The 72,089-nt window shown below is 40.4% G+C and overlaps 1 protein-coding gene across 1 annotated transcript; it reads right to left on the reverse strand.

Moving 5' to 3' along the window:
* Positions 1–10,594: 10,594 nt before the first annotated feature.
* Positions 10,595–39,765, reverse strand: MAL2 (mal, T cell differentiation protein 2). Its single transcript, XM_046642269.1, has 4 exons — positions 39,512–39,765; positions 25,283–25,453; positions 15,713–15,868; positions 10,595–12,917 (listed from the first exon to the last, which is right to left on the reverse strand). Exons 1-4 carry the CDS (start codon positions 39,641–39,643, stop codon positions 12,846–12,848), a joined length of 531 nt encoding a protein of 176 aa, XP_046498225.1. The 5' UTR covers positions 39,644–39,765; the 3' UTR covers positions 10,595–12,845.
* Positions 39,766–72,089: the final 32,324 nt, after the last annotated feature.

A 72,089-nucleotide genomic window follows, 5' to 3' on the forward strand; every position in this document is an offset into this window, starting at 1 on the left:
CTGTCCTTGATCTCAGTCTTGTTTCCTCTGTTTTGCTCACACTCCATACCCAGTCCATCAACACACTCTGTTGGCTTTATCTTCACAGCATGCCTAGAGTCCAACCACTTATCATCACCTCCACTGCTGCCACTCTGGTCTGACTGACAGCATCCTTCACCTGGTTTATTGCAATAGCCTCTTAATGAGTGTTTCTGCTTCCACTCTTGTTCCTTTACAGCTTATTTTCAGCCCAGCAGCCAGCATTATCCTGTTAAAACTTAAGTTAGATCACGCCACATGCTCCCAACCATCACAGAAAAAGGGAGTTCCTTTGTTTGATGACAAGGTCCTACATGAGCTGCATCCACCAGCACTGCTTCCTATCTTGTCTCATCCTATTCCTCTTCCTGCTCATTTCTCTCTGGATCCACTACCCTCCTTGCTGAGCCTTGAGCACACTAGGCATGCTCACACCCCAGTCCTTTGGAGGGATTATTCAAATCCCTAAGGGCTTTTCCCTTAAACACCCCCTCACTCCCCTCCCTCAGCTTCAGGATCTGCTCATCACCTCTAAGCTAGGCTTTCCCTATTCAACTTATTTAAAATGATAACTCTGCTTCTCCAGGCCTTCCTACACTCTTTGTCTTACTTTATTTTTCTCCTTAACATTCTTGAGTGTCTAACAATTCACACACGTTCTTTGTACCTCTCTCCTTACACCAACATTTAAGCCCTATGAAGAGAGGGACATCGTTTTCTTCACTGTCTGTCTCTGTAGGATCTAGAACCATGGTTGACACATAAAGGAATTCAATAAATATTTGTTGAATAGGTGGATGAATGAAAGGTCTCTTAGATCAGTCTGCTACTTTTTCCATTTATGTACATGACAAAAAAATCCAGTGTGACATAAACGACTAAACTATGTAACTTTTAAAAAAATGAGTGAATGCACTCAATGTACTAACAATTTATGTGCATTCGCCAAGTTAACCACCATAAAATATTTTAACAATTTAAATATCCACTTCAAATTTACCTGAAATAACCAATAGATTCAAAAGCGAACGGGCAAAAAGAAAAGAAAAGCAAGAAGAAAGAGGCGGGGGGAGGACTTTCATAATTTATCAAGATAAGAGTGCTCACTATTAAAACAAATGAACAAATACCATATGTAAACTGAAAACTGAATGGTTCCAGCTAACAGAATTGTCTGAAGGAGATTCGTGCCACTTGGGGGATGCCCTTACATTAGTCCTCTGCTTTGTTTTAGCACATCATCTGGATTCCTTTTCAATATCTGGAAACCAAATCTACTCAAATCTCTGGACTAAACAAGATGTTATGATTAGTTATTTGAATCTTGGCAAATTAAGCAATGATAGTCTAGAGTGAAATAGGGTTCTTACGGGTTAGTGACAAGGAAAATTATAATTTATATTAAATTTTGTAATAATAGTCAATGGTGCTGATACAATAACAAGCACAAATACCGTACTGGGTAATTATAATCACCCTAACATAGGAGAATGTCCCTATGGAGGGGAACACTCTGGCCAATGTGGTGATTCAGGTCTTTGAAAACATAGAGGAAGTAACACATTAAGTTACAAACAATAGCAAAAGCTGGTGATGAGTTTCATTGATGCCCTACATCAATAATGAGAAACAAAGGGTCCCTAACAAAGACCTAAAACTAAAAGTAACAGTCAGAGGGCCTACGAGGTAGTCTACAAAGGGATCCTATCTTTTGCAGTGGGAGAGCAACATAGCTAAAGAGCACACTCAAGATCTGACAGGTTTACTGAACTTCAAAGAGAGTAGAACGCTCTGCCAAGGCAAACCTGTAATGCTAACTTCAGCAGCCTGGTGAGAAAGCCTGGGGCCCTGAAACATAGGATGATGATGTTTGAATGGATACCCTCAAAGACCGTGGCTCTCCAGAATTCCCCAAATGCTTGGAGCTACAGAGATAGCTCATCCCTCCTTATTAAGAGCTAGTACTTTCTCTGTGCAGAGACTTCTCCTTCAGGAGGCAACAGAAAGCTCCCCTCAGGACATGTCTCCAACTTTCTCCTGGATGCCGGAAAACTATGGTTAAATCCCAGGACAGCCCAGATGAATTCATGTTGGATCTAATAAAGGAGAAAGATTATACCCCAAAGCAAAAATTAACATATTATTGACAGAAGCCAGGGGAGTACCAATGCGATTGGATTTTAAGGATGCTTGATCAAACAAAGAACATAAGACTGGGTATGAAAGAATTTATTAACCTCAGAGGATGGTGCAAACTCCAAGCTGGATTGACAAGGAACACAGTGGAAGAAGGGATTTAAAAAACTCAGGGAAGTGAGCATGTTGGAATGATGTATTATGTGAGGGCAGAATACTTCCCAAAGATTTTACTCCACGTGAAGCCCTAGAGGACATCTAGTCACGAAGGCTCAGGAAGGCTCTGGTGGGAGGAGCAGCAGCATCACTAAGAAGGTCAGTGATGGATTTCCTTTAAAAGACAGAACTGAAGGTATAAGAGACATTTACAGAGCTTGGCTCATCAAAAGAAATAAGGATGATAGAGCCCTGATGCAACAGAATCCAGAGGTGATACTTACTCACCCAAATCCAGGGGGCTGCAAGTTTTGGGAGAGTTAGTCACAGAGCCTTGACCCACAGGGATTTATGCAAGTGGTTACTATAACATGGCTATCTGTAGAGACAAAAACAGATGGGGACCAATGAGGGTACTGCTTACTACAGACAATCAAAAGAAGGAAAGAATGGATGAGCAGGGAGTCGCTGGCAATGGAATACTACTCAGCCATAAAAAGACAAAATTGTGCCATTTGTGACAACACGGATGGACCTTGAGGGTATTATGTTAAGCAAAATAAGTCAGACAGAAAGACAAATACCTTACGATCGCACTCATAAGGAGAAGATAAACAGACAAACACATAGATAAGGAGAACCGATTGGTGGTTATTGGGGGAGAAGGAGGTGGGAGGAGGGTGAAAGGGATAAAGGGGCACATATGTATGGTGACGGATGGAAACTAGACTTTTGGTGTGAGTGATGAGGATTTTAGGCTGGTTAATTTTAAAACTTCAGATGAGAAGCAGGCTCCGAGGAGTGGAATTTTCTTGCCCTTTGATCAGAGACAGTTGCATTTATGAAGGAAATCTCCATGCCTCCCTCTCTGCACCAGGAGGAAGGGGGGATGGCCTTATCTCTGGAAACTCTTAATGGGGAAGGCAAGAACTTAAGTTGTTTACTGTCTGGCAACCTCATGTAACTGACCCCCCACCCCAAAATCCTCCTTTGTCTTTAGTTGAAGACAATATTTGAGCGGTGACTTCTGCCATTTACTCAATCCGGTTTGATTCTTATCTAAAAGTTGTGGGACCGCCCAATGGCCGGACCCTACCGGCACTGGTACCATTTTAACTTTTTTTTTCTTTGTCTCGTAAAGAGATAACTCTCATACCTATGTCTTAAATTTAGCCTTACTTTCCACCCAACTTTGCAGCAGAAGCAGCAGCAGCAGCAGCTCCTCCTGCCCATGGGCCCTGTCCCCACGCAGCAGCCTGACTGCCCATGGGTCCTGTCCCCATGCCAGCAGCAGAAGCTCTGACTGCCCATGGGTCCTGTCGCCATGCTATTCTATACTATTCTCTAAATAAAAGTGCACTACTGCCAGATCTTAAGAGTCTAAGAAATCTTCCTTTCGACTCCTCGGCTCACCGACCCCGCATCAGTGAACACAACACAGTCTATACAGAAGGTGAAATATAATAATGTACACTTGAAATTTACAGAATGTTATAAACCAATGTGATCTCAATAAAAGAAAAAAACAAGAAAAAAAGGATCAGAAACAGTTTACTTTCACATGGATCAGACAGTAATATGCACTACAGATTTGTCCCCAAACTAGAATAACTCTTATGCCATGTGTCATAATATAGTCTGCAGAGATCTGGACTATCTGGACATAACCACAAAGCATGATATTAATCTGTGACATCAAGATGAACAAGAGCAGGCTGAAGACCTCCAGAGGACGTGAGAAAAACCCTGTGAAGATTCAGGGAACTGCCTTTTCTTGTAAAGCCTGTAGGCATCTAGCTGCCAGGGGCATGTTGAGACATGCCCTCCAAAGAAGCCAAATTGCAGCATCTTGCTTTCTTAACCACAGAGATGGAAGTACCATGGTTTGTAGGTTTTTCTGGGTTTTCTGAACACAACACATTCCACGTGTAGGAATGTTGTTCTGGACGACATGCTGGTTGACATAAAAAGGAACCTTCTCTGAGTGAGACCCAGAGCAGGAAAGAGCTCTGCAGCAGCCCCAGGCTGTGGCACAGCAGGCTTGTCCTAGTCATCTCAGGCTGCTGTAACAAAATACCACAGACTGGGTGCCTTAAACAACAGACACTTATTTTCTTACAGTTCTGGAGGCTGAAAGTCCCAGATCACAGTCCGGCAGGGTCAGTTTCTGGTGAGGATGCTCTCCAACTTGCAGACAGCCCACCTTCTCACTGTGTCCTCACAGTAGCGGGGTAGGGAGAGAGAGAAAGAGAGAGAGAGAGAGATCTCCCCAATCCCGCCTCCTTTTAGCCTCTGGCAACCACCAATTTGCTTTCTGTTTCTGTAGATTTACCTATTCTGTATGTTTCACACAAATGGAGTCATACAATATGTGATCTTTTGTGTCTGTCTTCTTTCACTTAGCATAATGTTTCCTAGGGTCATTCACTTTTATCACGTCAGTACTTCAATTCTTTTTATGGCTGAATAATACTTCATTATATGAATAGACTACATTTGTTTATCCATTCATCCATTGATGGACATTGGGGTTGTTTCCACATTTTGACTACTGTAAATAGTGCTACAATTACCATTCATGTATAAGTATTTGAATATCTGTTTCAATTCCTTTGGGTATATACCTAGGAGTAGAATTGTCAGGTCATACCATAACTCTAAGTGTGTCTGCTAAAATGTTTTGAGGACTTGCCAACTGTTTTCCACAGTGGCTGCACTATTTTACATTCTTACCAGCAATGTATGAGGGCTCCAATTGAGTTATTTTCCTTTTTTAAAAGATTACAGCCATCCTAGGGTGTGTGAGGTGGTATCTCATTGTGGTTTTGATTTACATTTCCCTGGTGGCTAATGATGTGGCTTTTCATGAGCTTGTTGCCTATGTGTGTATCTTCTTTGGAGAAAAGTCTTTTGCTCATTTTTAAATTGGGTTGCTTGCCTTTTTGTTATTGAGTTATAAAAGTTCTTTTTATATTCTGGATACTAGACTCTTATCAGATATATGATTTGCAAATACTTCTCTCATTCTTCAATTTGTCTTTCACTTTCTTGATAGTGTCTTGATGCACAGCAGGTTGTGAATTTTGATGAATCAGTTTATCTATTTACTCTTTTGTTGCTGTTCTGTTGATGTCACATCTGCAAATTCCTGGTTGAATTCAAGGTCATGAGGATTTATCGCTATGTTTTCTTATGAGTTTTATCTCACGCACCTTTTGTGGAAGGAAAAATGTCTTGAGGTGAGAATATGTATAGACTCATACACAATGGGATTATGGTGTGCTTGATCCATGAGCATGGCATCCCACTCAACATAGCATCTAACCAGGGAGATAGCCCTATGACCGTGGTCATTGATCATATCACATAATGCACCATCCAGAAGCAGCTGTTCTGAGAGAGTGTTGGAATGGCCTGTTGAAAGCACAGTTGAAGTACCGGCACAGAGGCAGTACTCTTTGAGGGGTGGGAGCCATCTTCCTAGATGCCAAATACACATCAAACGTGAGACTTCTAGATGGCACTGTGTCCTCAAAAGAAGAACTCATAGGGCTGGGAAAAAACAGGAGTACCTCCATTTACCACCACTCTCCATGACTCACTGCAGACTTGGTGCTGCCTATTCTTGCAACTTTGCATTCTGCATGGTTACCCTTCTGATTCCCAAAGAAGGCTCATTCTTATCAGGTGACAGAGCAAGGGTCTCATTGAACTACAAGCTGTGGCTTCCGCTGAGGCATGCTGGACTCTTTAGAAACCATCAGGCAAGAAGGATTCGTCATCTTGGCAGGGGTATTTGATCTTGGTCAGGAAGAGGTAGGGCGGATATTATACAATGGAGACAGGGAGGAATGTATATGGAATTCAGATGATCCACGGGGTATCTTTTTGGTATTTTCCTGCTCAACTGCTACTGTGAATGGACAAGTGCAGTGACCCCCCCCCCCCCCCCCCCCTGCTTCCCCCCGCCCCACCTACAAAAGGTATAGTTGCCAGGGATTCAGATCACTCAGGGATGAGGGTTTGGGTCACACTACCAAATCAGTCACCAAGACCTGGAGAGGTAGGTGGTAGCTGCTGGGGCAATTCAGGATGGATAATCCCGGAGACAGATTATGAGAACTAGTTATGGCCTGAAGACCAACTGCAGTGATGGGGCTAGTAGTTTGTCTCACTAACTTCCTTGTTCTAATTCTTCCCTAGGACAAGTGGGTCACTGGAGCCTTGGAGGAGTGGCTCCCAAGACATATATGGAGAAGTGGATTCATTTGGCACAAGGGACAGAAAGTAGCAGTAACCAAGTGTGCTGCTCAGATCTCCCACGGAGAACCATCCACAGAGAGAGCAGTTATCTGACAGTCTCCAGTTACAGGTGTCTTCAGGATCATCCTTTGGCTTTTAAGCCAACAAGCTGAGGTCATTCTGTTTCTGGGCAATCCACAGCCAATGACTGAGCATGGTGTTGTACAAGGGCTCCTCCTTTCTAGCTAATGTGGGACTCCTCTATGGACAATCTTTGGTGCTGGAGCTTCTTGGTAAGTTGGTTGAGACTTTCTCAGAACTAGAACACAGTGTGAAACTCTTCCTAATCTTACTTCTTCCTGTCCTCTTTATCTTTCATGGGCATTGCCTCCAGTAAATTGCTTATACTTCTAAATACATCTTGGGTCCTTCTTTCCAAAGGACCTACTGTCACAGGTTCGTAAATATGATCACCATTGACAGACGGGGATATAGGCTTGGATAAATAAATTGATTCACCTCAAGTCACATAGCTCTTAATGGAATATTTTTTCCTACTTAAACGTTTATTTAGTTCCAGGCTGAACAATATTCATGAAACTATGCCTTTGATGTGCAAGTTATACATTCCTAATCCACTTTGAAAGTGTAACTATTAAAAAAGATTGTTTGAGGCAATGCTTACTCATCTCACATTGGGAAAGAGCATAATATCATATGCATTTTCTGAGAATTTATTTGTTCTATAAAATTTTATTTGGCCAAGAGTTAATTTTTGAGACTTCGGCAACTTTTCCACTTGAAAGAAATGGAGTAGCTATCATCTCACTGGGAAACCAAAGAAAACGTATTGATAAAAGTCAGTACCCATGGGGGCTGGCCCCGTGGCTGAGTGGTTAAGTTTGCGCGCTCCGCAGCAGGCGGCCCAGTGTTTCGTCGGTTCGAATCCTGGGCGCGGACATGGCACTGCTCGTCAGACCACGCTGAGGCAGCGTCCCACATGCCACAACTAGAGGAACCCACAACGAAGAATACACAACTATGTACCGGGGGGCTTTGGGGAGAAAAAGGAAAAAATAAAATCTTTAAAAAAAAAAAAAAAAGTCAGTACCCATGGCTGCCAGACCCTATATTAGACACTCTCCTTTATTATCTTATTTAACACTCCCATCAAACCAGAAAAGGAAGTAAATCCAGTTTCCTGAACTCCAGATCAATGATCCATTCCTGTGGCCTACAAAATGAGTATATATACCTTAAGAAATATTCAAGATGATTTATTATACAGACTGACAAAAAGAATATTTTACCCATTTTAATGATTTAAAATTAAAATTCTTTCCTAATAGTTAAAATAAGTTGATGCAGTTCATATGTTTCTTATACACAAATAGGGTATGTATGTTCAAAAATCTAGAACTCAATTAAAACAAACTATCTAAAAGTAACAAATTTTTAGTCCACCACTGTTATTTTATATACTATGTATATAAATAAATGAGTTTATTCACATTCCAAAAAATTTCCACACACAAGTTTTAGTGTATTCAGTAAGATTTTATATTTAAAAATCAATAATATGCACAATATCATGAAAAGGCAATGTGGCTGGTATACTGATGCATCAGAACTTCATTGCTTCAGCTAAATCATACATTGACTCAGAACATCAGGCATTCTTAGATCGATACATTAAACTAGACAGGAAATTCAACAATGTACTTCATCTAGAATACTTCTCATATATATCCAAGGATCAAGCTTAGAGATGAGAGACATGAAAAATCAGAATGCCACATTATGTATACAAATACCTCCACCTCTTGTTAGCTTTGTAACAGCGACTATCATAATTTCTGGCCAAAACTATTGCTAACCATAGCACTCCACTCCCACCATAATTATATAAAAATGACAGCCTTTCACCACTAATTTTTAGTTCTGATGATGCTTTGAGGATTATCTAAGTCAGTTGAGTCTATATTGGTATCTTCAGTCATGAAAAAAAATTGGAATAAAGATCTAATGAGTTTATATGAGATGCCTAATTTTTATATGCACAACTTTTCTGCTATAGAAGACTGACTATATTTTTACGATACACATATATTTAATTACTAGAGAACCTATAAGGTTATAATTCACTCTAAATACATCCAGAGCTAGGTGAAAAACACCTAGCCATTTTATACCAAAATTTTCAAGGGTTAACAAGATCAGTTTTTATAGAATATATTGATTGGAACACAAGAGTAAGGTATTGCTATTAATATTTGTCCATTCACTAATTCAATGTATAATTACTAAGTGCCTGCTATTTGCTATACTCTATTCTAGGCACTGGGGATAGAGCTGTAAACAAAGCAGATGATTCCTCTCCACAAGCTGTACATTCTAGTGGAGAAGAGGACAAACTAACTAAATAAAATATATGCTATATTTAAAATGTGTCATAAATGCCATGGAGAAAACGAGGGAAAGGAGAACAGGCTGTGCTCATGTGAGATTCAAGTTTAAACAGTTCTCAGGGAGGGCCTCACTGCAAAGGTGACAACTGAGCAAAGATTCAAAGAGGGTGAGAAAGCAAACTATCCAAGTACAATACTTGACAGAGAATGCTCCAGAAACTAGTATTGACCTATTTCCTGGGGCACAGCTTAATATATGCTCTCTCTAAAAAGCTGAACTTTCAAAACATTAAAAAATACATACGTTCTAGGGTGGCCCCGTGGCTGAGTGGTTGAGTCCAGTGCACTCTGCTTCGTCGGCCTGGGTTTGCTGGTTCAGATCCTGGGAGCAGACCTACACCACTCGTTAGCCATGCTGTGGTGGGAACTCACATATAAAGTGGAGGAGGGTTGGCACAAATGTTAGCTCAGGGATAATCTTCCCCAAGCAAAAAAGAGGAAGACTGGCAACAGATATTATCTCAGGGAAAATCTTCTTCAGTAAAAAAAATACATACATGTATATGTTCCAATGATCACCTTCCCCTAAACTCTGGATCCTCTCCCATAAACACATTAAGTTGCCACCTGAGATGCTGGCTCACATAGTAACAAACTTGAAGCACAATGCTAAGGCCATAATTTTCATGACAATGACTTAGAATTCCAAATTCTGGCATATTCAGAGGGGAAATTCATAGTTTATGTGCCAAGGTCAAATGGTGTATCTCAGAAGAGAGAACTCTTCTAATGTCAGTTCCCGGGGTGATGAGGAAGCCAGGCTAACTCAGGAAAGGGCTGACTCATACAAGGCAATGGAGCAGACTGACACCTCCTAGTCCATACCAGAACTAATGGACCAGAGAAATATTCAGGTAGCCAAGCACTCTGGGGACCTTTGCAGACCAAAGCAGCCTCGCTTTTTCTCTATCATGCAGGTTTGGCCTAAATTCTTATAGCTGAACTCAAGAGTCCTTGGTTATGATGAAAATGTTCTAAAAGATGACATCTACCATAAACAACTAGGTTATTAAACATTCTGCTAAAAACTTCTCTGGGGGGAAAAGGGGTCACGGTTTTGGATATATAAAATATGTAAAATCTGGGAGAACTGAGGGATGCACAGCCATTAAGAGCTGCACTTTGGAGCCAGACTGCTGGGGTTTAAGTCCCACTTTCCCCACCTGTTAGGTACATGACCCTGGGTGTTTCTTAAGGTCTACGTGTTAACTCCCTTATCTTTAAAATGGGATGGTAGTATCTACCTGATAGAGTTATTATGAGAATTAAATGAGTTAATATTTGAAAAAATGCTCAGAACACTACCTGGCATACATTAAGCACTCTATCAATGCTTTTTAAATAAAATAGAGTATAATTTAAACTTCCTTTATAATATCACTTTCAAAGACTTAGCACTTTGACCTTCATCAAAGAAAAAAGATTTACTGACATTTCCTGAAAGACTTTTACCTAGAAATGTTTAAAGAACTCTTCTATATGAGTCTAGAAGTTCCAAATCTGTCAAGTTTTTTACCAAACCTTTAACTGAATTTCAAAGTGAATTGTATAAAAAATAGATGACCACAGAAGATTATCAAATGAATACTTTATTAAGAGTTATAACACTTATAAAATAAATTTCTTTTCATCGTGGAGTTACCAGATTTTAAAACTAACCAACACTTTCTCATTTTTACAGCTAAGATATATAAAGAAATCCTCAAATGCCATAATTTTTGTTCAAGTGCTTTGTCATTCAACTCACAAATCTAGAGCATGATTAATGTACAAATCTAAGTATTCACAGTTAGATGAGTTTTAGGCTTGGTTCTTAATGATCTAGAAGCAATCCATTTACAAAAGTGCCATCAAAGCAGTTTCATGAAACCATTTAATTTAGTGCCACCAAGCATGGACCTGTTATCCCTTGGAAACAAAAATAAAATCTCAAAACTAAATCTAGCAGACTAACTTGAAACGATTCCAACTAGCATGGTCTATATATCCTTATGGCACATTTATGACTTTGTAATATACAATTCATAATACAGGTTTAAGTATGTAGTATGGAGCTAGAAAAACCAAGGAAGTTGGATATTATAGAAAAGATATGATGTGAGTATAAAATGAGAAGACTGATTTCCTCTTGCCACATATTGAAACATGTCTTTTATCTTTATAATTACATCACAAATGAAAGTCTAATAAGATTCTTCTTTCTAGGGTATTATTACGTAAACAGCATTTGATCATTGAACACTGATCATGCTACTCATTCAGGATTGTTCTATGTTCCACGAAATCTAATAGCCTAACTTGTACATGGCACTCTTAGGGGATGATTCAGTAAAAAAACCAAAGGACTAAAAGTACAGAACAATCGAAAGCCCTCTTTTCCCAGAGGTAGCCCTCTTGGAGCAAGAAATAAGCACACTGCTTGGACTGTGTGGTGGGAGCTGGGGACTAACTCTAACTTGTTCTCCAATTCAAGTTATTTTGGCACCTTTCCATGACCAGGGTCTCTACAGGTGGGTTAAAAGACTTTTCTGTGATATTCACATAGAGACAATTTTTGTGACGGCTGTTGTTTTGAAATTGATTTTGTATATCTGTCAACAATGAAAAAACAACATAGAAGTCAGGCCTATTATCAAAACACGTAAGAATCCACAACTTTGTTATATTTAATATTCTATTCAAATCTAACTCAGAAAGTAATGTAAAATAATTAGAAGTAAAAAGTTAATTTTTCAAAGAGCTCTATTTGGTAAAGCCTCACATATCCACACACAAATATTCATATATTCATGCACAGGGCAAACAGCTGTATTCTGAAGCATAAATAAATCCAAAATACGACATAAGTAGTTAGATACCAGTTCCAGTAGTGGTTAATGGTCTCTGGGGATCTCATTTTAAGGATGCCAGAGGAGAGTTCTGCTCAGTTGTTAGGAGACCCTTAGTTTGATTAAGCAACTAAGGTTCACTTCATAAATTACTTTTTCCTGTATCCAAGACTCTGCCTGAATTAGCTTGAGAAACTATAAACCCATTTGAGGGTATCTGACCATTTACACAAAGGCAATGGGATTACTGCATAATGAGACTAAATATTATGTGGCTTATCTAATTAGCTTTATACCTTTCAGGATTAGTTCAATAAACTACAGAACACATAACTGAAGTTTTATATTAGAGGTCGGCAAACTACAGCATGCAGCCCACGGGCCAAACCCAGCCTGCTGCCTGTTTTAGTAAATAAAGTTTTATTGGAACACAACCACACCCATTCATTTACATATTGTCTATGGCTGCTTTCCTATAGTAACAGGTGAGTTGAGTAGTCGCAATAGAAACTGTATGGCCCACAAAGCCTAGAATACTTACCATCTGGACTTATACAGAAAAAGGGTGCCGATCTCTATTTTATACTAAAAGATAGAGTTAAGTAGAAGCCTATTTGAAATGTGGATTTTTAAGGGAGTTTTAGTTACCTATTAAAATTAAGATTCAGGTGACTCAGAAACTAAATAAAAGAGATACTTCTTTTTTTATGAACACTATCTGTGTATTTCATAGATATAAATGGAAATTTTCTTTCAAAGAAAAAAACAGAAAGAGACAGATGTAAAATTAAAGGCCATTTCTCTGCTTAACATCATAATAAAACGAAAATTCCATACATGAAATGAACCAAAACTTGTACTTAGATTCTCTCCATATACTAAACAAATTACTTTTGGAATGTTGCTATATCTGGATAAAATGGTATCCCAATTGATCAGACATATAAAGTAGACAAATGAAACTAACACACAGACAGTTGGTGTCTAAGGAGTGTTACGGTCGCCATCTTCGTAAAGCCAAACCCAAACTGCAACCATAACAAGCTGTTGTGACAAAGGCAAAAATCTAAGGAAAAAGAAACAAAAATTCACATCAGATTTCTAACATTGACCTTAAGGAAACACTCATCCTAAGAACAACTATCTAAAGACTGACCAACCTACCTAAAGCTACTTCAACACTCATGAAAATGGCTTATGTTCATCTCATTTTTTGATGATTTTTACTACAGTTTTATCCCCTCACATCATTAGCCCTTTTAAACATTCTAGCCCCTAAAAATTTTCCTATTTGTGGACAGCGTTAGGTTGAACATTTGTTCACATACTGGACTCACATGTTAGTTATATGTGAATCTCCCATCACATTCAAAATTCAAAAATTCATTAGGAGGTGTCTATTCATATAGTGATCTCACAGCCAAAGAAAGTGTAACTATCAGGACTTGAAGACGTATCAAATCATTTCCATGACAATGGAAATGATTTTAGAACTAAGAAAACTCATAGAAATGAATCAACAGGTTGGCATGGGAGATATTCCTCAAGTGTACACTCAGCTCCGAATTACTATCCTTAGTGTTCAATAAGGATTTCTTTAGCACTAAATATGTATACATTAGTACATTTGGTGCATATAAACAAATAGTAGATATTTCCCCCACCCTTTTGGGGTTTATGATCCATAGAAAACCACAAAATGGAGCAATTACATATGGTAAAACATTATGATTTAGTGCAGGGATCCTTTACCAGGAAACTATAGCTCTGAGAAGGAAGATCAGATTCATCTATAGAACATTTTCACAGTATAATTACCATTTTGCTGTTCACCCCACCCTTCTTCTGCTGGTTGTCTCTCTGATACATCTCTAATCTAGACATTGTCTGCTGAATGAGAATGATCACTTTTGATGCCTATTATTAGTGAAAAGGAATTTTCCTCTCTCTAAGGTATACTGAAATAAAAATAAAAGTGAGGGACTCGATATATATGTCACAAAGGAATGGCTCATACATTTACTGTTATTAAAACTCAGAAACTAAAGATTTACTTCTACTGGAGTGTATGGGATCTAATGTACAACTTGAAGCACATAGAGATTTACTAAGGCAGCCTCCCTTAGGCAGAGAGAGAAAAAGAAGGATACCGGAGACAAAGTGACAGAATAGGGACAGCCAGAACAGAATCACACTATGGAGAACATGGAAAACTGGGCTCTAAGGGTAAGGGAATATTAGTGAGAAATTAATGACATCCACCACCGACCATCAAGTACTTGAGCATCTAGTAGTCTTACGAAAGTAGGATCTTAGGGCAACTATAAATAGATCAATTTGGTGCCACTTCAAGTATCTAAGGGAGGTAATGAGAATTTAGCCCGCACTATTAAAAAGGAGTAGATGGAAGAAGTAAAGGAATATCCAAATTGATGACTAATAGGAAGGACATTTGATGGAAAAAAGTCAAATCCAAGTTGTCAAACTTTTCTCTGCTTTGTAAAACTGTTAAAACCAGCGGTTTTCTAACTGTGATCTCTGGATCACGAGGATTCCATGACAGTACCTCAAATATGATGAGGTAGAGAGAGGCGGTTTTATGAGAAGGGAGGATGGGCATCATTCGATACCCCCTTCCTCTACTCCAACTAGGCCATCTGTGCTTTTTCCTTCTACATTCGTTGGGTTTTAAGTAAGAGTTCATTAAGTAAGACAGTTTCATTTCTTACAAAAGAAAGTATAAAAATCACTGATCTGAACTACTAGAACCATGCCTCTTTTCTGTTGCAATCCCACCTTCAGTCTAATTCATTGTAGATTCTCAATGAATTTTGACAAATCCTAACAGACACTTGGAAAACTTTTGATAGTAGAATCATTGGTTCTCTACCCTTCAAAACCCCGACTCTAGACCTGTGCTGTCCAATATGATAAGCATTAGTCACACATGGCTATTTAAATTTAAACTTAATTAAAATGAATGAATTAGTAGCTACCATATTGGAGAGTGCATATATAGAACATTTCTATCATTTCAGAAAGTTCTATCGGACAGCACTGTTCCAGATAGATTTTAGTGGCTACATGAGGAGTCCTGGGCTGTTTATATGCTAGTTGCATAAAACAGTAAAACATTAGGGTCACTAACCTGCTACACAGTCATATTAAATATCAAGACATTTCAGGGAATAAATTTCTGACACCTTAAAAGTTATGAAAATAGAAATAATATATCATTTATTCCAATTTCCTATGTCAACACAAAATGACAAACTCATTTAAGTATAAGAATTGAGGATAAAAAATTCAAAAAATTTCCCCATGGCATACATTTCATCTGTATATCACCTACCATAATGGCTGGCATAGTTACCTCTCCTACACACCTGGACTTTCCTCAGTGGTGGCAACTGTGCCTTATTCATCCCCGTCCCCAACACCCAGCAAATTACCTGCCTCATGGTAGGCTCTCGGTAAATATTCATTAAATTAAAATGGATTACCAATAGGTCTTGAACACTGAAGAACACATCTCCCTTACCAGGTCTGAAGTTACAAGAAGTGAAAAGCACAATTAGTTCTTTTTATAAAGTAGACTTTCTTCGGCAAGGCCAACCACTACCACAGACTGTCTATAATCTCGCATGAATGTCAACCTCTCTGTGCTTCAGTTCCATCACCAACAGCACTAGGGGGTAATAATAGTACTTTGCTCATAAGGTTACTGTACAGATAAATAGCTGTTATATATTTAATGCTAATATCTATTATTAAAAAAAAATTATTGTTGCCTGAGGAGTTTCCTGGAGACCCTGGCAGTGGCAGAGAAGTGCTGGTAAACTGTCCTCATCACACACTTACTGTGGCTGCTACGTTTATGTTATACTGGTTATCATTCAGGAGCGGCTGCAGAGTCGCGGTCCTGTTGCAGTGCAGGTCGTGCAGGGAGGTGGTTGCTGCTTCCAGTAAAAAGGCTCCAAAGTAGAAGACGAACACTGTAAAATGGTACGCGAAATCCTGAGGGAGGAGGGAAAAGAGCGACATCGACAATGAAAAGACTCAGATTTTGTTGTTATTCTTTATTTCAAATGGTGAAATTTACATTCAGGAAGATTGGAACATATCAATCAAATGATCTTTAACTACATTTGCCATTTATTTTGGCTGCGCTAGCAAGGTCAAGCTATTAGAATCCAAACAAAAATCTACCGACCCAGTGTAACTGGCACAGTGGCAAACCTTTTAATACAGTGAATTTTATAATAAAATATATAATTTCAGTTTAGATTAAGGTGCCATAGAGATCAATATTAACATAACATAAAAAAGAAATAATATATGCTGTCCTTAAAATTCAAATGAAATACCATTTAAATTACATCTTGTTATAGTTATTATATAACTATATTATTGTAGCAATTATATAGGTAAATAATACATATACACATTTTATAATTAGGTATTTTATTTTTGAGCAATTATTGTTTTTAATCCATTCAACTGCCACCTCATACACTACAAGATACAGAAGACCTATGAAATCAGAGAATTCAATATCTTCTGATATTCTAAAAAAACAAATAATATATCATAAACTTCTATAAAAAGTATAGGGACTTTTCATACAAAACTCAATGGTTATTAGGTTCTTTCATATGTTGCTGGCACTAACGTGAAATATACCTATTAAAATTCACATCGTCTCACCTGAATTAATATGCCATCAACATGTTGCTGCATATCTTTGTTAACAGCTCCCACACACCATGTACTTTACATTCATTACCATTCATCCTTACAACCACTATTTATTACTCCCACTTTACAAACAGGGAATTTCTTTTTTTCAGTTAGGTGACTGTCCCAAAGTCACACAAAGATGAACTTTTGAAGGCAGAACTCAAATCTGCATAGGTCTGTCTGGCTTCAAAGTCCACTTTCTTTCCTCCCTATCAAACTGTTATTGATACAGCAATATTACAGAAGAAGAACACTGCATTGCCTTTGTAAATGCCCATTCAGCAAACAAAGCTGTCCACAGGAATTGCTCTTACCACGCCTAGAACAATAAGGACAAAGTTAACTAACCAGGGGTGGGAACTACAAAGGGACAGGGCTAAAAATGCTTTCTCCTTAACACCTCTAATTTATTAACCGACTCACAAATGCTTTCAAAAGATTTAAGAGAGGTGCTACATACTGGCCACATGTCTGATCTATAAGAGAAATGATCGAACACATGTAGTTATTCAAAAAATGTTAATTGATGAAGGTCAAAATCCAAATGTCACAATGTTTAGGGATTAAATGTAACAGAGCTAGATCTTAATTAAAGATTAGGAGAAAAATATATTTGAGATCACTAGGCATTTATTTAATTTACTGAGGTAGAGTCTCAGAAATGACTCTCAGAAATGGCTTATTTTATCTTAAAAGGGACAGGAAAAGTTTGATGACAGGGCCTGCAACTCTTGATATAATACGACCCTTGCCTTCTTCACCAGCCTCATCTGATGTCACCCTCACATCTCTTTGAACCTCAGCCACTTCAGCATCATTTCGGTCCATAGGAAGCACTCCATACCTCAAGGTTGATACGTTTTTTTCCTCAGGTGTACATCGTTATATATTTTGAGTTCTGTGTAGATTACATCATGTCCACCACCCAAAAATTAATCACGATCCATCACCAGACATGTGTGCCTAATTACCCCTTTCACCCTCCTCCCACCCCCCTTCCCTGTGGTAACCACCAATCCAATCTCTGTTTCTGTGTTTGTTTGTCATTGTTTTTATCTTCTACTTATGAGATCATATGGTGTTTGACTTTTCCCTTTGACTTATTTCACTCAGCATAATACTCTCAAGCTCCATCCATATTGTCACAAATGGCTGGATTTCATCATTTCTTATGGCTGAGCAGTATTCCATTCTGTATATATATCACAACTTCTTTATCCATTCATCCCTTGATGGGCACCTAGGTTGCTTCCAAGTCTTGCCTATTGTGAATAATGCTGCAATGAACATAGGGGTGCATGTATCTTTATGCATTTGTGTTTTCATGTTCTTTGGATAAACACCCAGCAGTGGAATAGCTCAATCATATGGTAGATCTATTCTTAATTTTTTCAGGGATATCCATACTGTTTTCCATAGTGGCTGCACCAGTTTGCATTCCCACCAGCAGTGTACCAGGGTTTCCTTCTCTCCACACCCTCTCCAATATTTATTATTTCCTGTCTTGTTAATTACAGCCATTCTGAGGGGAATGAGCTGATATCTCATTGTAGTTTTGATTTGCATTTCCCTGATAGTTAATGATGTTGAACATCTTCTCATGGGCCTGTTGGCCATCTGTATATCTTCTTTGGAGAAATGTCTGTTCAGATTTTTTGCCCATTTTTTAATTGGGTTGTTAGACTTTTTGTTGTTGAGATGTATGAGTTATGTATATTTTGGATATTAACCCCTTATCAGATATATGGTTTGCAAATATCTTCTCCCAATTGTTAGGTTGTCTTTTTGTTCTGCTGATGGTTTTCATGCCGTGCAGAAGATTTTTAGTTTGATGTAATCCCATTTGTTTATTTTTCCTATTATTGCCCTTGCCTGGTCAGACACAAGATTAATACTCTTTACATACAGTATTGTCTCTGACTGGAAAGCCTCTTCCCACAACCAATTACCATCTGCACCTGCCCCCTACTTTTGCCCCCCACCATGCCATATGCCATCTGCCTATTCCTGCCTAATTCTGTCTCGTCTCCCCTTTTCAGGAGTATCAGAATAGAATTATGGTGAAGGTTTTCCTTGTCCAATTCTGTTTCTTCCCCCTTCATCTTTCATAGGTATTACCATCCAATAAACTTCTTGTACTCTAACTCTGTATGGTTTGGGCCATACTATCCAGTTATCCATATTATCTACAGGAACATATGTACCCTAAGGTGTTGGAGGAGGAGATGTAGTATGTAGTGAGAGATCACTAGGTAGACTCCTGTAGTTCTAGAGTCAGGCATGTAACATGCAGGGGGGAATTGCATGTCTTTGAAAAGCAGCTCCTGGTGTACTACTGGGCCCTTGTAGAGGAGGAACACTTGATCTCGAGACACTAAGTGACCAAGTATCCAGAACTTCCCATTATGAATTGAGTTCTATCAAAGCCACCAACTCATAAAGTCAGGCAGGCCAACAGCAAGCCTTCTTAAGATGGAAATGGCACATCTGAGAGCAATCTGAGCTGGGCTGGAGGGCATGAGTCAGCTGCCTGAGCAGGTAGCCCCCACAACACCTACCAGAATGGTACTGCCTCCTTCTTCAGCTCACACCTACAGCCACATGGGGGAGGGGTTCCCTTATGCCTAACTAAAGGAGAAAGAAAAAATCTGAGCTTGTTTATGGTGGTACAACATGTGGTTGCAAGGTGAAAAGGGACAGCAGCGGCATTATTTATGCACTGTAGCCACATTCAGGGTTGGCATTGAAAGACAGTGGTTAGGAAATATTTTCCTAATGGATGGAACTATGAGTGGTGCAGCATTTCATGCACTTTGTTTGGAAAGCAAAGTGGCCCAAGGGGAGAATACACAGAGACTCACGGTTAGTGGTAAATGGTCTGGCAGGTTGTTCAGGGCCCTGGGAAAATAAGAGACTAAAAGTTCAGAGACAAGGAAGTATGGAGCAGGGAGATGGACATATGGAATTAGGCAGGAAGTCCGAAATGTGATCTTTCTGTCCGATGGTAACGCCTCCTAGAAGCATTCACCTTGGAATTCCACACAGGGAAAATGACATGCCCAGTTCATGCTAGCCAGACTCTGTCATCAGCCACTTGATGACTGGCATTATGGGCACATGAACAGAGAGGCCATGGTTGGGAAGAGGAGGCTACGTAAAGGCCCAATAGCATGGCCTCCTAATTGCCAAAGCTGATCTAGCTACTGCCTCTTCTGAATGTTGACCCTAACAGCAACAGAGACCAACTCTGAGACCCTGATATGGCACTATCCTCACCTAGTAGCCAACTGATGAAACTGAGCTCCTTCCTTCCTAGAAGGCATAATAGTTAATTCTCACAAAAACAGACCCTCATTCTGAGTATGGATTTGACTTCCTTCCCTCACAGCCTAAGCCACCACACTATCCAGGGACTTACAGAACTCCTGATTCAGAGGCATCCACTCAACACAGCATCTGACCAAGAGAATAACTTCTTAGCAAAGGGAGAGTGAGAAGTGGCCCAGGACCATGAGTCGTATCATATACTGCACCATCTAGAAGCTGCTGACCTGATAGCATGATAGAATGGCTGGCTGAAGGCACAGCTTGGAGCACTACTCCGTGAGGATGTGTAGCCATCCTTCAGGATGCAGTAGCTGCAGTGAAGAAGAGTTTTCTACATGGTGTTGTGTCCTCATTAGAAGAATGGGAATCAAGGGGTGGAAATAGGAGTTTCTCCATCTACCATCATCCCAATGACCTGACAGAAGATTGTGATTGCTGTCCCTGCAACTCTGGGCTTTGCATGAGCAGAAGTCCTGGTCCCCAAAGGGGTGTACCCTTGCTAGAGGGTACAGCAAGCATCTCATTGAACTATAAGCTATGGCTGCTGCCTGTGCACTTTGGATTCCTTGTGTCCAGGGACCAAAAGGCAAGAGGAGGAGTCACCATCTTGACAAGAGTAGCTTACTCTTATCATCAGTAGAAGGAAGGGATGCTGACACACAGGAGGGCAGGAAGGAATATATGTGGAATTCAGGTGATCTATCTGGGGCCCTCTTGGAACTCTCTTGCCCAACTGTGACTAAAAATGACAACTGCAGTGAAAATGGCCTAGAAAGGATACAGTTATCAGGAAGGAGGATTTGGATTACAACACCAGGTAAGCCACGGGGACCAGGAGACAGGAGCATTGAACAAGAGGAGTTTAAGACAGCTATTGGAAGAGGGAGACAGTGAGTACCAGTCATGACCCTAAGATCAACTCCAGTTAGATGAGTTGTAGTTTGTCCCTTCAGACTCTCTCTTTCAAGTTCTCTTTCAGGAAGAGAGGCACACTGGAACCTTGGAGGAGCAACTCCCCAGTCATGTGTGAAGAAGTGGACCTGCACGGTGCAAGAAGTGGACTGTAGCATCCATAATCGTGCACTGCATACATTTCCCTTCAAGAAAGAACCTGACATTCAACTGTGAGGAGTATCATTAGCTGACAGCTTTGGCTTCAGTGGATTTGGGATCTACTGCTGTTTTGGGGCCAAGACTACATTCTTCCTGGGTAGCATCCAGCTAATGATGGCACAATGGGCATACTGGCTGCTTTGCCCAACACCAGATTCTTAAAGGGAAGGCTGTGTTCTGGAGCTTCTCACTGACTTGGCCAAGACTTTGTCAATCGGCAGCACACTCTAACACCTCTCTTCCTTATCCTACTTCCTCCCCCATTATCTTTTACAGGTGTTATTTCCTCTCCTCCCTCTCAAAAAAAATCTCTAGCACTTCTAAATCCATCTTAGAGTCTGCTTCCCAGCGAACCTGGGAAGATGACATATGTGCTCTTCTCATACCCTGAGCATTTCCTTCTTGGCCATTAGCATAATTTTAACTAATGTATCAATTGTGTAATCATTTCTTTACTGCCATTGTCTACTACAACAATCTCTTTGAAGGCCACTAGCAGGCCTGTCGTGTTCACCATTGTGTTTCTAGGGCCCAGCATAGGACCAGACACATATTAGGTGTTCAGAAAATATTCCCGATCACTGGAGAGCTAACCCGCATTTATATTTGGCCATCCTGGACATCTTATTCCAATTCCTGCTATGTGTGGGATGTGTGCAAAAAGGTCTTCCACAAATTTTGCTCATTGTTGTGGACAATGCAGATCTAAGCCAGTGGTTCTCAAAGGTTAGCATGCATCAGAATCACCTTGAAAGCTTGTTAAAACACAGACTACTGGGCCCCATCCCCAGAATTCCTGACTCAGCAGGTCTGGATGGAACCTGAGAATTTGCATCTCTAACAAGTTCCTAGGTGATGTTGATATTGCTGGTCAGGAACCACCCTTTGTGAACCACTTGTCCTAAGCCCTTGGTATTGCCCATTGGCAGATGACCCCATCCCCTTTCTGAGTACTTCACACACTTCTGCTCTTCTGCCAATCTTCCCAGTACTCACACACCCCAGAGTGCCACCCACTTGCCTCCACCTTTTCCTCAGGTGAACTCAGCCTCCAGGGTAGCTCGATTTTTTTTCAGCAACAAGTGACTGTCCTCTACATTCTTATCTCAAGTCCACATCTTACTCCTCAGGTTAAGGTCAAACTTTCACTGACTAGTTTAAAAAAAAAAGCTGCATTGTAGATAAGGCGATCCTGGTTTACACGACAGCAACATGAAAAAGGGACAACAGTCACTTTGAGTTTTAGTTTTCTCATCTGTAAAAATGAGGATGATAATAGTTTTCATAAAAAATTGTCATAAAGGCCAAATAAATAAATAAATGTGGGGAGAGAAAATATAGCTTAGGACATTTACAATGTTAAGTGCTGTCCATAATAGGCAAATGGTCAAATGTGTGCCAGCTACAGTAACTTTCGGGGAATAAAAGGAAACATTTAATTGTACAGGATGGTTTTTTTAGCTTTTATTTTTCTAAAGTATATCTTTCCTTAACATCCAACCTCCCAATGAAGGGAAAATAAATATGGCATCGTTTATTTAAAGTTGGGTAAAATAGTATTATTTCCTCTCCACAAAAAAAAACCCAATAAATAAAAACCATCTCAAAATAAAAACCTGCTTCTCTCCCCAAACTAGAATGGGGCAAGTTTTTAGCATTAAATATACATCATTACAAATTATATTTTTATTTCCTCATTTACACCAAAGCTAGAAAGCTTGGGAAAAAATACTGAAGTCATCTACCATAAATGTGAATTTAATCTCCTGATCAATAAAAGCTAGAACCTATAAATGTTTTAGTTACTATCCCACAACAAACACTCCTAGAAAACAAATTCTTTATCAAATTCACTCTTGCTTCCTTCATGCATGGAATATAGGCGATATTAAACTGTTATCATAGGAGGAAACAATTGTCTTTTGAGCAATTGATGTCTAACAATTCCAGAATGCAGCAATTAAAAACTGTTACCATCTGGTGACAACTCCATGATATCCATGGCTCAAAAATTTTCCTGGTTGACAGTGTGCAAGACATATTGCAAAACCTATCAAAGCAACCATGTGGTCAAAAATGACTCAGCATGTAGAAAATCACATAAGAAGAGAAAAAAGGAGCCCTTTCTAAATATGGCAAGGATTTAAGTAAGCTCCTTGAAGGCACGAGTTGGCTCTTTGAAAGTGTACCCACCATACGATGAAGCTGTGCAGTGACAACCACTGCTGTGTGTGTTGTGTGTTGCTATCACCATTTTTTTCCCTCGGTAAGAGTAGACTGCTCCAGCTATAAAACCACAGGATAAACTCTGCAGGTGACTTATGGCACAGACAGACCAGTAGGTCTTTCCAATTTCAATTGTCCTTTTCATAAAGTGGTTTAATTAAAAAGGAAAAACACCTCTTACATTTTATTGTCTGAACATCAGATATTAGTGCTTCAAACTGGGGGGAAATACAAATTTAGGAATCCTAAAGGATCCTCAACACCAAAGATAAGACTCGATATAAGCAAAAGGAAAAAAAAATGGTAGGGACATATGTCTAATAAAACAGCAGTGATATTGAAAAAATATTTAAACATTGGTTAGGCATGTGCATCAACCAATTAGAAAGAATGCTGGGCATTGCAGGATCCTAGAGACTCAGTACTTTTCCAGGTATTAACCCTTTGGTTGCTGGGCTATTAGGAGGTCCAGGAAGGTCCCAGAGGAAGGGTCAGGGTGATGGGCACAACACGTGGGGAGAGGTAGCAGGTTGGGGCAACGACTATGTATTAACAAGCAGTAGGGCTATATGTACATACTGGCAAAATATCATCTTTGGGCCTGATACTAAAAGAGCTTGATGGCGCTTACCAACATTAGCGATTGACTGATTCATTCCCACATTATTATGGGAGACCCAGCCATTTAGAAAGACAAGATTAAGCATCTATCTGTAACTTAAATAGGGCCTTTGATCTTCACACTTGACCAATTATTAGAAATATTTTCTCATCATTAATGAGAAATCAAGGCAAAAATGCAGGAAAACACCATATGAGCAACCCAGGAAACAGACTTTCAAAGTTTTATATTGCAAGTGTCAGCATGTTTAAGGAATTATGATGATTATTGATCACTTATTATAAATAAGATACAAAGTTGAGCACTTTATAATACATTAATTCTATTATTCCATAACAATATCTGCTGAGGTAGGTATTATTATTACCCTTTTATAGAGGAAGAAATTGAAATTCATTGAGGTTCAATATTTTGCCCAAAGTGACACAGTTATTAAGCAAACCAGACCCAAGATGGAAGCCTGTGCATGACCGTAACCACTGCTCTGCACTTCCTCCTTAGCCTCACACTCACCCAGGCCACCTGCCCCTGGGCTGGTTTAATGGGCAGCCACATTTGCTACACATCACTGGTGCTGATAACACTTGGGATGATAGTTCTTCTTACGCTCTGTAAATAAGACAAGAACAAATATTTTCCTCTAAAGGCCTAATCTAAGTTTGTAACTACTAAAATGTGACTGAAACCTAATGAGGGTTTCTCCATGAACTTCATCAAAGTGCTGTCCACCATGGACTGGAATTCACGCTCCCTTGGGCCAGTTTGAGATAGTCCTAGAGCAAGAATAACCACAATCATGAAAGAGGCCCCTCTATTATACGAGGGAAGGGAAAATAAGTTGATCCAATATAATGGTGTCATAATTTAAAAAACTGTGTTGACTACAAATTCAATTCTTAAAACTTACCAATTCTTGTTAATTGAGGACAGAAGTTGAAAACAAATATAAAATATCCCCTTTTCTTTTCTAAGTATTTGGAGAGTAGAAGATATAGCTACTTCTTTTCTGAAAAGAATATATGTATTGAGAATATGAAGCAGAAATCAATGGAAAATTTTAAGATATATGTCATGGCACCCATCTCACAAAGGCATCTAGTCAATAGTTCAATAATTGTAATGTAATTCATTTGTTGAATGAAATAAAACAGTCATTGAGTAAAGGTCATCTAACTCATAAAGGAGTAACAGAAAGATTGCTCAGCTCTATCAGCACAGGAATTTCACAAACTGGAACCTGCCGGCCAGCAAGGCAGCCACATGGCAGCACAGCCGACCTGAGGTCTGACCTTTTCTCTCCCACTATAGGCAACAGATAGAACAGGGGATCAGGCATTTCGGGACAGAAGAAGATATTTATAAGCTTTTCACATTTTCCTGAAATAGACTTAAAAACCCCTTACCAAGAAGTTCCAATTGGCATCAATCTGAGTCACCATGCCAGAGAGGAACATGCCAAGGAAGACAAGGGAAAGGACAAACGCCGTCACGGACACAAACATGACCCATCCTTGCAGCAGAGGTAGAGGAACGTTGGAGGAGGCAACCAAAATCCAGACGAGCCCCCCGAACACCTGAAGGAAAAGAGAAAGACGGTAATCGGTTTGGGCAACAGAAGCGAACATTCTTGTATCACCCTTACCACACCTTTGTTTCTCCCAGGCCCCTGTGCACATTCCTGCAACCCCGCCCACCCTCTTTTCTCTCTCATTATGCCAGATGCCTTCTTCCCTCAGGTGCAGGCCAGTGCTTCTACTTGCAGGCCCAATATGACTCCACACCTGTTTCTGCACCTGCCTTCATGTTGGACTCTTGTCTTCAGCCTTTGAACAGGCCCAGCATTCTTTCATTTCTAAAAATATTTTCCTTTGGCCCTGCTGCCTCTCTGGCAACTGCTCGAAGTATTTTTCTTTTCAGTCAACCATTTTTACAAATTCATCTTTGCTTGGTCTCCACCTCCTCTCCTTGCTGTTACTCTTCAAACCACTCTACAGTAGTCCCCCCTTATCCACAGGAGATAGGTTCCAAGACCCCCAGGGGATCCTGAAACTGCAGATAATACTGACATCTATATATACTATGTTTTTTTCCTACACATACATACCTATGATAAAGTTTAATTTATAAATTAGGCACAGTTAAGAGATTAACAACGATAACCAAGAATAAAATAGAACATTTATAACAGTATAGTGTAATAAAAGTTATGTGAATGTGGTCTCTCTCTCTCTCTCAAAATATCTTATACTGTACTCACCCTTCTTCTTGTGATGATATAAGATGATACAGTGCCTCTGCAATGAGAGGAAGGGAATGGCGTAGGCACTGTGACGTGGCATTATTTTTGGACCACAGTTGACTATGGGTAACTGAAACTAAAGATAAAGGAGGACTATTGTACACTGGCTTCTGCTGTCACCACTTCTCAGGGAGTTTATTAGCAAAGATCAGCCATAACTTGTTAACTTGTTACTTCTAAGGGCCACGTTTCAGTCCTTATCATGACCTATTTGTACATGTGAGATTACTGCCTATAGAATAATAGTTGCAGCTGTTGTACATGATAATAAACAATAAAATCTACCATCATTTATTGTCACTCTACTATGTTCCGGGCAGGGGAATAGGTACTTTCGATACTCATGGATCTAATATTCAATCAATATCTACTGCCCGTCAGGTATCGTGCCAAGTGCTGGAAGTAAAATGGTAAACAAGCTACACTTGGTTTTCATCATCACAGGATTAACAGTCTCTCATAGAAAAGAGACGAGCAAGTGATGAAAACGTTGCTTCATACATGTCACAATTGGGCAAATAGTGGGCACTGCATGTCGCACAGTGAGAGCTCTAAATTCAGATTTGACAAGTCAGGAAACATTCCCTGGAAGCAACAATCTGAAGGACATGGTTAGAGAGAGTAGCAGAGGGAGGAGATGGCTATTTCAGGGCACGAGGTGAGTCTTAAGATGACCTGGTGGGAGCTGAGAGAGAGCCCTGCAGAGCTAAAGGTCAGAGCTCAGCTTGATGAGAGCAGCAGGCACCAAGTGGGCAACGGCCCAGAGGTGTGAGCTGGGCACCGAGCTGAAGGGTCTTGAAGGCAAAGTCAAGGAGTTGAACTTCACCCGAGGGCAATGGGAGACCAGAGATGACCCTGAGCAGGAACTAGCATAATCAGATTTGTATTTAGAAGTTTCTCTCTGGCTAGAGTGTGACAATGGACTGGAGAGGAAAGGACGGAGGGCTGACGGACCACATAGGAGACTGTTACAACAACCGAGTATAATCTAGATTCAAAGCACTGAGGACAGAGAGAAATGAATGAATCAGAGAGAAATTTAGAAGTAGATGTGATGGTAGTCAGTGACTGATCAGATGTGGGACATGACAGCAAAAGAGACAAGGAAAATACCCAGATTTCTGGCTTAGGCAACTAGGAGTAAGTGAGAAAACACAGGAGGAGAAACTGTTTGGGGCTGAAGACAGTCAGTTTTATGAATCTAACAACAGCGGTCTCCTCCATACTACCACTAAAGCAATAAAGGCTATGCCTCCTTTGCATGGCATTCCAGGCCCTTTATGATCTAACCTGTCTTTTTCATCCTTGTCTCTTGCCACTAAGCCCCTCATATTTTACATTACAGAAAAAAATATCTGCAGTAGAAACAAAGCTCTTCCACACCCCAGCGGCCTGACAAATGCTGGCCCACAATGTCATTCCCTTCCCACGTGTATCTGAGAAACTCCCATTCATAGCTCATTTTGAATAGCATGTCATCCAAAAAGTCTTTCCTGAGTTCCACCCAGGCTCAGGGACCCCTCCTTCCCCTGGACCAGCTCCCTATTGTGATATGTTACATCAACGAGAAACATTGTAATTCCATGGCTTTCAGTCCACCTGCGCTATTAGACTTCTTGGCAGTATGCTGCCTTACGTGTCTTTGCATCTGAAGCCATTTATTAATTTACATAATAATCCTTTCCTAACTATCAGTCAGGCACTATGCTAGATTTGGTAACACAAAAACCTAGGCTATACACCTGAAGACACCTACAGGCAAATGGGAATCAACTTCACTGCCCCCTCCGAACACTCTCACAAACGCAAACATACACATACACACACACACACAGGTAATATCATAAGAGCATGTACATCTGGCATGCAAAAGACTCTCAGATATTTGCTTAGTGAACAAATAAACTCCTAGTTCCCATATGAAAACAGCTGGAACTCCAAATATTAAAAACCAACAATCGCTTGTATTTTGCTTAATGTCCAAATGGCACAAGTCACCAAAAGTTACAAATACAAATTTTAATTCAAGTGTCTAAAGACCCAGTCTTACAACTATTTCTACTTTGAAAACCATTTTTGAAAGCATAACAAATTATCACCTAAGTAATGATAGCTAAAGCACCAATTAATAAATTCATATTTGTGGTGGTACACCTCAAGTCCTAACTTGAAATAAAAAATTACCAATCAACATAGGAAGTTTTATAAAATAAATCTAAGTCATGAATATTAAAGCATATTAAAAAATTTAACCATAATCTTGTTAGTAGCTATGAAAAAAATCATGTTCCTGGTAAAAGATTCTCTACTTTTTCAGACTGTTTAATAAATATTTGAAGGTGATAAGATCTTAAATCTTTCCCTTTTTTCTCAGGCTCTTCTTCATGGTAGCCTTTTCTTACTCTCCCACTACAATCAATCTACGTTACTTTAAATACTGTTTAAGAAATATACATCATTATGAAACACCTATTAATTCAAGAGTCATTTATTAAGAACCTACGTGCAAGTATAAAGGGTAAGAACAAACAATTGGTCACTATTTATTAGCGGCAGGCAGATTTAAATAGATAAGCGTAATTATATGATACAGGGTTTATGATAAATTGACACCTGTGAAGAAGAGGCTATCTAATCCCTTGGAATTAAGCATACCATTTAATAAACCTGGACTGGACCTCAAACTGGTCAGTCTCAAATCTACTGCCGGGCACCACAGAAGAACACTCAAGAAAAAAGAAAAACAGCAAGGTTCGTCTCCAGGAGCTCTAAATAAGGGAGACATAGACACCATTAAATCTGATTCAGAGCAGATTTCAGTGGGTGCTATAAAAAGAGCTCAACACTGTGGGCTCCGAGAGGCTGGGAGAAGGAAGAAAAACGGGAGCAAAATCCAGAAAGGTCATCAGGGGAGGCAGGTTTCGAAGCAGGCTTTCAAGGCAGACCAGGGCTTCGATAGCAGATGCCAATGTGAAACAGTACAGATAAACTGTTCTTGTTATACTCAAAATTACAGCCCTTCTAACACCTCAAAGGCTTGGAAACAAAACTAAGTGCTTCTATGCCAAGAAGACAGATTCGCCTCCCCATCTGTGGTATGTGCGGTGCATGGAAGGGGGAGGGGCTGGAGGAGGATGAAAGCCCTTCCTCACAAAGACACACTCACTCGATGCCTGGATCAGAGATTCGGGGAAATCCAGATTTAGGTCCCATTCACAGTCGCTTGGGAAGATAGAGGCCAGAGAACACAACTAAGCCCACTTTGGAGGTCCACCTTCCTTACGGCAAGACTGTCATACTGCTGTACAGGTCACTCGGGGCTCAACACGGTTATTTCTTCTCTACTTCAGGATTTCCTTTTGCCAAAGGCTCCCTTCTCTCCCAAGCTTCCCAACCCAGCTTCAACTTTAAAAACTGAGCTTTTCATAACATTCCACCACTCAGTATACTCGCTTCATGTAATTCTGGATGTTATTTAGCTGAGTATTTCCCAGACACACTGTAATTCTCAGCATCCCTGATCAGTAGAGGTGACTCTGGAGGAAGGCTTGTTTTCAGAGGAGAAAAGAGCACAAAAATGGTTAAAATCTGAGGGAGACCAGTCGGTCAAGTATCGTAGCAACTGCAGAGGACACACACTGGGAAGAAGAGTGGAATGCCACGTTCACCCACGTTGCTCTCCTCTGGGATCTGAATCCACATTCTGACCTCTTGTCTAACACTGCCTTCCATTGCTCTCTGGTGTCTGAAAAAGTCTGATAATTATGTATAAAACTCCCAAATGCGCTGCATTTTGAAGTTTCTTTCAGGAACTAAGTCAGGACTCATGTCTCCAAACCTCACGCTCTTACAAAAAGAAGACCAACCCGACTTCCAGATGATGCAAAAGTAAACATTTCCTACAAATAGACAGATGTGTGTCCCCTGTGACACGGTTACCTGTTTCCTTCTGAGCGCAGATTTAGATGTACCTGGCACACGCCTCAAGTGCTCAAATATATTCTGAGTTGTAGTTATTAAACTGCCACACATTCCTAAAACCACAGATCTCCTTTGTGGCTTACCATATGTTTTTCACTTTGGTTTGGCCCCTGCAAGCCAGAAGGGCATGACTTGGCTGAGGCCTTCCCATAAGAAAACCATGGAAGTATTCATCTACACATCACACTGAACCGAACCCTCAGAGTTGGAGTTAAAACATGTTTTCACTAGAAACTGTAGACTGGCAAAAATACACAACCCCATGGGAAAACATGGTATTGAGCAAGCGGCGACTCTTGTAATTCTGGCTGCATGGATTACAGACTTCCCAATTTGTCTCTTATTCGGATGTCTTCTTATATCCCCAAAGGATTCCTTTTGCAAGTATCCTTTTTCTTTTCCAATGTCACCTTTTTCCTAATAGCTTGCTTTTAAACATGCCCTCTGACCTCTTAGCTAATAATTTTCAAACCAATTTGACATCTTCATCTTAGTATACTCTTATTATTCACTACATAAACGGCCAATTCTGACTCTGACCTATTTTCAGTCAATGTTTGGAATGAGAACAGGGAAAAGTAAGTGAATCTGAAGGTATAAAGGACTTGTTAGACAGCCCCTAAGGAAGAATACTTCATTATTTAAACTTTCTGTATATAACACATAACCCTCTCTTTCCAATTCTCCTGTTATTTACATTTTGAGCATTTCATCACTACAGCAGGGAGAATGAACCAACCACAAAGCCTAGAGTTAAAAAAAAGTCTCCCAGTCTGACTTACAGAGTTAGAGTAAGAGGTGGAAGTTAATGAGAACAACAAAAATATTAGCTAGCATTCATTGAGTTCTTATGTTCCAAACACTAGTCTGAGGGTTTTATTTGTACTAATTTAATCCTTACAAACACTGAGAGATAATTACTATTATCATTCCAATTTCACAGATAAGTTAATTGAGGCAGAGAGCCCTTAACAACCTGCTCTAGGCTACAGAGCTAACAAATGTTAGATCTGGGACTTGAACTTGGCGATTGCCTTCTAGAGATTATGCTGTTAATATTACGCTATTCTGCCACCCTCAAAGTTTAGTTTCATTCTAGAGCAGGGTTTCTACCCTTTTTTTTTCTTTTTCTTTTTTAAAGATTGGCACCGGAACTAACAACTGTTGCCAATTTTCTTCTTTTGCTTTTTTTGCTTCTCCTCAAAGCCCACCAGTACATAGTTGTGTATTCTAGTTGTGAACGCCTCTGGTTGTGCTATGTGGGATGCTGCCTCAGCATGGCCTGATGAGTGGTGCCACGTCCACGCCCAAGATCCGAACCACTGAAACCCTGGGCCGCTGAAGTGGAGCGCACAAACTTAAGCACTCAGCCATAGGCCTGGACCCGGGTTCTTTTTTTTTTTTTGAGGAAGATTACCCCTGAGCTAACTGCTGCCAATCCTCCTCTTTTTGCTGAGGAAGACTGGCCCTGAGCTAACATCCGTGCCCCATCTTCTTCTACTTTATATACGGGACGTCTACCACAGCATGGCTTTTGCCAAGTGGTGCCATGTCCACACCGGGAATCCCAACGGCGAACCCGGGGGCCGCCAAGAAGCGGAACGTGTGAACTTAACTGCTGCGCCACCAGGCTTGCCCCTGGACGGCGGTTTCTATATTTTCGCCATGGAGTGGCTTGGGGGAGCGGGGGTTGGTTCCCTGAAATCATATCAATTGGTTAGACAAGTACATATGCATTTTTCTGAAGACACAGTCTCTAACTTTCATCAGAGTCACAAAGGGGTTTGTGACCCTCCCCCTGGGAAACTTCAGAATACCTTGTCTCCTTGATAACCCCTCCTATTTTAATGGATGCTGACTTATTGGGTACCTGCAAATGAAACTACACGGTTAAAGAGCGTTTAACATGTTCAACGTTTAACACGTTCAGACTATTTATCATCCAGTGAATAGATTACCTACACTTAACTCCATTTTATACAGAACTTGTATTTCAAAAGACTGCTTTCACTGGGAACATACTCAATCAACAAATACAATAACTGATAGACGTGTTTATAAGGCAGCCCATAGAAGCGTCAATTCATTCACAGTGTGACTGCAGTCAGTGGTAAGAGCGCTGCCTGCCTCTCCAAGCTCAGTCCCTACCAACCTATCTTTGCACTCCAGCCTGTCCCTCATTCCCTGCATGCACAGTCCATTACACTGGCCCGTGCTTCTGCCTGACACGCTGCCATCAAAACTTTTGCTGGGTAACTAAACTCTGGTACCACGTCTTCCAGAAAGACTTCCCTGGCTAGATGCCATCCCTTTGTGCTTCCATGGTTACTGATGCATGTATCCTTCACAGTGCTTACAACAGCTGGTTTGAAATCATGGATTCATGTGCCTGTTTGGCCCACTGGATTGTGAGGTCAGAGTCTGCGGCATTGCCCTAAACAGCTCTGTGTGCTCAGAAACCAGGATGGTGCTTTCTACAGAAGATGTTCAGTTGCATTCTCCTTGAACTGAACACAAACCACCAGTGTGTGTAATGAATCATTCTAGAAGAAAATGCTTCAGAAGTGCAGCTTGGGACACTAGGAACACACTGCTGTCTGGAACCTAGCTTATTCCCCGGAACATGGTGGGTGTTCAAAAATAGGCATGAAGACTAGTGAAGTCAGAACATGTACTTCTCAATTTTCAAGTTATTATTGGCAACGCCTACCATCTAGTACAAGATCTCAGGAGGCTAGGGTGGGAAGTTATGAGGAAGTTGGCACCTTTTGCCAGTCTAGCTCAAGACATCCCATTTTCAATCGTCTTAGGGCCCTAAATTTGTTCAATTTACCTATTTTATTACAATTGCCATTGGAACTTTTGACCAGGGTACTGTTTATCTTGTGCCTTATGCCACCGCCTCCTGCTCGCCTCCATCCATGCCCATCTGTCATCTCACCATGCTGACTTTCATCCAGACTGGTCCTGGACTAGCCCTCGTACAGTTCTGAATTAGAGGTACAAGATGGCAAGGTGTTTTGTTTTTTTATATCAACGAAGGGAAAACAAGCCGCATTCTGGGAAGCAATGAGATGCCATATTGTAGAAGAGGCCTATGTACAACATACACTAAAGCAAAAGAAGCTTTGCTGTTTAGATTTACATTTTAAATCTAAAATTTGAAAGCTTTAAAAATGTTTGAGGATGCTATAAGTTCCACTTTCTTCCTCCCCATCTGACCCGAACTGCCATTTCACTTTCTTAAATAGCTGATGGTCACTCTAAAATGGAAAGCAGGGGCCAGCTCCACGGCCGAGTGGTTAAGTTCGAGCGCTCTGCTGTGGCGGCCCAGGGTTCGGATCCTGGGCATGGACATGGCACCGCTCGTCAGGCCATGTTGAGGCGGCGTCCCACATCCCACAACTAGAAGGACCTGCAACTAAGATATACAACTATGTACCTGGAGGTGGGGGGTGGTTTGGGAAATAAAGCAGAGGTTAAAAAGAAAAAGAAAAAGATTGGCAACAGTTGTTAAAAAAAAAAAAAAGAGGAAGATTGGCAACAGTTGTTAGCCCAGGTGCCAATCTTTAAAAAAATAAATAAATAAATAAATAAAATGGAAAGCATATCTTACAGGGACGAAATATGTTCTGGCCCCTTTTTATTCTTATTTATATTTTTCCTTGATTTTTAAAATATTCTTTTCACATTTATAGGTAACTGGCTATCACCTGGGTTAACAACGTTCATCTATGTCAATGCCTTGACATCAGCAAGCACTGTACAACTCGTCTCTTTTCTTTCTTTTCACCTCCCTCCTTTAGAAAGTTATTACACAGAAATTAAAAATGTCATATATGGTGATGATAAAAGGACATGGCTCTTTTCATATAAAATAGGACACAGGAACTTCAGGTCAAACTGTAGATGAGAAGAATCATGACATTTTAAGAGCTGGGCAAGACTTAAGAGGACGTCTACTCCAAGGGTGCCCTCCTCACTCCATCCAGCTTCTCTAGAATATTTTCGCACACTGTTCTGTTTGTCCTGCAGAACAATCAAACAGCATTTGTTAAGTACTGCATGTGCATGATATTGGGGATGCCAGACCGGTTCCTGCCCTTTGTCATTACACAGTCTTTTCTATTCAGACATGTCAATGCAGATATGCCATGTTCACAGCTCCTACTACCAGATGCAACATTTCCATAGGGCTCCATAAACCAAATCTCCTCTCTCTGACCTCTTCCTTTGGAGCTCAAGGTGTTCAGGAATTTGTTTTAAAGTTTTCTGAATTTCACTTCTTCATATTTCTTACAGGGCTGCCACTCAGGCCAAATGATTGTTGAAAATAACCATGGCAGGGACATCAGTTTATTTTCTCTTAAGAAGTTTTAAAGTCTTTTCATGTGGATGGAGATTTTTAACCCAGAGGCAAAGGAAAAACCTTAGTTACATGGATAACTCCTCTCCAGCGCCGAAAACATACAACTCCCCTTTGCAATCAAAATCTATTTTCTGGGCAAGAAAAGAAAACTCAATACATCTGAACATTTATGCATTAGTCGGTCTAAAGTCAAAACTTCGGTTGAAAATGACCTGAAATCCCTTCCATAGATTTATCTGCACGACTGCACATGCCTGTTCCCCTCCCCCTCCCTCCCCATCATCCTTTTATTAACATTTATTTTCCTGGCATAATTTCTCTGAGCTACATATTATATTTAAGTTCTGTCTAGCATCATTTCAGGACACGTCAAACGTCAGATGTGTCTCTCTTCTCTGCTTCTTTCCTTTGTCCTAGTTCAGGTTCTTGTCACCCTTCATCCAGACTACTGCCATAAGCCCCTTAACTGGTCTGCCTGCCTCCACTCTCTCCGATTTATAACCAAATTTCACTGCATGAAGATTTCTAAAACACAAGTCTGATCAAGTTTATCCCTGTCCTTCAGCAGCTCCCCATCACAGACGGAATAAATTCTATGCCTTGGTCTATCATTTCTCAGCAAATCACAACTTGAACTTTACCTGCCCTTTCTCCTTCTTCTGCCACCTTCCCACAACTCATGTTAACAAAAAAAAAAAAACCTAATAATTGCCAGAACCTTCTTCATGCCATGCTCTTTCTTGTCTCTGAGGTTTGCACATGCCTTTCTTTCTACCTGGAATTCTCTTTCTCACTTTTTCTGTCTATTGAGTGTCTACTCATCATTTAAGGCTAAACTCAAATGTCACCATCCCATTAAGGCTGCCTTTCCTGGACTCCCCAGTGGCCAGATGTACTCTACCCTGTTTTTTAATAGTACTTTTCATAAATCAGTTTTATCACTTCAAACACAACATTGTAATTCTTTCTTGCTTTATACTTCACTGTACAGGAATTTCTTTTAAGGGCAGGAGCTATGTTAATTATCTTATTCCAAGGGCATAAAATAAGACCTGATGCAAAGCAGGTTCTTAATTATTTGTTGAGTAAATGAAAATTATTGTGGCATCCCAAACACTGTGGTTAGAAGCATGAGAATAAGAGTCCTAGAATATCTCCAATAAAGAGAAATGTGGATATATACCTTGGGGAATGTAGATAGTTTCCTAAACACTGAAACTGTGAAACACATTGAATTCAATTATGACCTTCATTCTTTTCCATGTTTAATACCAGCTTTCCTGTGCATTATACAAGATAAGCTCATTGAGAACAGGAACCCAAAATATCTTGTTCAGACCAATAGTACAGATGCTCCAATGTTATTTTCTTATAGATAGACATGCCTGGAAAATGCTTTAGCTGTGGTTCACTTTCCATACCACGTCTTTCTTCCCTGAATGCTAGTTATTTTTGTGCATATTCTCTCAACTAGGTTATAAACTCTTTCAGGTGACAGCAAGTCTTTGCTCCCAGAAGAGGGCTTTGCACACAGGAGGTATTCAATACATACCTGATGAATGACATAAAGCATTAATTCAAGAAACATTGAGAGATTTTGAAAATGATAACTTTTGAAGCTGATGTTTTCCAAACTAAAAGGCTTCACTTGGCAAAACTAACTTAGTATTAAACTCCTTATGGCAAGCATGACTTGGTAACTCTGGCTGACTCCAAAAACCGAGGTGCTGACAACTTAGGTATCTAGGAGTGGAGCACACCTACCTCAAGAAACCACACCAAGCACGCGAGGTTGCAACATTCTCCACCTAGGAAGCCAGTGCTATAAATGGTTTTACCTGCTGCTGTTAGGCTGGCACTATTTGTATCTTTTCAATCAGCTCCCCAACAAATGGCTTACACCTGAGAGACTGTGAATGGGGTACAATAAGGGGGACTGGAATCAAATTCTTTAAGCAAAGTTACTGGTTAGCGTGAGAACTGAACTCCAAGATCACGGTCTCATTAGCTTAGCCAACTATTGATAGCCCAGTCTATCTTTGTCAGATGCAGTTTTCACGTGTTAAGTTTTAGACTGCAAAAGGACATAAATAGAGAAATCACGAAGACAGATGGATTTGGAGAAGAGGTCAAAATTAAGAAGGAGTTTGAGTTTGGGGAATCTCTAGAAACACTGGTAGAGGCTAAAATCATGGGTCCTCAGAAAGGACCTTGAGTTCAGAACTGCTCCTGGCTAATTCTCACATTTAATTTATACAGGGAGTGATTTCGGAAGAGGAGCCATGGGAAGCTGAACACTTTAAAGGAATCAGAAAATCAGAGGGAAATTAAGAAAGCTGGGACCAAAGGGGCATCAAAAGTGTTTACTTAGCTCCTCTCCGTGTGTCTGCTCAGCGCGGGAGTTCTCGATAGAGGGGTACCAAAGTGGTCTTGATCTCTGCTCTCTTAAAGCATACAATCCAATATCTCTAAGTGGTCTGGAAGGATGAGAGCTAAGAAGGAGCTATAGTTTGGCTACAATGTGGTATCTTCTTTATCTAAGGTCACTGGTTTTACTGGAATATTTTGACCCTTTTATTTTTGGGGGTGTGCGGTGAGGAGGAGGAAGGTTGACATTTAAGTAGAAGAGGTAATGGAGGGCGAAGATTGAAACCTATCAAGATGTTTGGCCATAAAAAGTGAAAAGTAAACTGTTTTTTACTGTTCAGCTTTTGGAAGTGATGCCGTTCTATCTAGATATGGGTCCTAGACATGTTTCGGGGGTAAGAAGCCAGAGGAAATGAAGAGATAAAGGGAAAAGACTGGATATTTCTGTGAGTCTGGAATCTGTCCTAGACTGGGGAGTGGTAGGAATTCCAGCAGAGAGAGAGAATTCACATTTGAATGTGAAGAGCTGTCTTGCCCACAGAGCCCCGATAAAGACCTCCCTCAGTGGCTCCCAGCCACGACTGTACATTAGAACCTCCAGGGAGCTTTTAAAAAAAGCGAGCCGACTTTGGGCGCTCCCCCAGAGATTCTGATTTAATTAGTCTGGGCCGGCAACAGTATTTTTAAAAGCCGCCCAAGTAATTAAGTACAGCAGGAGTTGAGAACTAACAACTGGGCTAGATAAAGAGATACGGAGGCGGGGGAGAGGAAAGAGAATAAATCACCTTCTGCCTTTTTTCCCTCAAAATTAAGCAGTGTTTCCCAAAGTAGCACATGATTGCAGGTGGTTCTTGAGATGGTATATGATTTGACGGCACATGGATAAGTCTTCTTGGCGTTTACATACATATATAGTTCCATATATACATATATATATATCTTTACATATACACATACATATATAAACATATATTTGAATATTAGAAAAAATACAACCAGCATATCAAATTTGAGAATTCATGTATAATATCGCTTAGAGTGAGGCTAAGGGAGGTACTGAAGTTTAGAAAGTGAATATATTTAAATGAACATTCTGTAAACTCTTGTACAGGTGGAATGCGGATATGGCAAAAACTTCTAAAAGAGGTATGCAAACAAATGGAGTTTGGTGAACACGGAACTAAAGCAACCCAGAATCTATAAAATCTTGTCCCCACCTCTTTCTCTTCCAAACGTGTCTCCCTCCGCACAGCAGTGCAGCCGGCCCAACGCCATCCTCTCCTCCCTCTCCTCATGGATGCCCGTGCCTCATCCCAAGCACTCAGATGCTTCTGAAACGGCCTCAGACTCAAACCAGCCTCTTCTAGCCTCACAGTCACGATCCGATCGTAACTGTAGCTCACTTGTTTCCTTTTTCATATTCAAATCTGAGCTAAACTTAACTTAGGGTGTCTTAGCCACCCTTAGCATAATAGAACAGAAAACCAACGCTCACAAGGCGTTCCAGCCCCACAAGCATAAAAGTGAAACGAAGCAACTCAAATCCAGGTTATTCAAACTCAGAGGAGGGGGTGAGGGGTAAGAGATGAAAACCCCACGCCGAGCAAACAAAACCAGCCTGCAGGAAAAGCACCGACTCGCTAACATTTCACCCTGTATTTGCCATTCTCAGGCATGATGCAACCTTAGGTTGCCCAATTTATATTTGCACATTTTCCCCTTGTCCACAACGAGCTCCGAAAGCTTCCAACTCCATAAAATTCCTCTTAAAAAGCTCAAGTCTCTAGCCCAAGAAGGTTGCACGACAGGCCAGGTGACCTCATCTTCACCTAGGCCCAAGAAAGCGTGCTGAGAAGGCTGGCAGTTGCAGAAGGAGCCCAGGAAGGGAGAAGGCACGAAGGCAGCCAGCGGGGAACTTGACAGCCAGGTTTGTACCTTTCTCCCTCCATTCTCAGGCCCGCCCACTTGCTTAGAAACTACCAAGGGCACGGTACAGACTTCACCTTGTCCCCTGCCCTGTTTCCAGAGCCCTGCTCCTCTCCGCAATCCAAAGGACACTAATAATAGCAAGGGCAAAAAAAATGCCCAAGCCTTCCTCCCCCTCTTCCTGGTACCTCCCGCCCCCGCCCTTCCTAGGGTGGCAGCCTCCCGGTCGCCAGTCATGGGCTACACCTCTGCACCACCCAACAAAATGGCAGGTTAGCAACAGGCGGGGCCGTGAGCGCCTGCTCTGGCTCTAGCCCCGCGCGGTCCCGGGCCAAGCCAGCAGGCGTCTCTGACGGCGCCCCCAAGCCCGAACACCCTTCTCCTCTCAAAGTCCCCAATCCTCGGCCCCACCGGGCCGCCTGCTCTCTCTCTTGTGGCCATTTCTGTCGCCAGCGGGGAAGCAGGTGCCAGAGTAACAGGTGCCAGGACAGAGGGCCCGGGTGGCTGCGCCGCCGCCCAGCTTCGGGCTGCGCTGGGCATCGAAAGGACCCCGGGAGGGGAGCAAGAAGAGGCCACGTCGAAAGGAAGGGAGCTGGAGGCGTGCGCAGAGGGAGACCGCCCGGGGGACAAGGATGCCGCTGCCCGTCCTCGCTCCCGGGCCGCGACCCTCGCCGAGGCTGCCCCACTTACAATCTCTAGGCAGACGAAGGCGCCCGAGTAAGTCCGCAGGATGTCGGGGCCGGCGGGCAGGGTGACCCGGGGCGCCGGGAAGGATACGGCGGGGTTCGGGGGCGGCGGGACTGCCGCTCCGCCGGCCGACATGCTGCCGCTGCCGCTGCCGCTGCTGCGTCTCCGCGCGCAGCCGCCTCCCTCCGCCCGCCTCCGCGGCCCGGGATCCCGCCGCCGCCGCCGGCGCTCGGGTCCGTGGGGTCCGGGCGCGCCGCGCGGGAGGGGCGTGGCCGCGCTGCCCAGGGCCTGGCGGGGCCCCGCCCCGTCACGTGGCCCAGGTGCGCCGCCTCCGCCCTGGCGCCCTGGCCGGTCACGTGCACAGGTGCGGCCGTCACCTGGCGCGGTCCTTCCTGCTCCGGTCTCGTAGCCCCGCTTTGGGCCAGCGCCCCGCGCTCCTGGAGCCTCCCAACGCCCGGCCCCCTGTCCTGCTCTTTATTTGTTCTTGCTGTCCCTCCTCTTCCTTTTCACCTGTTTTCTTCCACCTGTCCTTCCCCCAACTCTCACAGCTCCTCTAATCAACTTTACTCACTTTCACTGGAGAACAGGTCTTCCTTGGAGCTGTGACTCAGAAGGTAAAATCAAAGTCACCAGTCCCAACTAAAAAGTGGAGTGGATCTGCTTTAAATGGGACTCTAGTGGGATTTTTAAATCACCACTAGGACGGCGTCGCGCGTTGGAGTCACTTCCAACACCTGCTGGTGGTGGCTGCCCGGGAGGGAACCGGCTGCTTTGTGGTGTGCCCATCTGTGAAATGGGGATGCACATGATGAACATGGATCATACCTACCTCGAATGGATGCTCCAATGACATGATATAACATGAAAAGAGTTTGGCGCATAATAACCGCTCCTTAAATGATAGCTGATAGCTATTTTTCTAATTTTTTCACATGCACATATCACGCTCGTGTGTACACATGATGTTGCATAGGTTATATTTTCCACATAAAACTTTAATTATTGATTTCACCTGTCTGAAACAGTTCTCCTTGCTGTTGTCTTTTAAACACTTAAAAGGATTAAGATAAAAAGGGGGCTATTCTATATAGTTTGGACTCTCTGGCCCAATTTATCCCCTTGCTATCTTCGGTGTTAATGTCAAAATTTTATAAACGAAATAAAGAGAATGAGATTATTTTTCTCAAAGATCAGCTGAAGATAAAGTACAACACCAGCATATACATGTAGACCAGGTTGGAAACAGTATTCGCTAACATCATCAGACATTCTCTAAATTGACTACTGATCTTGTCTGTCAGGTTTAGCCTTTGAGGAACTGTGTTTAGCTCTATGCCCTGGTCAGCAGATTTTAGTCATTCTACCTCTTTATTATTTTAATAAGCGAAACTCATAGGTGTGGTGGCAGCATCAGGGTAGAAACCACAAAACAGGGTGTGGGTGAAACCTTTTGTACATACTGCCTATCTCCTCCACCTCTTAGTCATCACTTTCTGATATGTAATGTGTGGTATTTATTAAAGGAAATTTAAAGATTTCTAGACTGATTTATTTCATCAATGAACTCTGTTCAGAATCTGATTGGAATAGAAAGATCTTTCAGTCTGGTTTATTTTATGCCTAACATTTCTCAATAAGCACCTAAAGAACTTTTGAGGGGAAGATTTCTTCAAGATCTTCATCATGGAGGTGCTCAGCAACTATGATGGGCTCCCCAAATTTCGGTGAATAAACTTAAAAATGACTCTGGAGTTTCCAGAAGCGCTAATGACTCAGAAGAACCTCAGCTGTGTTTGTTTAAAAAATTGCCACCAAGGGGAAAACTTTTCACTGTGTCCCTTCCAGAACCCTCCTCGCTATACCATGTGTCCCTGACCATCCTTGCTTTCTTCATTCTACCTGCTTCCACAATGACCAGTGGGATGAAAAAGATTGTCATCGAAGCCTCTTCTATTATTGTAAGGTATTATTTGCTTAAAAGCGAATTCCTGCCTAGAACAGTTTCCCTCTCTTATGACCACTACCCAAAACTCTTTTCTCTTGGTGGTACCAGTTTCCTTCTAATGAAGGTAACACTTCTGGAATCAAAGGAAGAAAAGCACTCATCCCCACCCCCACCCCACCATTCTGTCTCTTCCTCTACATAATTGAGTGTGAGCTCTTAACAGTTTCACTTCTCTGTTCTTTCCCCATCTTGTTTCCATGGTTTACTGACCTCCAGCATGACTTTTACCTTGCTCACGGACTTCTTTTGGATCTCATCTTTTGGAATGTCATCATTCATATTCATGACACTTTCAACAATCTTGCCTCACAACCACTCACTACGTTCAGTGAGGTGAAATCACGTCTGGATCTACCTTATCACTTGGAATTTTGCTACTGCCATTCTTTTGAATGCTAACGTTCTCTATGATATCTATCTCCTATTCATCTAACTCTCCTTCATTCTCAATCCTACTTTCTCTTACTTTTCAGGGAGTTTTAGGACATCTAACCAGTAATACTTGTTTCCTTGAAAACAGGACCATCAATCCAGGTATCGAAGACGAACATCTGGGAGTTTCCCTTAGTACCTCCTCTCCTGCCACATATTTAGTTAGTTATGAGGTCGGGCAGTTCTACCATCTTATTCTCTGGGATGTGTCCACTTCTCTCCTTTCCCTCTGTACTTACTCTGTCATAGGATACTATTCCTTCTCACAACAAATACTCTAACAGTCTTGTTCCCTCCCTTGTGCTGTCTACACAGCTATCACAATGATTTCTAAGCAAAAAATTGATCACAGCCACTCCTCTACTTAATTTGAAACACCCTGGAATGCATTCAAGGAATTTCTGGGGTGCAGATTCAAATGAACTCTCTGACCTCACTAGTCCTATTAATCCACCTAAAGGTCCAATAACTCCCCTGCCTCCACACCTTTACACATTCTCCTCCCTCGAATGGAACACCCTTTCTTCTTACCACTCCTCTACCTCAGATCTATTTCCTGCATAATTCTTTTGGGTCATAAGGGCAATTCTTTTTTGTTCTTTTTGGTGGGAAAAATTGGCCCTGAGCTAACGTCTGTTGCCAGTCTTCCTCTTTCTGCTTGAGGAAGATTGTCACTGAGCTAAAATCTGTGCCAGTCTTCCCCTATTTTGTGTGTGGGATGCTGCCACAGCATGGCTCGACAAGCAAAATGTAGGTCCGTGCCTGGGATCCAAACCCTTGGACTCTGGGCTGCTGAAGTGGAGAGTAAGAACTTAACCACTAAGCCACCAGGCTGGCCCCTATAAGGGCAATTCTTTATGGCAGCCCTTCTCTTGCCATTGAAGATCATGTAGGGCTCCCTCCCACCCAGTGTGTTTCTATAACCTGATGTGCTTACTTCACACAGAACACTTACTTCACTAAATTGAAATTATATTTTCATTTGTCTCACATCCCTTAACTAGTGTTGTGTAACAGGATATTAAATTGAAAAGTTCAGTGGAGGCATCAAGAGATGATAGATAGCAGATAATGTGAGCTGTGAAACAGACCACCAGAAGTTTTAAAGTAGGCTGTTTGAGAACCTATTCAATAATCTAGAAACCCTTCACTTCCATCAAGAATATGGAATGCTCAGGAATGAGAATTTAGAAAGAGGGTGATTTATGGGAGAGCTGTGCTGGGAATCTCACTTCACTCCCCTCCTCCTTCATCCCTTCTCCCATATTGAAGGAAGCAGCTGAGATTTGTTCACATTATGTAATAAGAGCTCAAGCAGTATCAAGTGACCAAATTAACTCTGCATGTAGATTTCTCTGCTTCATCATTACTCTCTTCCTTTCTTCCTGTTTCATAAGAAGTGTTTCTTTCCCTATCCAAAGTTGAACCCTGCCTCAGCTTCTCATTGTTTCACCTTTGTACTTCCCTTATGAAATTGATCCATTAATTTTCCCTTCTCTCTCTTCAATTTTCAATTTCCAGTTCACACTCAATTTTTCCTTCTCTATGAATGTATACAAGTTTCCCCTGTCATCAAAAACAGCAACACTTGACTTCTGCCCAAAATAGAATAACCAGGACTGGATTTACCTGTCTGGCTGAAACAACTAAATCCCAAACTATGTGAAACACTGGTTTTCAGACATTGAAAATCAGGCAATGCAGGATAATGATCTTTTAGAGATGGGAAAGAAATGACATGAGCCCTGTTATTTTCTCAGTGTAGAGAGAGTTTCTGGAGTACAAGTGAGGGAGACTCTGGTGGAGGGCAGCTGTCTCCATGAACAGAGGTGGTGAACCTGGGAATTTGAGGAGGACCAAGGGAGCTAGAGTTCACAGAGTACGAGAATGGAAAGAGCTGCATACAGAGAAAGCTTTGAAGGTGAACAAATGGTCCCCCTTAAATATTCAGATGAATGTTTATCAGCACATCAAGGTAGGTGACTTATCTGAGGCCAGGGAAGAAGCATTCCAAAGGAGCAGAGAAACAATCCTAGGAATTCATCCAAGGACAGGAATAGTTCATGTTTCCACCATCTGGAGTGGAAGATCTCCTACTTAATGGAGCACTGGATATAGTGTTAAGAAAAGCATTGTCTCAATATTGAGGCAACATCAACCTTCGAAAAGAGGCTGCTCTGGTCCTGCCTGAGAAAGCCTTTTCAAAAGCCTCAAAATACTTAAATCATTTCCAGTTAGCTCAACTAAATCACAGAACATGCTCAAGAATATTAAGGAATACAAAAATGTCCAGCAACCAATAAGATAAGGTTCACAATGTCTAGCATTCAATTAAAAGTTACCCGTTATGTGAAGAAGCAGAAAATATGAAATATAACAAGGATAATAATCAGCCACTGTAAACAGACCAAGAAATGATACAGATGATTGTGTTGGTAGAAAAAACATTGACAGTTCTTACAAATATATTCCGTATTTCAAAAAATAGAGTAAGATTGAGCATGTTATGTAAAAAGGACCAAAATTGAATTTCTAGATATGGAAACTACAATCTCTGAGATGAAAAATACTCTGCAGAGAATTAACAGAAGATTAGATACTGCAGAAGAAAAGATTAGTTAACATGAAGACATAGAAATGGAAACTAAAATGAAAGACACAGAGGAAAAAAAGACAAAAAAAAATTAATAGCATAGGAGCAGTGGGATAAATTCAAGTGCTTTAATATATTTGTAAATAGAGTCTGAGCAGGATAAGAGAGAGACAGAAAAAAGTTTTAAAGAACTCATGAGTGAAAGATTCCCCAATTTGATCTAAATTATACCAAGAGAGATAACATTTAATAAACCTCAGGAATTGGAAACACGAAGAAACCCAAACCAAGGCACATCATAATCAAATGTCTTAAAAGCAGTGATAAAGAGAAAATCTTCAAAGTAATCAGCAAAAAAGATGCATGACATACAGAGAAACAAAGATAAGAATGGTAACAGACTTCTCGTTGGAAATAGTAGAAGCAAGAAGACAGTAGAACACATCTTTAAGGTACTAAAAGAAAAAAAAAAAAACCCTGTCAACCTAAAATTCTGTATGCAGTAAAAATGCCTTTCAAAAATGGAGATAAAATATAGACATCTAAAATCTTTTGGTTTATCTTTTAAGACAGTTTTTTAAGAGCAGTTTTAGGTTTACAACAGAATTGGGACAGGAGTATAGAGATTTCCCACGTACCCTCTGCCCCCACACAACTGTAGGCTCCCCCATTTTCAGTGTCACTCACCAGGACGGTACATTTTATACCAAGGATGAACCTACTTTGGCACATCAAAGTCACCCAAAGTCCAGAGTTCACTCTTGGTTTTGCACATTCTATGGGTTAGGACAAATGTATAATGACATATATCCACCGTTTTAATATCATACAAAATATTCTCACTGCCCTAAAAATCCTCAGTGCTCTGCCTAGTCCTCTCTCCTCCCTACCTCCACCCCTAGAAACCATTGATCTTTTCATTGTCTCCATAGTTTTGCCTTTTCCAGGATACCAGACAGTTGTTACATACAGTAACATACATGTAGCCTCTTAGATTTGCTTCTTTCACTTAGTAACATGCATTCAATGTTCCTCCATGTATTTTTTTTAACTCCTAGCAGTTTTTTCTTTTCTTTAAAGATTGACATATTAGCTAACATCTGTTGCCAATCTTATTTTTCTCTCTCTTTTCCTTTTCTCCCCCAAACCCCCCAGTACATAGTTGTATACACTAGTTGAAGGTCCCTCTGGTTGTGCTATGTGAGATGCTGCCTCAGCACGGCCTGATGAGCAGTGCCAGGTCCGCCCCTAGGGTCCTAACCAGCGAAACCCTAGGCTGCGAAGTGAAGCACGCGAACTTAACCACTCGGCCACGGGGCTGGCCTTTCCTCCATGTATTTTCATGGCTTGATATCTCATTTCTTTCTAGCTCTAAGTAATTTGCCATTGTCTGGATGTCCCACAGTTTATTTATCTATTCATCTACTGAGGGACATCCTTGGTTGCTTCCACGTTTCGGCAATTGTGAATAACATAGCTATAAATATTTGTCTGCAGTTTTTTGTGTGGAATTAAGTTTTCAGCTCAAATATCAAGGAGCACAATCCCTGGACCCAATGGTAAGAGTGTTTTGTAGGAAACCGCTAAATAGTTTTCCAAAGTGGCTGTACCATTTTGCATTCCCACTAGCAGTGAATGAGAGTTCCTTTTGTTCCACGTCCTCACCAGCATTTGGTGTTGTCAGTGTTCAGGCCATTCTAATGGGTGTGTAGTGGTATCTCATTATTGTTGTTTTAACTTGAGTTTGCTTGATGACATATGATGTGGAGCATCTTTTCATGTGCTTATTTACAATTTGTCAATCTTCTTTGGTGAGGTGTCTCTTAAGAGCTTTGGCCCATTTTTTAATCAGGTTGCTTGTTTTCTTACTGTTTAGTTTTAAAAATTCTTTGTATATTTTGGATAACAGTCCTTTATCAGTGTGTGTTTTAGAAATATTCTCTCACAGTCTATGGCTTGTCTTCTAATTCTCTCGATTTTGTCTTTCGCAGAGCAGGTGTTTTTAATTTTAAGGCAGTTGAAGTTAAGCTTGTCAGTTATTTCTTTCATGGATCTTATCTTTGTTGTTAAATATAGACTTTTTCAGATATAGAAAAGCTGAAAAAATTTGATAGTAACAAGAAATACACAATAGGAAATGGGAAAGGAAGTCTTTCAGGCAGAAGAAATTGATGCCAGTTGGAAATCTGCATCAACACAAAAGATGAAAATGGCCAAAAAGGAGAAATATGTGGGTAAATACAGAATTTACTTTAAAAATGTTTTGAATTATAATAGTTGTTTAAAGCAAAACTTGTAACAGTGTATTTTAGTATTTATGTTATGTGTAAAAATAAAAGGCATGACAATAACAGCACAAAGGTCATGAGAGGGAAATGTCAAATATAATGTTCTGAAGTTCTTATACTCCACTTGGAGTGGTATAATCAATATTATGTGAAATTAGACTGTCAAAAATTGAATACGTGTACTATACACCCTAAAGAAATAACAATAAGCCAGAAAGAAGGAGTTATAGCTAGCAAGAGAACAAAGCAGATACAGAAGAATCACAAAAGGCACATGATTAATTCAAAAGAAGTCATGCAAAGAAGAAAAAGGAAACAAAGGACATATGGAACAAATAGAAAACAGAGAGATGATAAAATTAAATTCAATTATAATAATAATCACATTATATGTAAATTCCATAAAATCCTCATTTAAAAGGCAAGGATTATCAGATTTGATAAAAAGCAAGACCTAACTCTACACTGTCTACATAGAGTTCGCATATCTAGGCTGTTCTATGAGAAACTCGATCTGACAGAATTATTTAAAATTTCCTACAGGGTAGATGGACTAGACGCAAAAAAAATCAGATAATAGAAACTATTAGCATAATTCAAAGGAGAGGTAATAGGCATTGTTCTAAGTGGTGGAAGTGAATGAATGGGACAGATTATGAGCTGTTGAGGTGGGATTTCAAAGATTTGGAAACTGACTAGATAGGGAAGTGCAACAGAAGTTTTTAAAAGTGAAGTCAAAGCCTGGGTAACTGGAAAAATGGTAATTCCAAGAACAGAAGGAAGAAACAAAAGGGAAAGATGAAGTCTTATAGAGAAAGATAAAGTTTCTTGTAAGACATTATGAGCTTAAAATACAGGTGCATTCCAACAGACAATTGGAAGCAGAGGTCTGGAGTTCCAGAGAGAAATCGAGTTAGAAATCAGAATCTAGATTAGGAAGTGAAGCAGATGACATCAGCGCTTCCCAGGGCCCCTCAAATCCCTTTATACCATTTCTGTGTGCCCTTCTCCCCTCTTTGGTGTGGGTTCAATCATCAGCACCAGTGGCCCATTTTGGGAACACAACCATGAGCTACTGGAAGTGCGTTGCCTGCTTGTACAGATTGAGGGAAGAGTCTGGAGTTTACGCCTCCTCCTTCTTTCCCTCCTTAGCCTTTCCCAGTGATGGTCAGGTGAAGAGGTATGAAAGCCGTGCCTTGAACTGTGCAACACTGAGATGTAACTTATCCTCCAGTTGTTCTGCAGGATCAGGCTGACTTCTGCCTGAGACAGCGCCCTTGCCTAGTTCCCCTCCTTCCCTGTCCTGCTTTACTCACGCCTCTTGCAGTCTCCTCCGAGAGCACTTCTTTACTGAATCACTTGCACATGAATCCATATCTCAGGGTCTGCCTCTGGGGATCCAGATTGAAGACAGAGAGTTTGGTAGTATTGCTCAAGTCTTCCATATTGTCACCGACATTCTCTCTCCTTTTATCAGTTATTGAGAGGGGATGATGAGATCTCTGATTCTAATTATGGATTTCTCTATTTCTCATTCCATTCTACTACATTTGCACCACTTATTTCTCCTTACATTCTATTATGTTTGTATCACTTATTTTAAAAACTCTGTTATATATATACACACATATAGGATATATACATATATGTCTATGTACACACATATTAATTCATTATAAACATTTCTTTCCTATTATTGAGGATCATGTTTTCAATTTTTCCTTTGTATGCCCTGTAGTCCCCTACCTTGTCCATCATTTAGGCATAGTGCTTTACGCGTATCAATTCATTCTTTCATTCATCAAATTTATTATGTATCTGCTATGTGACAAACCTGTGCAAGGCACTAGAGATACAGTGGCACACACAAAATACAAAGCACAAGTCGTCTTCAAGTTTATAGTTCAGCAGACATCATTGAAATAAGTATTCATCTTAAATTGTAAGGTTATAAAGGGCAAGAATAGTTTTTTCAGGGCTTTAAGTTGTAAGCAATAGAAACTGAACCTGGTTGACTTAAAGAGAAGTATAATTTATTGAAAAGACATGTGGTAGTTCATAGATTTGGCAGGAAGTTTGGGAAACCAAGCTTAGAAAGTGGATAGGAATAAGGGAAGATTCATAGCCAAAGCCATGCCCAAAATTAAGCTACAGAATTAGTCTAGTGAGGACACTACTTCCAACTCCACTAATCAATGGAATCCACAACTTGCAGTCCTTACACTGCCAGAACTAGATCAAGGATTCTACCATCAGCATTAATGCTATGGCTACCTCTATACTTGCCTCAAAACTGGATGTCATCACCTTGGGAATAAATCTTTCTCATTGGAACCTGGAAGCAGGTGCATCTAATTTGCTAAAACTAGCCCAGGCATTGGTACTCTAGCTGAAAGGAAAGCTGGGAACATGAGTATCTACTTTTAGCCCTCCATGATGGAAGGTGGGCCCCATCTCTCTCTATAGTTCATATTTGGGAAAAGTGACCAAGTAAGGAATTGGTTCATCTGCTGCACAGCCTAAAAAGTCTTCACTTAATGTGGGAAGTTTGGGAAAGAGTTGATGAGTCAGTGGCTTAGTCATGGACCCAAAGGATGAATAAAAGTCACCCTGACTGAAGGGTGGAGGAGGAAGAGAGTGTTATAAACAAAGGGAAGAGCATATGTGAAGGCTTGTATTCAAGAAGGAGCTTGGTGTTAAGAAACTGAATGAAATCCGTGTACTTTGAGGCAAAGCCAGGGAATCAGGTGAAGCCTTGATTTCCCAGGGCTTTCTCGGTCATGCCTAAGTCTGTGAGCTTTCTCCTAGGAACTCTATAAGGACACTGCAAGCTTAGAGCAGTGGAGTGAACTTTCGAAGCACAAGCTTTAAAGAGATAACTCAGGACTCTTTGTGAAGAATAAATTGGCACTAGTGTTGAAACCTTCCAACAATGAATGGGAAAGCAGTGTGAGGAGGGGGCAAAAGTAGAAACTTTAGAGAGAGCAGACTTGCTTATCTTGATCAAATCATTTAACCTCTCTAAGACGCATCCCTCATCCTTAAAATGGGAGTTATTTTCCTGTATTTCTCCACCTTTGAGGTTATTGTGAGGTGAAGTGACATAGATGTGATTTTTAATTGTAGAATGCTCACAAATATGATATTGTAATAAATATTTAGTGAGTGCTCAATTATTTTGCTAAGCATGGTGGAGAGTGTACAAGTTTATTAGACTTTGAGGAAATGTGCTAGTTTCACATTTTTGCAGAATGTCATTTATTCTCGTGGAGCCCAGTCTCTATTTTTAATTACACTTCTGCGGGAGGCAGTATTATTCTGCCAATTGACTAAGTGTACACATTATATAGAGAGCTCTAACTGCAGTACCTAAACCATAGTAAACACCTCATCAATGTTAAATGTCGTTAGTAATACTGCATGAAGCACAGAAATTATTCCTGAAATATATACAATGTTGGTTCTTCATTCTGGTAATTGTTTAAATTTATCCAATCGAAAATGACTTTACAATCCATAAAACAAAGAAATGGGTTGATGCTTACCAAGGCAAGAGAGAGCAGGTGTTGCCATTACTTTCACAGAAAAAAATACATTTCAGATGGTCAGTTTTACATTGAGCACCTCATCACACCAGAAGAAAGAGATCTTTCCCGTGGAATTTGTGTTATAACTGTTCTTCAAACATTAGATATAATCAGATCTGACGTTACTAGAAATTTATCCAAGGATAGATACAGACTATTAAGTTAATTTTCCTCTAATTATCTCATATTTGTAGGGATAGCCCTTCAGAAGATCCTAAAGAAATCAGTAGCTTGTGGCTTTTAAGGAGACAAATAGATGCCTACAAAAATACATGTTTTGAAGTGAGGAAAATAATTTACAAAAAAGTTAGGTAAAGTGATAAATATTTGACAGGTATTGCACTCTCTATTACCCCACACCCATGACAGACGTCAGTAATAAATCATAGCACTCTTTCTCTTGGAGCAATTGGCACTTGGGGAAAAAAAATAAACATTTTATCCTTATTCTAAGTTTTCAAAAAAGGAGTATTAATTTGATAATAATTGTTTTTCTAGGAGGATGAGATATTCTAGAAGACTGGGAAATAGGCAGAAGACCTTTTTGCTTTAACAAAAAATCTTTGAACTTTCCATCAAATAGCGCTAATTAATCCTTTTTGATGAACTCATCTATTACATTTCCAGAACCTCTTGGAGGATCAAGGCTATATGTCAGTGAGAAATAAGGATAAAGGGTCTGAGAACAATACCTGCAGACTGGCCTTCAAGAAAAGGAGTTGGCTTTCTGTAAACTCCCTGGGAGCTGGCCCACTTCTCAGGATGAGCAATCCCAGTCAAATGCAAAGCTTGGGCTCCAACCCTTAATGAAGGACTGGTGCTTCCCCAACAATTTGCTACTCCTACTGCTAGTTTGGCGTATCATATAACTGAAACTATAGGGTCTGGACCCAGTGCCCAGGGCAGGGACTGTTTCCCGCCTTCCATGAATGTTAAACTGGCAGAATACAGTTGGAGCCAGGTTTCTGCTGTGTCACAGGATGGAATCACACTAGGGAGGGGCCAGTGCTTCTTTAATCATGCAGCTTAAAGTTCACAGCTCAAGGTTTGGGGTCGTCTGAGTCTTATGTCTGACCCTGCCTAATGAATGAGCAACTGGGAACTTATATTTCTGCTAGAAATTCTATCTCCAATAGTTTTTCCCAATGAATGCCACTCTAGCCAACCTGTATGTGGGGGGTATGTGAATATGAGAGTGTGTATGTGTGTGTTTGTGTATAAACACTTGCTCTAATATTAAAGAATGTTAATCTGGCTTCTTTCCTTTTTAATGTGAGATCAGACATTGAAGGTTTAGGGATTTGAATAGAGGGAGAAGAGATAATTTCAGAAAAATTGGGTTTTGTTTGAAGTGATGTAACATAAATGTGGAAATCAGTGTTCCTGCGTTTAAATTCTTCTTTCCTGTCCATGCCTAGGACCCACCTTAGAAAACCTACTAATCTTCTTAATTCAATAATTTTTCTGTGGTTTCACCATCCACCCACTTCTTTAGACGTTCTTGCTTTTGTTTGCTTTTCTAAGTTCTCATCTCAACAGATTCCAGCCAGAATCTCAGTTTCTCTCTGCCTAGCTTCCACAGTGTGACAACCTATTTAGATTGCATCTGTCTGGCTTCTTCTGTGAACTCACTGTTATCACTTTCCTCTGCTCCACACAGCAGCCAGAGCTCAAGTTCCACCCTCCAAATGTAGTTCCTATACAGCATGACTCAGTTCCCATAACGACCTCTATCCAGTGGTGTGCTGGTAAATGTTTAACTATGTAGGGCAGAGGGAATGATAATTTGTAGCACAGGCTGATTTCTGTGGTGCAAATATTTCCACCGCGATCAATTTCACGCTACCAACGTGAAGTCACTAAAAGTGGAGTTATGAAGAGGTGTTCAGCAATATATAGTATATCCACTATACAGATATGACAGATGTAGACAACCTCAAGAGTATAGATAACAAAAAAAAGGAAATAATTAGGAATTGCTGAGTATTTCTTACTTTGTTTCTAGTATACTTTACCTACTTGTAAGCTGATATAATTTAAATTTTAATAATGTCTATGTTTAGTAAGCAGCCTGCAAGTTTCTCAAAAGTTTGACAGCTTGCATGAGCTGGCACAGGCTGGCCCCAGCACACCCCCGCTTCCATCCCACCATTTGTCTGGGAAGAGGCAAGAGAAGTGGATGGTTCAAGGGCAGAATATGCCCAGAAAATGAATTGCTATGGATCTTCTCCGAGGTTGAAATTTTCTTGAAGATATGTCTGATAATGCTACCACTCCAACATTCACAGGAACCAGGGGCGGAAGGGGTTAAGTTTTTCAGCCCTGGATTGAAACTCCAAATCTCCTCTCCTCCAGCTGCTATGTTGTTTGTGGGCCAGTAAGCCACCGATGGCTGTGTGACTAAAGTAGAACATGAAATAAGCTTTATATGTCATTCTTAAGTCCCACTACAAACTGGAGCTGTATGGGCTTGGTTGATATTTTGATTCCATGAATGGAATTTAACACCAATATCCTGAATGAAATTTGTTATAATTTCACATTTTTCTACAAATTTATCTTAAATGTATTTTCTCCAAATTCATATTAAAGTTTAATTTTCATATTTAAATGAGTATCCTAAGACTTTCTTTTATTTCCAAGTACTCTTTGCACATTGCCATAAGAAATCAGGGAATAGTGTATTAAAAGCAATCTTGGATTGCTAGAATCCTAGCTTCAAAGCACAATAATAAACACATCTATTTACCTTCCTTGTGTAAACTTTCCTTGCAGCCTTTATGTCTATTGTCTTTAGCTATGGCATTTTTCAAACTGATTTACAGTCAGGATAATCATTAGAAAGCAGACTTCTTTTTAATTAAACATATTTCATTACTATAATTAGTCTGCTGTGTACTCATTAGGTGGAATTATCTATCGTTTTCTTCTAAACTTTGAATTTGTTTCACAGCCTTAAACTGTCTCAGGGATCCTTGCACATGAAGTCCTTACTAACTTTCTCTATTCAAATGCATGCTCATTTGAACATTAGTGAGCTCAGTATCTTCTTTTCTCCTCTCTCTTTTTTTTTTTTTTGGAGTCACCAATATTATCCAAAGAAGCGGTTTTACCTACTCCTTTTTGTTTATATGACAGTTTGGCTCCAGGATTTTCTAGAAACTGATTTTCAATTGTTGTCGCTAATGGATATCAACATACTGAATGGATACAGTTGAGAATATGTATGTGTGTATGTATATTTTCAGTTACACACAGGTGGCATTTTGTTATCCACCAGTGAAAACAGTTGAAAAATCAGTTTCTATGAAGTCCTGGAGCTAAATTCTCTATATAAGTTTGAATATATATATCTCTATATCTAATCAGTTACATGGTTTATGTACAAATGCTATATACTACTTATAATGAGTACCCTATATGTGATGTAGTGTATACAACCTATATGATATATGCTTAATACGTAATGTATATTATAGCTCTCTCTATATACTGTTAAAGCAATTATATAATATCTCATTCTATATATATTCTGTTATGGCAATATCATGGTAGTGCAGCCAGCTATTAAATAAAATGCCTGGATTTAAATCTCAGTTCCACTACTTATCAGATATGTGACTTTGGGCAAGTCACTCTACCTCTTTGTGTCACAGTTTCTTTGCCTGTGAAATAGGAATAGTAAAAGCACCTTCCTCCTAAAGTCAGAGTGAGGATTAAGTTAGCATTTAATTGGGAGCAGAAGCCTGTGAATGTTGTGGAATAAAGAATGCATTGTAGGAATTCAACCTTACACAACCATGGGAGGAATCTGCGGAAATAAAGGCCTAAAAAGATGAGAAAAATGTTGCTAACCAGCAGCCCTGGCATGGATGAATGAGTAGGTTTCTGGAGGCTGGGTTCATCCAGCTGCTACAGCAGTCTGTGGAAGGTTGTTGGCCCTTTGTGGCTGCTGCCTCTGTAAGTTCTCAGTAAGGACCCTTGAGGTAGGTTACCAGACTTTGATGGTAGGTTAACAGACAAACTGCAAGATGCTCATTAAATTTGAATTTCAGATAAACAGTGAGTACTCTTTTGTATAAATATCTCCTAGATATTGCATGGGACATACTTACACTTTTAAAAAATTGCTGCTTATCTGAAATCCAAATTTAGCTCAATGTTCCTGTATTTTTATTTGCTAAATCTGGCAACCCCAGCCTGTGGTCACTTTTGGTCAACAGAGCCAGCCATTGGGATGGAGAGCTGGGCATAGAGCAGGAAAATCAAGAATAGATTGGAACCCACAAGTACCTCTGCTTCTGTCCCTCATCACGTCCAACCGATGATGACCACAGCATAGTGGCTGCCACTTCACTTCCGCTTCACCAAATCTCACCTCCTTCTTCATCTCAAATCCTTCTTGTGGCCAGACAACCTAGAAGTATACAAGTAAGGGACCCCAGGAAATGAAGTTCCAGCTGGGCTAAATCAACCAGTACAAAACCCCACATTGGGCAGTAAATGAGGTAAACTATGTAAAGTCTTAGGGCAGTACCTACACACAATACACATTCATAAGATGGTCATTCTTTAGTGTCGCTGGTGTTTTGTTGTTTTAGCAACTCTACCAGATGGAACCTTGGGCTGAGAGGGTCATGGGATTTGATGAAGAGTTGTGAGGAAGACATAGGAGGTGTAGCATAGGATTAAACATGCAAAATGGGTTTCTTTACAGCAACAAAGGACAACTTTACCTTGTGAGTGTAAAAGAGAGCTCTCTTGGGGCAGTGAACAGTTTCTCCCAGGCAGGGACCGAGACCTGAAGGGCTGCCCAGTGAGTAGGGATAACAGTGGACTCGTGTGGCTGCTGATACCCTTGGTCCTGTTGTAGTGATTGTGTTGTAATGATTGCTGGATACTTGCATGTCAATTTGTGCCTTTTAATCCTTTCAATGCAGACTGAAGTGTTTGAAATTGGACTATGAATAGGTTGTGCAGCACGTCATTCTAGATATGGTGTTCCCGGGCAGCTGTGGAAGACACGTGACTTGGCAACCTGTTTTCAGATTCCAGCTGTGCACCTTGTTACCTATGGCCCTGCAGGACCATTCGGCATCCATTGTCCTTTCTCCTGGTACCGGCAGTCTGATTTTGCTCTTGGGAAACTGCCTTTCTCCCATCAACGCAAAGGTTAACATTCCTTGGCTAAGGGGTGACCATATGACCCAAGCTTGACCAATCAGGTATGTGTTTCCTGGCCTACAGACCAAAACCAGCAACAACAAAAGCCAGGATTTGATTCATACCACCTGTGAAACTGTGACTAGACCATCCTCAGTTTATGCCACCGGGATTCTTGCTACCAGTGTGGAGCAGCAGCCTCAGTGTTGCCTAGGAGCTAGTTCGAGATGCAGAAACTCGGGCCCATCTCAGACCTACTGAATCAGGTCTGCATTTATCCAAGATCTCATTTCCATGCAAATTAATTTCCATGCAAAGGTAATTTCCATGCAAAGATAATAATGCATCTCTTACAAATATTTGTATGGTACATATGTTTCATTTTTGACTTCTCCTGTCTACTTATTTAACTGCATTAGGGTAGGCTCTTATATGTGCGTCATGGGCTGAGTGGTCCCTTGGCCTCTGTTGCAGAGATATTGGGAGGTTCACAGTCAGTGTTTTCTGGCTTTTTACTTCTCCATTGGCCCTCCTTCTCATTCTTCCAAGGACTTTCATGTTCACCCGCCCACCCATTTCTACCAGATCTCATTCCTGGAATGTTCACTACCATCTGTCTTTCAACTCCTCCTGAACACAATGTGAGCTCCTAACACCTTTGGGAGTTATCCTCTGAGGAGAACATCAATAGTGTTGACTGCTTAGCATCTATTTTTCCCCTTCTGGTAATAGGAGATTAAACTATGAAATGTAATCTCCTATTACATTTCTTTTAATGGGCCACACCTCCCAAGTCTCAGTCCACATAGCTTGGGTGGGGATAATTCCATTCTTGACTCCAAGGGTAAGAAAATGGCAGAGGCCTGGTCCATCTTCCTATTCCATTCACAATTCAAATCAGGGCTGTGGCAGTCCATCTTGTGGCTCCTGTTGGAATGTTTGGGAAAGAGAAACTCTGTTTCCACTTGATTGTTAGCTCTAAGGATTTTGTGAGCCTGCATATTCCAGGGATCATCTTGCAGAGCTAGCCAGTGCAAAGCGAAAACACAGAGGTAAATGGACTCTGTAATGGGGAGGGAGTCTGTGTCATGATAATTTCATTTGAGCTCCTGGGTCTAGTTTTCGTTTACGTGGGTCAATACGCGTTCTTCTGTTTGAGTTGACACACATATAAGACAGGGCAAGGCGAAGGCCTAGGCCTGACTGATTTGACTGGTAAAGATACAATGAGCCACTTTTAGGTTAGGACAATTTATTATTTATACAGAGAGCAATCAGAAGAGTAAGCCAAAGGTGCCAGAGCTGTCTTTGTCCCACACACCAAAAAGGATGACATCAAAATAAAAGGAACCAGATGAATCAAATGCAAGTTGTGAGATACCCTGTTGCTGAGGATCTAATTCTAGATGGAAACTAAAAAATTTTATGTTCTGCATCTCAGTTTTGAGGGGAGTGGACAAAAGCCCTATACTTCATCGGAAACCCAGGAGCCAAGAAGGGGAGAGAGGAAGGCAAGTGGTAGATGGTCTCATAGCTGTTTCTTAGAGACCTTTCCTTTCCCGGGGAATTACAAGTTCTTCTGCCAAGACTCAGAGAAGCTGTAGTTCACGGCTTTGCCTCTATGGATGCATGCGAGGTCTCCAGGATAGCATGATTGAGCTGTTCCCTCTTAAGTCCTGAGTAATACATCTTCCGTAGTGGACATCTGTCCTTATTTTTCTTAGTAGTACAGGAACCTCCTTCCTAAGTTTGGGGATCCCTTCCCACCTTGAGAAAGAGCCCACCTCCCAATACTGAAGCTAAAAATGCTAGATACTTTCTAATCTCCCTTACAGCTTGGATTGAGCGTGTTACGTAGGACCCACATATCAAATGTGCCGCTTCAGACTTTGACAGAGAAGCTAGTGTTGAAATGAAGCTGAGACCACACAGAATCTATCCTGATGAGGGAGTCCATCTCTGTAACACAAATTCTGAACTTCCAGTGGCTGCAGTGCATCATCTGTGAAGCAAAGAGTGGTGGCCCAGCCCAGTGGAGGCGGCAGCGGTGTCTTCACCAGGGATTAAGAGTCATTTTCAGAGTTGTTTTTGGGTGCATTGCTTCTCACCTTTATCCTTGGGCTCTCCTGGAGATTCAGTGAGTTACTCAACATCCTTTAAGAAAACCACTTTATGTTTAAAATAGTCAGAGTGTTTCTCTCAGTTGCAAACAGGATCCTTAATTGATACAACCTGTAACACAAAATTTCTGCTACTTACCTACCACCTACCACTTTCCACTTATCCTCTGTATTACTCAGGCATCCATTTTTTGGTCATCAAGCCATCTTTACACAGGTGTTGAAAATCAAATTCTTTAAGCTCTATAGAAATACAATTCTATTGATGGCATTTCAGGTTTCATGATAGAAAATGTGTGTGATCAAAAATGATACACATTCATTTGGACACAAGATGAAAAACATAATAGAGAAGAAAAAAATCATCCATAATCCTATCAGCTGATACTTGCGTTTTTTTTCTTCCAGTCATTTTTCTATACCTATTTGCACAGTAGTAGTGATAACACCATCTAACTAACTTTTTCTTTCTTCTTCTATGAGGTATTTTAAGCATTTCCTATGCTATTAAAGAAAACTCATAAGAGATTATTTTCTCCTATTGTGGGTTTGTAAACTGTTTTCAGTTTTGCACTAGTATACATACCTCTTTGAATATCGTTGTTGATAAAATATTTTTTCCGTGTTTCAGGTGAATTTCTTAGCATATATTCCTAAAAGTGATATTATCAAGTAAAAGTGTGTGCAGTTGTCTTGATACATATGTCGAATTGCTTTCCAGGGGTTACAGACTCTCACCAGTCATGGATGAAAATGCTCTTTCACTGCATGCTAACTAGTATTATATCATGCCATTTTAAGAATTGCTAACGTAATAGTCTAAATGGTATTTTAAATGTATGAATGGCAAAGGATGAAAAGAGATGATTCACCAAATAGAGACAAAAAAGGTCTAATAAACAGATGAAAAATATTCAACCTCATGAGTACCAAAAACTTTTAAATTATTCTGACTTTTAAATTATTTTGAGGGTAAGGGTTTTTAGAACTGTTTACATTTCATGGCTGTATCTGCCTCGGAGAAAGTCTGCTACAGTCTTGAAGTGATTGATAAAGCTAAGGGAGGGATGTATTGAGGCCTACCCCTATGTGTATCAGGTGATCAGGCCCATACCTATCTGCTGTTTATTTTTTCCTTTTCTTCCAATGACCTTGTGAGGTAGTGATGGATTTGCCCCTTATTTGTTAATAAATATCTCACTGAATACACTACACCTGATGTAAGTGGGACAAGATTTTTACAGCAAGAGATTTATTCTTTCAGATCACATTTATCTTTGTTGGAAAATGATGTCTTACTCCAATTGTCCTTGTCAATGTCAGTAGCCCAGTATTTTTATCGCTGTTGTTGTTCGTTATTCTAAAATGTCTGTCTTCTTCTCTTCTTTGCATTTGGACTGGTATGACCTGATTTTCTTCTTGATGCATATTTGTTGATTGCGTGTTTCTTAGCTGTGTATATTTTCCCTTTACTTGTACATTTAAAAATGCTTTTTGTAGGCATATTGGATTTCTGAGCTTATCAAACTTTATATTTGTGTGTATATCCCTCCTTCTCTTGGACACCTTAGAAGCCTATAGGTCTCTATAAAGCAGAAGTCACACACTGGCTCATTATAAGCCATAACTGGCCTGTAGATGTGTTTGCCATAAAACATTTAAACTTTTAAAAATAAATTGCCAATGTTTAAAAATTGAGGGATTTTATCAAAAAGTTCAGATTTCAGCTTCCTCTTCAAAAAAAAGTCTCATAATTGGGGAACACCAAGCAAGGATTTTCGCATGTTCAGTATGGGCTGGACCTGAGTAATGGCTGGTCCGTTCCGTGTGGTCCTGTGTTCTCTCCCCATGGGCCTGCCCCATTTTGTTGTTCATACGTCTTTCCAGAAAGGCAATATAACTTCATGATTCTGAGCACGTGCTCTCAGGCAGACTGCCTGGCTGCGAAACCCGGCTCTACCTACTTTTTAACCATGCGTCCTCCTTGGTAAATGCCTTTACCTTCGTGTGCCTCAATGTTCTACCTGTCAGGTAGGATTAAGAACACCTACCTTGTAAGGCTGTTGTGAGGATTAGGTGTGTTTATGAATGTAAAGTGTTTAGACCGATGCCTGCATATAATACATCTTCAATAAACATTGGGTGTTATTATTAACTCCTGGAGCTTGTAGACAGTTGAGTTTGCAGCCTCTGTTTTAAAATCTCTAAATTTGGCTTGAGCATCCCCCATAGATGCTGTGCCTTCAAAACTATCAGGCTTCTTTGTGGGAATTGTCACTTTCTTCTCAGTGAGAACCTCATTGAGAAGGATGGCCACCCCCACTATACACACGCACACACACACACACACACCCCATCACCACCACCACTACCACCACACCAGGTGTCAGGATGGAGAGTACTAGAATGCTGGAGAGATTTAGAGATCTCTGAGCAGTGTCTCCTCAGCCAGACAGCTCAGCTGCTGTCCCTAGATTGTGAGCAACTCAATGGCAGAGCATTTGTCTTTATTTCTTCCTTTATCAGTTGAAGAGTGATGCTCTCTTACAGAAGGTTAACCACTTTTACTTCTCCAGATTCCCTTTCCTCTCACACCATTGCTCAGTCAACTCTCTTTCTCACCCCCACTCTTCTGTATCTTTTTTTTTTCACTCACCTCCTGTTATCTCATTCCTTTTAGCACAGACTCCTCTAAAGTGTGTTGTTTCCTTCCCTTTACAGATAGGCTTTTTAAGAGAGTGGTCTATACTCATTGTTTATGCATTACCACTTCCCTTGTTTTTTCCCCTCACGACACACAACATAACTTGGTTTCTACTTCCCCGTTCCCAACTCAGATTGAAGTTGTTCAAGCCCAGGTCACTAATGACTTCCTAGGTGTGAAATCTAATGCTAACTTTTCTTCTCTATTTTTTTTATTATAATAGCTTTATTAAGATATAATTCATATATCGTAATTTTCACCTACTTAAAGTATACACTGCAATGGTTTTAAGGATATTAAAGAGTTATCCAACCATCACCACAAGCACTTTTAGACTATTTTCATGACCCCCGAAAGAAATTCCATATCCCTCAGCAATCACTTCCCCGCAAGGCTCCCTGCCCAGCCCCAGACAACCACTAATCTATTTTCTGTCTCTATAAGTTTACCTATTCTCAACATTTCACAAAAATGGAGTTATACAATATGGCCGTTGTGACTGGCTTCTTTTATTTAGCATAACGTCTTCCAGGTTCAGTCATGTGGTAGCATATTGTATCAGTACTTTATTTATAATGACTGAATACTATTCCATTGTGTGGATATACCGCATTTTGTGTGTCCATTCATCAGTTGATAGATATTTGAGTTGTTTCCACGTTTTGTTTATTATGAATAATGTTCCTTTGAAATTTGTATGTGGGTTTTTATGTGGACATATTTTTTAATTCTCTTGAATATATACATGCAGTTAATCTCACTCAGTAAACTTTTCATTAATCTCTTTCATCTCTAGAAATTTAATTTAATTCTTAATATATTTTCCATTTCTCTCCTTTTATGTTTATCTTTTTCTTTCTTTTCTTTTTTTTGCGGGGGGGGGGGTGGGGGGGTGAGGAAGATTGTCCCTGAGCCAACATGTGTGTCAATCTTCCTCTATTTTGTATGTGGGGTGCCGCCACAACATGGCTTGATGAGCAGTGTGTAGGTCCATGCCTGGGATCCGAACCCATGAACCCTGGGCACCCAAAGTGGGGTATGCAAACTTAACCACTATGCCAATGGGCTGGCCTCTACGTTTTCCTTTAAATCTGTGAACATATTGAGCATACATATAATAGCTGTTGTAATACTCTTATCTGCTAATTCCATCACCTCTTCCATTTTTATGTTTGTTTCTGTTAATTGACTCCTGCTTTTGGGTCATATTTTTCTGCTTCTTGACAAGGCTTGTAATTTTTAATTCAATGGTAGACATTTTGAATGTTGTATTTTTGAGTGTCTGGATTTTGTTATTTTCCTTTAAGGAGTGTTGGGCTTTTTTTGTGTGTGTGTGACAGGTAGTTTTATTACATGCAGATTAATTCAATACTTAAGAGGCTTATTCTTAAGCCTTGTTAGAGTAGGTCTAGGGCACCCTTTTCTCTAGGTCTAGTTTATTCCTACTCCTCAAGTATGACCCTTCTGGAGTCTTTACTGAATGCCCTAGTCATTATCAAAGGGTGGTCCCTGGACTGGCAACATCAGCATCATCTTGTTAGCAATGCAAAATCTTAGGTCCACTCTAGACCTACTGAATCAGAAACTCGGGGGTTCAGCCCAGCCATCTGTGTTTATCAACTTCTCCAGGTACTTTTGGTACGTGCTAAAGTCTGGGAACCACTCTACTAGAGCAATCCTTCTCAAACTTTCATGTACCTATGAATCACCTGGGGATTTTGTTAAAATGGTTTCTCTGATTCAGTATTCTGGATAATACCTCAGGTTCTATATTTTTAACAAGTTCCTAGATGCTGCGATTACTACTGATTCTTTGACCTCACTTTGAGTAGCAAGCACCTAGAGACCTTACTTTCAGCCAAGGAGTCTGATTTCAATGGCATAAGAATGTTTAATTTTTAAATAACTGCATAATGATAAGCAGACCCATTCTGGAATTTCTGTATTGATGGTCTACAAAAATATATATTTTAGGTGGAAGCAGTAGAAGAATTTCCCTTAATTCCTAAATCCAAGTACAAGTATGAGAAACACATTATAATTAGTTATAAGAATACAGACATGTGTCACTTAACGACGGGGATACATTCTGAGAAATGCATCATTAGGTGATTTCGTCTTTGTGCGAACATCATAGAGCATAGTTACACAAACCTAGATGGTATGGCCTACCACACACCTAGGCTGTATGATACTAATCTTAGGAGACCACCATCATATATGAGGTCCATTGTTGACCGAAACATCATTTTGTGGTGTATGACAGTATAATGTCGTTTGCTGAAAATTTTCATTGCAGGCATACCTCAGAGATATTGCCAGCTGGTTTCAGACCACTACAATAAAGCAAATATCACAATAAAGCAAGTCACATGAATTTTTTGGTTTCCCAGCGCATATAGAAGTTAGGTTTACATTATACTGTAGTCTATTAAATGTGCAATGCATTATGTCTGAAAAAACAATGTGTATACCTTAATTAAAAAAATATACCTTTATTGCTAAAAATGCTAACCATCATCCAAGCCTTCTGCGAGTAGTAATCTTTTTGTTGGTGGAGGGTCTTATAAAAATCGCAATGTCTGCGAAGCACAATAAAGTGAAGTGCAATAAAACAAGGTATGCCTGTATATGCTGGACATTGCCTAATATTTCTATAAATACAAGAGCCCTAGGTGGTCAGTATCATTATTTTCACTTTTTATGTTTCCTACTTTAATCTCTCCCACGGAAACTTGGATTAAATTAGTTGTTTGATTCCATCCAGTGAGCAACTGGTAAAGCCTTTACTTAAATCTATGTCTGTGAAATTTAAATCCCAATACTACAGTGTTTGTGCTTGTTGTTCTGCTTTAATATTGTAGTTTGAGTACCATCTTAAGAAGAAAAAGAAACACAAATGAGTTTGCTATGTATTGGATTACCATGATTAATGTAACAAATCTGAGTTAAACATGGCTTCCACGTCATGCCCCCTGCCACCGTGCCTGTACTGCTGTGAGTTCACTACAATCAATTTTAAACAAGAGCCTCTGAACCAGGCTTCCACTGCTTAAAAAAATCACATACTAACAGAGGCATTGTGTTATTTTCTTCATATTTACTAGCAAAACAATACATTTACTGGGAGGGAGGAGGTTAATCTTGGCAAATAAAGCGAAAATTTTTTTAAAAATTGGCAAAAATCGGAGCCTTATATACTATGGCTAAAGTTGTATCAACTCTGTTTCAAAGTCAGGGCACCTTGGTTGGGAAATTGGAGTGGCTCAGTGGGGGTTCTGGGGAGGAAAGCTGGGTTTGCACAGTGTGCATGGTGGTTTTCTCTGTTATTTGAAACACAGGCAAGGGAACTCTGTTCTCTGCAGTAATTGCTCTGTAGCCTGAAGCATGAGATTTGATCATTAATATCTTACCTTGGATCAGGATACACATTATTATTAGTTAAAAAGTTATCCACATTTTTAAAAAGTAGCAAACCAGCACTATGCCCTGCAGTTTTGGCCATTACATACTGAATTTTACAAGTTGGGTAGCTGCCAGTAGAAAGACCCCCATCCCTTTATAAAAATTATTCAAATACTGTTTTCTATGTAGCTAAGACTCTCTTTCTTAAATACGATCTTCAGTGTGAATGGCCGTAGGTGAAGGATATCCTGAATAGATCATCCCCTGAAGTTTTTTTTTTTTTTAAATATGATTCTGTCTCTTTCTCTCTCTTTTAATGTTTGCCCATGTTCCTACCTGAAGGTAAAAGGTAGGCTAAATGGCCCTTCAGAGGTCTCATAACCTTGTGATTCTCTAACTATATGCTTGGATCAAATTTATTCATAAAACTGATTTTACTGCCTGTGTTCAGTTTGTGAGAAATAACTGGGTCTAATTGGGATCTAAGTCTTTAATAGAAACAGAAAGCATTAGTATCTCATCACTAAGCTCTTTATGACTTCATTTGGAAAAATAAGGCAATATTTTTTTAAATGCTCAATGGTAGAAGATGGAGGAAAAAGAGCAGTTTGTAAAGATCTCTCTTAACGAGGGGTATGATGCAAAGGACTGGCAGGCCTTGCATTAGCGCTACAGGTGCTTGGAACCTGGGAAGAAACTGGGTCTTGCCTGGGCAGTGCTGGGCAGACAGAGGTTTTGGGGGACGGAGGGGAGCTAAAGCGTGAGTAGCTCAGAGCTGAGTACAAATCTAAGGGGAAATGGGGTATATCCAAGTGAGCAGTCAGGAATCAGGAGGCTACAGACGCCCAAGGGCAAAGTAATATGAGGATTCCAAAGTCTGAGTGGGCAGGAAGCCATAAACCAACATTGCCACAGGGAGTGGAAAACCAAGGAACCAGAAACTCTGCAAGCTGTATGAACACCGGCACCAGTAACAAAAGACCGTGATAAGGGGCCAAGCCCTATTTATGATGTAGTTGGAAAAGCATGAGCCAAAACAATCTGATCTGACTTCAAATCCCTCCCCCACCACTGCCTGTCATCCTGAACTTGTAACCCAGTGCCCCAGTGCCTGGCACAGAGAAAGGAGAAATGAATCACCGTGAGGCCCAACTTCTCGTGTGCAGAATAGGAATTTTATCTGCCTCACGGGATTCCTCTAAGGACAAAACGAACGTAGTAAAGGTATCAGGAAATACCTCACATGCCTTGAACAGGTGTTCCATAAATACTGGTTCCTCTTTCTTCCTTTCATTGAGGATCTTCCATATCTACTTTCAGCTGGGGCAGAAGACAAGAAATAGTAACAGGTAAAGGTCGGTGGTTCATGGAGCTTGAAAGGGAAGTGAGAAGCAGGAAAGAAAGGCCCATCCTGACCCAGGGCTGGGAACTCGCCAGGGGAATGTGGTATATTCAAATCGTTGGTGCCTTTTAGAAGCAGCTTCCAGCTGGAAATTCCTGTTAGGACAAGATTGTGGGATATTTTCTATTTTGAACTAAAATAACTTACTGCTTTAAAATATCCTAGTGTGTTTCTGTTGGTGCTCCCCTGACCTGATTTCCATTGTCAGTGAAATTTCTTTTAGAAGGAGATGGCAGTCTGGTGGGAAGAGCGTATACATGTGCAATGGCAGGTATGGAGAGAGAGAAAAGTCGTCTTGAAGCTGTGTGTGCAAAGCAAATATACTGTCTTTACTTACATAATGTGTTATGTAGGGTGTGTTGTCAAGGTGGGTGGTCGATGAAGATAGCTTTCCACTACAAAAAAGTTGATCTAACATTAAACTCTGATGATGTATAATCCTCAATGATCCCACATCCCCTCCTCCACACACCAATGCCCCAAGGATAAAACCCACACTCCTTAGTATGACAGATAAACCTTCATGACCTAGCCTTAGATGCAGTGTGGCCTCCTTGGTCACTTCTCCACCCCTCCCACACTAGTCTGAAGCCAAACAAACTATTTAAGGTTTCAATAGCATCCCATGTTCTCTCTGGATCTTTGTGAATGATTGCACTCTACCTGCCATATTCTTCTTCTTCCACCCTGTATATCTCCAAACTCCTACTTATGCTTTACGTCCTCATTTGGAAATCAATTCTTCCAAGAAGTCTCCCCCTGAATCTCTGAAGACTGGGCCAACTGTCTTCTTCACCACGTGCTTGCCTCTACAGTCCCCAGTGCTTATTTCAATTGCAGCAGGAAAATCACACTATGTAGTAATTAGGCACATACTAATCATTCTTTCCTACAATACTATGGATGTTTAAGGGACAAGAGCTGTCTGGTCAACCCTGTATCCTGAGCACCTGAAACATATTAGATATTCAATAAATATTTTTTTAAATAAAGGAAAGAAGGAACTGACTTTGAGCAAAAAATTTCCCAACAACAACAAAAATAACTCGAAGCAATTTTGGAGATAATAAAGCACATGCTGGAGCAGAAGTAACCTTTGAATAAATCTAATTTAAAGTTGTGCTAATGCTAAAGAAAGCCTTTATTTACAAGGTCATGGAGTACCATTATAGAATCAAGCTTACATATACATGTTCATATGTGTGTGTGTGCTTTTCTATAAGCCTGTCGGAATTATGAAAAAAAGTTGTTAAAATTACTCAGAATGTTAGAGGTTTTCATGAAGCCCAAATGAGAGACTAGAGTGAAACACTAACATTGTACTGTCACATATCACATAGAATTATAATTATTCATGTCTAAACTGGGAATTTCTAGAGAGCAAGGACTTGTCCTATCTCTATATTTCTAGAACCTAAATGATACCTAGTGCACGGCAAGGGTGCGATAAAGTTATGAGGAATGAATAGACGAAGGAATGAATAAATGAATTATATCACTGTAAAGAAAAAACAATACAAGTGGACACATTGGAGGTCCCGGTATTAGATAATGACTCATTTTCTTAGGCTGTTTCTACACAGACTTCCCTAAATGGTGAGTCATCCTCTGCCACTACATGGTATCCAAAAGCCAAACCTCAATAAACTTGGAATAGAAGAATAGATTGACATCAAGAACCACCAAATACTCTGAGATCTTGGTGATTTTAGACCGTCCTCTGTATAGGAACCTTACTCCTTGGCCACTGAACTTCACCCAAAAAGGATTCAAGTTTTCCATAGTCGAGTTGTGCTTTGTTTTGAACTGCTGACATCCTTCATTGTAATTGTTTTCCCCTAGACCCTTTCATGTGTTGGCCCCAGTTTGAGGCTGTCTTTTCATTTTATTCTTTCGTGCATGATATATCCCATTATCTGGACAATGCAATTCACTGCAGGTTGACTTTATTCCCGAGGAACTGTATTCTCATTTGTTGACATCATATTAAAATTTCAGAATCAGATTTTGAGGGGGAAATAATCCTATGAGAGTTGAATTTTGAAATATTGTAACACAAATGATTGCAAAGTTCATATACCTGCTGAAACTTTGTTAATGATTACAGGGTGGATTCCTCACTGTAGCAGGCACCTTTGGTACCCACATCACAGTGCTTTGGTCCACCTCTAATACCAGCCACAAATGTGAGGAGCTGCTGTCTGTCTAGCTCAGACTCAGACTCCACAACTTGGCCTGGCATCCTTTGCCATTCTGTCCCAGGGCCTTCTCCTAATTCTTGGGAGCTTGCTCAGCCTGCACAAGTGCAGCCCAGAAATGTAAGAGAATTAACACTCCCGGAAGTAATCCTCAACCAATAAAGTCTTGGAGCTGAGTGATAAATTCCCCAGCCTCCCACCTTGCAGGCTTTTAAAGGGTCCCAGCAGAATCCAGCTCAGACATTCACAGCAGTGATCTTGAAAACATACTGATACTGCTTTTTCTTTCTTCACTGTCTCATTCTCCCATTCCTTCTCTTCTGCTTCCTGAGATCACCACCAAATACAGCACTGCTACCCAGTCTTTGCTGTAGGCTCTAATTTTGTGGGAAACGCGAGAGAATATACTTATCCATTTTAAATTGTGTAATGGATCTACGTGATTAATGATTTTATACAATGAAACCACGTTTTGTCCAGTTATTTATTCTTGGGCTGAAGGACATCTTACATTCTAGATATATAATAATGATAATGATGATTAATAATGTTATGGTATCTGAAGGTCAGGTCATTATGGATTTGCATTGTAAGCAGTTTGAATGTCTCATTTCAGTTATTTACCAAGGGGTTCTCTTGAGCTTCTTGCTTAGTGGTATTTTCAGGTGGATAAAAAGCTACTTTTTCAGGTTAGAACTGCCATATGCTATTAACTTCACCTGATAGCGTTGTTACCCAGTACATAACTACAACATACGAGGAAATGCAGCAACACTTAATGTAAATGGAAATCACTCTACTGAGAGATACCATGTTTCATTTGAGTTTTAAATATGTTTCAAAGGTATTTTACAGAACTGGATGAGTACGCCAAGTGGCCAGGGGCCAGTGTGCACAGAATCAGGACCCCATCAGTTCTAGTATAAATAATGGTAATTGCCCCTGAGCTGGTCTTTCTACTTCCAATTTTGTCCTTCTCCAACCATTTTTCTGTACATGACAAGCAGAAAGAGCCTTATAAAACATAGACACTGATCAAGTCACTTCTCCTTTAGCCTTCTGACAGCTGGCGTTTATTTCCCATAGGATGGAGGATACTTGAGACAACTTATCACATCCTTTATGAACCATCCCCTACTCACTCCCACAGCCTCAACATTTACTGCTCCCTCACGATTACTTACATTCTATGCTCTAACCAGGGGAAATTCTTCTAGGTCTTTATATTTGCCATATTCTTCTGCTCCTGGGCCTTAACACTAGCTGTACCATGTGCCTCAGCACTCTTTTTTGATCTTCATTTGGCTGATCTCAGTTTAGGTTGTTATATTCTCCCAAATCTCTTTGCTGAGCCCCCAAGACTGAAGCTTCATTTGTCCAGCAGCAACAACCTGTTAACTGCTTTTTCTGCTTTTAATTAGCTTTCAACCCAGTGTAACAGGCTGATTCATGGCCCCCAAAGATATCCAGGTCCTAATCCCTGGAACCGAGTGAACATTACCTTATACAGCAAAAGAGACTTTGCAGATGTTATTAAATAAAGAATCTTGAAGTGGGAGATTATCTTGGATTATCCAGGTGGGTCCTAAATGCAATCACAAGCATCCTTATAAGAGCAAAACAGAGGGAGATTTGACAAACAGAAGAAGGCAAGTGACAACTGAAGCAAGATGCTGTGCTACTGGCTTGGCAAGATGGAGGAAGAGGTCCATGAGCCAAGGAATGCAAAGATTGTAGCTCTTGAAGCTGGAAAAGGCAAGGAAATAGACGCCTCCTAGAGTCTCTAGAGGGAGTTTCACTCTGCCTGTACCATGATTTTGCTCAGTGAAACTGATTTTGTACTTCTGACCTCCAGAACTGTAAGAGGATAAACATATGTGTTTTTTTAATCTGCTAAATTTGTGGTCGTTTGTTACAGTAGCCATAGAAAACTAACATAGCCTCCAAACTACTTATGACCCACTTGCTTGGTTTCCACACTCTTGGCCTACTCCTACCCCTTTGAGTTTGGTTCATGGGTAGATGCTATTTTCCGCCACAACCCTCTTCACCTCCCTTTTCCCCTTAGCACATTGTTTGTCTGCCTCAGCTGGATCCTCAGCTTTGTGAGGTCAGGGCCCACATTCGTTTTGTTAATCTTGGCATCCATAACCTTCTGCCTGGGGCATGATATTAGGCTCGATTGTATGAAATTACCCATGTTAAACCACTGGCAATTTCACATGATTCAGTCTAACAGGTTCTCAATAAAAGTATGATGAATATATACCTGTAGGGAGAAGAGTATTTTAAGCATCGGGGGCTGATCCTGAACTTCATCTGCACCTCTTGCAGTTCCCTAATCAGGGAAGCCAGGAAGATCACATGGATCCCACTGTTAGAAGCCACTTTTCTTGTAATTTCTTGCCCTGTAAGTACAATACCCACACCCAACTACTGAATGTGAGCAAATCCAAAGTTATAAGACAACAAACAGGAGTCTGGATCTCATATAAAGTGTTTTGCAGGAATTAGCTCATTAATCCTGGCAACAGTCCTACAAGGAGATTCTGTTTTATTCTCACTTTACAGACAAGGAAATTGAGACAGAGAGTTTAAGTAGATGGCCCAAGGTTGTATTTATTGCTAGTGGCAGTGCTGGGATTCAAGCTTAGTGTGACTCCAAACCCCACCCTCCATCACCTTTGAGAAGCACGACTTGTGGTAGAGGCATTAGCAGGACAAGGTAACATTTGAGAAACCTGTGTGTATTTGCCTGTCCTTGTGGGTGGGGATGGATGTCTCTGGGACATGTCATGCTAGGAAGGGTTAATATCTCAAAATTCATGAAAGGATTTCCTAGAGCACCATAATTCCAATGTGCCCCACTTTTTGTGAAAAGAACCCAATTCTGCTGATAACTCTGTTTCCTGCAAGGTAGTAAGTCAAGTTTTCTGCAAGCCTAGGAACTAATATTTATCGCCAGAAAATTGACATTTTACAAGACCCATAAGTTGAAAACAATTTGGAAAGGCCACAGGAAACAGAGGCAAAGAAAGTGGATCTGTTTGAAAATAAAATAGTTGAATACAAAGCTTGTTTGGAGTACTAGTATATTATTAGGGTAAAACTAACAAATTTGGAGTATTATTGTGTCATTTTAAATAAGGGGTTTTCTTTCAAGGATAATTTTCCTTGATGGGTTTGTCCCCCTTACCCAAGTTTATTAAGGAGTGATTGTCATTCTCTATCTCACATCACAAATAAGTTTTTATGTTTTTTATATTGCAGACAATTTCCTGAGATCTATCATTTCGCAAAATCAAATAAGGTTTAGCAAAAATATGGCAGGTGAGTTCTGAATAATAATGGTGTAAATGCATCACTGCCTTACTTGCAACTCGAATGCACTAATTGAGAACTCTGGGTTTTTGTTATACTGGAGGCTGTGGACTTGGTCTTCTGAGACTAAAAGCATGATGCTGGTACACTTCTCATTGTAAACATTTGAAGATGTAATTGTCTAAGATAATTTATTCTGGTGTATTTAGTTGAGCTTCTTGACAGCAAGAGACAAAGTTTACATGGCAAATGAAAGATGCAAAGGTAAGGGAATCTGCTCTATCTTATCTCACACAGCGTGCTTTACCATGGAGTAATATCCTTTTTGTTATTGAGGGAAGCACTGCTGTTCAGACTCTCATTGCGATGTCCACTTGCAACATCCTTCCTCATAACTCTAGAAATGAGGCAGATGATGAAGGACACTCAGGATCCACCTTTACTATATGCATAACACTGTACAAGTTAAATGGAACTTTTGATTCAATTTTGTCAGACGCACTATTTGTTGAAAGCCAGCTTTTGAAAAGACACATTGATAGTCACTGCAAGTAACTAAAGCTGGTGATTGATTGTTATATTCAATGTCTTCTTCTGGACGCATCAAAAATAGAAAGGACTACATGGGAATATTTATCCCTGGAGGCTGGCTTGGTGAGCGGAGCTTAGTCAGAGGTGCACTTCTCTGGACCTGAGTCCGTGCTCCAGAATTTATGCAGACAAGTGAATTTGGCCAATAGTTATTGTGTAGCTATTCTGTGCCATTCTTTAAACACAAGTTCCAAATAATTAATTCAGTGGCATTCAATGTGTACTTATAGAGCTCCTATCATGTACCAGGCACTGTACTGTGTGCAGGGGACTCTATGTAGAGCAACGGAGTCTCGGTCCACGCTTCAAAGAATGTACATTCTAGAGAAATGACAAAATAAAGTCATCGGAGGGGCAGCTACAAGACAGCAGAGCCTCCGTCAACTGGGTTCTTAGTGCTGGCTATTTTCACCTGCTCCTCCAGACTCTCTTTCCCCACTGTCCAATAGTTCTTTGAGGAGTTAGGCAGTTAGGCACAGTTAGGCACTGGACCTTTAGGAGATGCCCTTCTTTTGACTCCTCTCAGGGGATTTCTGCTAAATATGCTGAGGGCCCATGGCCCTGACATTCTCCCTAGTAGGAATAGACAAATATCTGGAAAACATTTTTCACCTACCCTTTCTGTTGTTTTCCTTCAGTAAAGAGTTGAAGCTTGTTAGAATATAAAGCAGAGTCAAACAGAGGAATTAAACTTTTGCTAGAAATTTGGTTTAAGTCACTTTAATCCACATGGATATTTACACAAATCCAGAAACTGTTAAAGTAAAACCAT

The sequence above is a fragment of the Equus quagga genome, chromosome 16 (genome assembly GCF_021613505.1).
Source record: "Equus quagga isolate Etosha38 chromosome 16, UCLA_HA_Equagga_1.0, whole genome shotgun sequence".
Classification (NCBI taxonomy): domain Eukaryota; kingdom Metazoa; phylum Chordata; class Mammalia; order Perissodactyla; family Equidae; genus Equus; species Equus quagga.

What these genes read in the sequence shown, in the direction of transcription:
- MAL2 (XM_046642269.1), bottom strand. Translation starts at nt 39,643, where the DNA reads ATGTCGGCCGGCGGAGCGGCAGTCCCGCCGCCCCCGAACCCCGCCGTA. An exon ending in ATGCCAATTGGAACTTCTTG is followed by an intron (nt 15,869 to 25,282) that starts GTAAGGGGTTTT and finishes CTCCTCCCTCAG; the next exon opens with GATTTCGCGTACCATTTTAC. An exon ending in ACATAAACGTAGCAGCCACA is followed by an intron (nt 12,918 to 15,712) that starts GTAAGTGTGTGA and finishes CTTTTTCCTTAG; the next exon opens with ATTTTTGCCTTTGTCACAAC.